The sequence below is a fragment of the Quercus robur genome, chromosome 12 (genome assembly GCF_932294415.1).
Source record: "Quercus robur chromosome 12, dhQueRobu3.1, whole genome shotgun sequence".
In the NCBI taxonomy this organism is placed as follows: domain Eukaryota; kingdom Viridiplantae; phylum Streptophyta; class Magnoliopsida; order Fagales; family Fagaceae; genus Quercus; species Quercus robur.
In genome coordinates, this window is record NC_065545.1 from 10,569,590 (window position 1) to 10,641,678 (window position 72,089).

General features: G+C 34.3%; 5 protein-coding genes and 1 long non-coding RNA gene across 8 annotated transcripts; 3 read left to right on the forward strand and 3 right to left on the reverse strand.

Moving 5' to 3' along the window:
• The first annotated feature begins 3,037 nt into the window (after positions 1–3,037).
• On the forward strand, positions 3,038–12,244 carry LOC126710513 (short-chain dehydrogenase TIC 32, chloroplastic-like). Of its 2 annotated transcripts, none has more exons than XM_050410996.1 (8): positions 3,038–3,205; positions 5,831–6,062; positions 7,438–7,517; positions 7,962–8,115; positions 8,240–8,318; positions 11,218–11,302; positions 11,678–11,724; positions 11,872–12,244. In XM_050410996.1, the coding sequence occupies exons 1-8, from the start codon at positions 3,100–3,102 to the stop codon at positions 12,034–12,036; spliced, it is 948 nt and encodes a 315-aa protein (XP_050266953.1). In that variant the 5' UTR covers positions 3,038–3,099; the 3' UTR covers positions 12,037–12,244. The 2 variants fall into 2 exon arrangements, with proteins under 2 accessions (XP_050266953.1, XP_050266954.1); XM_050410997.1 differs by lacking the exon at positions 3,038–3,205 and adding an exon at positions 3,477–3,524.
• LOC126710515 (uncharacterized) lies at positions 3,509–4,104 on the forward strand. Its single transcript, XR_007649677.1, has 2 exons — positions 3,509–3,635; positions 3,953–4,104. It is a non-coding gene; the product is annotated as an uncharacterized LOC126710515 (long non-coding RNA).
• A 20,106-nt stretch (positions 12,245–32,350) lies between the features above and the next one.
• Positions 32,351–37,792, forward strand: LOC126710511 (short-chain dehydrogenase TIC 32, chloroplastic-like). Its single transcript, XM_050410995.1, has 8 exons — positions 32,351–32,671; positions 33,757–33,988; positions 34,306–34,385; positions 34,825–34,978; positions 35,103–35,181; positions 36,773–36,857; positions 37,273–37,319; positions 37,468–37,792. Exons 1-8 carry the CDS (start codon positions 32,566–32,568, stop codon positions 37,630–37,632), a joined length of 948 nt encoding a protein of 315 aa, XP_050266952.1. The 5' UTR covers positions 32,351–32,565; the 3' UTR covers positions 37,633–37,792.
• A 2,044-nt stretch (positions 37,793–39,836) lies between these two features.
• LOC126708123 (B3 domain-containing protein At2g33720-like) lies at positions 39,837–40,223 on the reverse strand. The gene has a single exon (XM_050407940.1). The coding sequence runs from the start codon at positions 40,221–40,223 to the stop codon at positions 39,837–39,839; it is 387 nt and encodes a 128-aa protein (XP_050263897.1).
• Positions 40,224–45,565: 5,342 nt separating this feature from the next.
• Positions 45,566–54,835, reverse strand: LOC126710442 (mitogen-activated protein kinase kinase kinase YODA). Of its 2 annotated transcripts, XR_007649666.1 has the most exons (13): positions 54,607–54,835; positions 52,363–53,158; positions 51,505–52,227; positions 51,072–51,159; positions 50,899–50,961; positions 50,438–50,598; positions 50,229–50,304; positions 49,515–49,574; positions 49,314–49,427; positions 48,940–49,179; positions 46,980–47,071; positions 46,069–46,814; positions 45,566–45,885 (listed from the first exon to the last, which is right to left on the reverse strand). XR_007649666.1 is itself a non-coding variant. In XM_050410899.1 (12 exons), the coding sequence occupies exons 2-12, from the start codon at positions 52,890–52,892 to the stop codon at positions 46,283–46,285; spliced, it is 2,679 nt and encodes an 892-aa protein (XP_050266856.1). In that variant the 5' UTR covers positions 52,893–53,158; positions 54,607–54,835; the 3' UTR covers positions 46,062–46,282. The 2 variants fall into 2 exon arrangements, 1 of the variants encoding a protein (XP_050266856.1); XM_050410899.1 differs by lacking the exon at positions 45,566–45,885 and having other exon boundaries at positions 46,062–46,814.
• An 11,046-nt stretch (positions 54,836–65,881) lies between these two features.
• Positions 65,882–68,479, reverse strand: LOC126708016 (cytochrome P450 86A22-like). The gene has a single exon (XM_050407812.1). It carries the CDS (start codon positions 67,920–67,922, stop codon positions 66,300–66,302), a length of 1,623 nt encoding a protein of 540 aa, XP_050263769.1. The 5' UTR covers positions 67,923–68,479; the 3' UTR covers positions 65,882–66,299.
• Positions 68,480–72,089: the final 3,610 nt, after the last annotated feature.

A 72,089-nucleotide genomic window follows, 5' to 3' on the forward strand; every position in this document is an offset into this window, starting at 1 on the left:
AAATCACCCCTGAAATTACAAGAAAATAACCACACACAAAAAAAAAAAAAAAGAATCAACAAGAAACATTTAGTGACCATAAAATAAAACCAAAACAAAGTAGGGGTTAGGTTTACCAAAGACAAAACTACATAGTGGCAGAGCCACAGTGGAGAACAGAGATAAGAAGGAGACTGATTGACTTAGGTATTAGGAATTTCGTGAGACCTTGGGAGGAAAGTCTTTCTTTGTGAGAGAGTGAGACTGAGAATTAGAGATGAGTCTTGAGAGTAAGACTAAGAGCTTGTGTTCTTAAATAGTGGAAGGTTAGGTGGGAGCCTACAATTGAGAATTTAAGAAGGAAAAACTACTGTTTGTTCGGCAGGATTAGGGTATGGGAAAAAAAATTATGTGGCTAAGTGCAAAAGAGAAGAGAAAAATGGTTGGTGGGAGCCTAAAAATCTGAGATTGAGAGGGAAACACTACTAATTGTTCGGTGGGATTAGGGTTTGAAAGAAACATTATGTGGTTGAGAGCAAAAATGAAGAGAAAAATAGTTAGGTGAGAGCTTGAGATTCTGATATTGAGAGGAAAACTCTAAGAGCTTGTTTGGATAGTCCAAAAACTGAGTGATATCACTCATTTTTCATGATCCATCATCCAAAACTCGTAGGTCCCACAAATGATGCAATGTTTGACTTGGTTTTGGATGTTTGTTTCCATCACTCAAAATTTTGAGTTTGGATGATGGAAACCAAAAACACAATTTTGGTGATTTCAAATTATAGATTATGAGTGATAGTGGCAAAATGGTAAAAAAAATCAAATTTGTGGGACCCATTCTCTTGACTTGTCACTGTCAAGTAACAATGTCATACTACTTTTTTTTTTTTTCTTTCTTTCTTCTTTTGCAGAGTTCCAGCAGCTCTTTTTTTTTTTTTTTTTTTTGCTTTTTCTCTACTTCTTTCTTTCTTCTTCATACCCACTCCACCACCAACAGCCTTTTTTTTTTCTTCTTCTTCATTCTTTCTTTCTTTCTTCATTAGACTCACTCCATCACCAACGAGTTTTTTTTTTTTTTTTCCTCCTCTTCTTCCTGGTTTTATCTTTCTTTTTGTTCTTCTTTTTCTTTCTTTCTTTCTTTCTTTTTCAGACCCACTCACCATGTTCATCCACGCATAAATATATACCCAGAAATGGAAACCCACTCCTCATTTTCGTGATTTTGGTTTTTGATCTAAGGATTCATGGCTTTGGGTTTGGGTTTGGGTTGGCAATTTTGGATTAGAAACCCACTCCTCTTTTCGTGATTTTGGTCTTTGATCTAAGGATTCCTGAGTATGGGTTTGGGTTTTCTGTGTTAATAGGTTTAGGTTGGCAATTTTGGATCACCGATCAAAAAATTGTGTTGGTATGTTTGGGTTTTCTGTGTTTGTAGTTGTGGTTTGAAGCTTGGGCTGTGATGAAGGTGGGTTTAAGTGGTTGGTGGTGGTATTGATGATTGGAAATTTTTTCTTTTTGTGGGTGTAGCTAATGGTTGGATTTTCTTTTGGTTGAGAATTTATTTATTTATTTTTTTTTTTTTTCATTTTGTGGCAATTGGTGGTGTTGACAGTGGTGGGTTCTGAGTTTGCCATTGATGGTGGTAATGGACTTGGAAGAATATGAAAGAGGGGAAGAGAAAATGGATGCGGGTAGCAACCATAACCCTTGTGTAGTGTCAGTGGGGTGGGTTCCACCATTTTGGCAAAAAGTAGACTTAAAAGTTGAGATATGTGACTGAGTTTTGTAACCAAACAACAATTTTGGAGTTTTTGAGTGATAGTGGGGTTTGGGTTATAAGTTATGAAATTTGAGTTAGAGTTATAAGTTATGAGTATTAAGTTATGAAAACTGAGTCATGTCTAAACCAAACAGGCCCTAATGTTTGTTCAGCGGGATTAGGGTTTGGAAGAAAAATGAAGGTGGCTGATGACTGATGAATGACTGAGTTCTGAGTCTGAGATGTGAGAGGAGCAGAAGTCTAAAGAGAAGAAATGAGAGTAGCTAAGTAGGAGACAACTCATGAGAAAAGACGTGTGTGGCTGAGATCAAAAGAGAGAGAAAAAAAAAATCTTGCACAGTGTCTGACTCCATCAGAGACTTAAACAGTGACAATACAACATCGTTTTTTATTTTTTATTTTTTAATATTTGTTTTTCAAAAAAGGCAAGTGGCAAGACAGTGACTAACCCATGTGGCATTTTTTATATTTTTTAATTTTTTTTTTCAAAAGACACAAGTGGCAAAGACTTTAACCCATACGACCACACAACATTTTTTAAATATTTTTTTTCAAAAAAATGCAAGTGGGAAGACACTAGAGTTACTAGACAAGACCACTCAATGATGAGACTATTCCTCATGACACATGTTTTTTGACTGAGAAATGTAGTCTCACACACGTTAACTTCATTTTTAATTTAAATTTTTTTTTGACAAGAATGTTACCTATTCATGGATAAGAACGTTAGGCCTCTTCTTAGAACGTTATGATATTTATATACATATATATAAAACATGCTCGGGTCGGTTCGGTCTCTGTCGGTGTGTACATCTTGGCACCGATGGCCACACCTATCCGATGTCGATACTAAAGATCTATCGCTGACCACCGTGCTGGAAACCTTCAGCGGAGCCCTGAGCGGGGCGGGGTGGGGCGATGCCGTTAGACCGATTCTGTTGGTGCTGGTATATCCCAAAACAGGCAGACTGAGGAATATAATGCAGGTGGGTCATCCTAGTGCTACATCTAGTCAATCCACTTATGATTATGGACCTTGTTATGCCCTAATTCAATATGATTATATACCACGATCCAAAATTAGCAAAACCATTTAATAATTTCCCTATTGTAGTATAATACTTTTTTGATGAGCATTATAGTATAATAATAATACTTACAACCTTTCAGCAAAAAACAATAATAATACTTACAACCTGAATGACGCCAGCCATGATCGTACCAGTAGCTTTCTCAAAAAAAAAAAAAAAAAAGACTATATCAGTACTGTAGACTAGGCAGAGAGAGAGCGAGTTTGTGATTGTGAGTTTGTCTGTTTGTTTTTGGCAAAGCAAAAGATGTGGATTTTTAGCTGGAAAAGGCTATCTGGGTTCTCAGCCTCTTCCACAGCTGAGGAAGTTACCCAAGGAATTGATGGAACTGGTCTTACTGCTGTCGTTACAGGTCTTTTTCTTTTTTATTTTTTTTATTTCCTGGGTGTTCTTTGATTTGCCTTTATTCTAATTCAGGAATTTGCAGTTTCAGATTATTGTAAATCTCATTCTGGAATCAGGAGTGTGTGTGTGTGTTGGGGTTGGGAATAAATGGATGAAAGACTTTTTTTTATTTTGTAGATGCTGATGTTGTTCTTTCATTGGTATCAGCTAATTATGTAATGGTTTTTCAGTTATTTATAAAAAAGCACGGTTAAGCGCTTATTTGAAATTCGCTTATTTTGTTACCCAAGGAATTGATGGAACTGGTCTTACTGCTGTCGTTACAGGTCTTTTTCTTTTTTATTTTTTTTATTTCCTGGGTGTTCTTTGATTTGCCTTTATTCTAATTCAGGAATTTGCAGTTTCAGATTATTGTAAATCTCATTCTGGAATCAGGAGTGTGTGTGTGTGTTGGGGTTGGGAATAAATGGATGAAAGACTTTTTTTTATTTTGTAGATGCTGATGTTGTTCTTTCATTGGTATCAGCTAATTATGTAATGGTTTTTCAGTTATTTATAAAAAAGCACGGTTAAGCGCTTATTTGAAATTCGCTTATTTTGTTACCCAAGGAATTGATGGAACTAGTCTTACTGCTGTCGTTACAGGTCTTTTTCTTTTTTATTTTTTTTATTTCCTGGGTGTTCTTTGATTTGCCTTTATTCTAATTCAGGAATTTGCAGTTTCAGATTATTGTAAATCTCATTCTGGAATCAGGAGTGTGTGTGTGTGTTGGGGTTGGGAATAAATGGATGAAAGACTTTTTTTTATTTTGTAGATGCTGATGTTGTTCTTTCATTGGTATCAGCTAATTATGTAATGGTTTTTCAGTTATTTATAAAAAAGCACGGTTAAGCGCTTATTTGAAATTCGCTTATTTTGTTAAAAATAAAAAAAAATTGTTGAAAATATTGTAAATAAAGGTAAAAGTTAGCTGAAATAGAGATTCGCTTATTTTGCTGAAATTACTGTAAATTAAAGTAAAAGTTAGCTGAAATAGTACAGTGAGACCCATGAATAGTATCAAAAAGTGCAGTAGGGCCCATGAATAGTAGTAAAATAAACTGAATAGTAAAATAAGCTGGCAAAAAATAAGCTATCCAAACAGACACTAAGTGTCCGTTTGGATAGCTTATTTTGCTGAAAACTTATTGTTGAAAACATTGTAACAAAATATTTTTTATTGTTCAAATTTACTGTTCACCCACAATTTGCACTTGGCTAGTCCATGAACAGTGCCATGGACTAGCCAAAAAACGCAATAAGCCTTACACAAACGCACCCTGAGTATGTGTTTGGATACTAATGAAGAGTTAAAATTATTTTACTATTCAGCTTATTTTTGCTACTATTCATGGGTCCCATTGCACTTTTTGGTACTATTTATGGGCCTTACTATACTATTTCAACTATCTTTTACCTTTATCTACAGTACTTTCAGCAATAAATTTCAACAAAATAAGCGGTATCCAAAAAGTACTGTAGATAAAGGTAAAAGATAGTTGAAATAGTATAACAGGACCCATAAATAATACCAAAAAGTGTAGTGGACCCATAAATAGTAGCAAAAATAAGCTGAATAGTAAAATAATTTTAAGTTTACAGCCCTATCCAAATGCATGCTAAAAGGGTTTTAATTGGTAAACCGAGGAGAAATGACAAAGGGCTAAAACAATTTTAATTTTTTGGTGAAATATGATAAAAATATTTTCATATGAGAGTGAAGAAAAAGTCCTGGAATATTACAAAGTTTTATGGTGGATTCAGGTTCAATATGGTGATTATCATTAATTGGTATTCTACTTTATTAATTGGTACTGAATCTCGATTGATTATGGTCTTGCTCTAATTGAAAAAATATTAGTTCTGTGGAAATTGTTAGACTGTTGGATTAAATTTCAAAATTAGCATGTTAGCATATATAAATATTATCTATGTGAATTGATGATCCTTCAATAGTGTGGTAGTTTTGTGTGTTCCCAAAAGTATGCTTATTTAGAACTTGATTGCTTTGGAAGAGTGAACTCAGCGAAGACTTGGTTTTTTTTTTTATTATTTTTTTATTATTTTTTATAAGATAGAATTTCTACTCTAGTCTAATCTAAATGTATATGTGTGTGAAATTCCCTCTTGGAGACTTGAATCTCGGCTTTTGTCCTCCACACCCTACGAGTATTTATACTTATGGAGTGATCATCGCACCAAGAGTGCGCGGTGATAGCGAAGATTTGTTTGAAGTATTTGGAAAGTGGAAAATTTGAAAAAGGGGTAAAAATGAAAAAGAATAAAGCTTTCACTTTTTCCTCTGTTCTTGTGTCATCGTGACTTCTTCACTTGTAATGTTGAGTTTTAGAAAATAAAAAATAAAAAATTTGGTGTCATTTCGGTGTTGGTAGTTCAATCTATTAAGACTAGTTTTTTTGTCTTTCTTTTTCCACTTTGTACTTTGCTGAATGTGTCTGATATTATTTCAGTTTCAAGAATACAAAGAGTGGCATATTGACCTCACCCAGTTTGTATCCCTTTTATTGGATGGAACAATGGGTGAATTCTGCACATTTTAACTTTTCAGTTCTCACATTTATTTGAATTCAGGAGCATCTAGTGGTCTTGGTGTAGAGACAACACGTGTTCTTACTTTGCGTGGTGTCCATGTTATTATGGCTGTAAGGAACACTGATGCTGGTAAGAATGTCAAAGAACAAATACTGAAGGAAATCCCCAATGCTAAAATTGATGTCATGGAGATAGATCTTAACTCAATGGGTTCCGTAAGGAAATTTGCATCGGATTATAATGCTTCAGGTCTTCCACTGAATCTCCTCATGTAAGCACACTAAGCTGGAGCTATTGAAATTGTTTAAATTCCATTTCTATATAGTTACGGAAAAATTACACTTTACTATTCTAAACTATACACCCGATTATACTTTGTATTCTAAATTATTCGAATGCACACTTTACACCTTAAACTATCACACTTTGCACTCCATAGTTACTTTTACTGTTAAGTTAAACAGAAATTAATAGCACATTACTTATATGTGATTTTTGCTTAAATGGCACATGCCAAAAACACCCTTTTTACAAAAAAAAAAAAAAAAAAAATTTAAAAATGTTTTTTTATATATATTTTATATATTTATTTCCCAGGTCTTTCTCTCTCTCGCTCAACAGGTCTTTAAAGTCCACTTTTAGATGTGTGTCCATGAACTCCTTTCATACATTAAATCAACGCCTTGTTAAGTGTGCTGGGCACTAGAACAGTAGTAGGACTAAGAAGAAGTGGTTGAACTGAACCCCAAATACCCAACCCATAAGTAAAACTAAAATTAAATCAAACTCAACGAATCAAAAAGAGTCTCCGAGATTTGAACCCAAAAAACAAAAACACTATCTTGTTCACAGTTCCTACACGCATCAAAAACTAATAAACCAACGTACACGAAGGGTCAGAGAGACTAAGAGAGAAATCATAGTTTCCTAAAAATAGTAAAAATACCAAACCATCATATGAGCTAGAGAGAGAGAGAGGCAATGAAGGGAGTGAAGACGCCGATCTACACAGTGGCGACATGGGTATCGAGGCAACTGCTGAAGTTCAAGACGTTTCCGGCGGTGGTTTCAAAATTTGCAGCGCTTGTGTTCCTGCACGCACGCGAGAGAGAGAAAGACCTGAAAATAAATAAATAAATAAATAAGCATTTGTTTTTAATTTTTTGTAAAAAGGGTGTTTTTGGTCTTTAAACAATGTGCTATTTAAGCAAAAATCACATGCAAGTCATGTGCTATCAATTTCTGTTTAACTTAACATTAAAAGTAATGGTGGGATTCAAAGTGTGATAGTTTAGGGTGCAAAATGTACATTCGAATAATTTAAGATGTAAAATGTAATATGATGTATGGTTTAGGGTGATAAAGTGTAATTTTTCCTATAGTTATCTTTGTGTCTGCGTCAGTGGAGCATCAGCTTGGGTGCAAGCATGCAATCGTGTGTCTCTGCGTGCTGCGTGCTTGCATAAATTTTTTTTATCATAGTTGTTTTGTCGATTCCATCTTTGTTGTAGTTTTTCATTGAACTCACTAAATTGGAAATCCCTGCTCCCTATACGATTTAAAAAAAAAAAATCATGTTTGAGTCCTGTGTTTAGATTGGATAGCTCATTGATAAGGAGTGATATTGTCTATTGTTTGTTTGAAAGTAACAATGCAGGGGTGATGGCAACTCCATTCAAGCTTTCCCAAGACAACATAGAACTGCAGTTTGCAACTAACCATTTAGGTATGTTACTCATAAGTTCCTTTGATCTATCTTTAAGGCGGCAATAATCTATTTCATGGCAAGTAGGGTTGAAAATTTCAGAAAAAGGGGGAAATTTTAGTCATTGAATTTTCCCTTCTTCTTTTATTATTTTGGAAAATCATAAATAGTTTAATTTTCAATTCAGAAATAAAGCTTGTCCCAAGATCCAAAGTTATTTCTTTTAGTTGGGTTATTCCTTTAAATTATCAATAGGATTCTACACTTTTCTTTGGTAAATAAAGAAAAAAATGTTATTAAACTTAAAATATGCATTCCCAGCTGCATCTTTGTAACTTCTCAAAAAAAAAAAATAAATAAATAAACCTACAACTTTGTAGAAATATTTTCTGAAAGGTATACTTTCTATTTACCCTTCAAATGAGTGGAATATGGAGTGCTTGAGGTTTTAATACCATTTCTCAGGTCATTTTCTTTTGACAAACCTTCTATTGGAGACCATGAAAAAAACGGCTCGCGAAAGCAACAAGGAGGGAAGGATTGTTAATTTATCATCGGAGGGTCACCGATTTACGTATCGTGAAGGGATACGTTTTGATAAGATCAATGATGAATCAGGGTAAAAGTTTTACTGGACAATTTGATGACTCTTGCCTCCTAGTAATTTATGTTTTAGGGCTTGAGGTGCTCATAAATAGCTTATATTTTTACCTCAATTCTTACTTTTACTTGACAATTAACAGATACAACAGTATCTATGCTTATGGACAATCAAAGCTTTCCAACATTTTGCATGCTAATGAGCTTGCGAGGCGCTTGAAGGTACTCAATGCTTAGAAACCATCAACTATATATCGTAGAATAGTCTAGGCTTTGCAAAAAAATTGTTCAATTCCTAGATTAGCTGACAACGAAATGCTTATGCAAGCTGCACATTGTTCATGTTTATTGTCAAATATATATATATACACACACATATAAAAGCTTCCAATGACCAAAGATATGTCACTATAGATGGTTGGGAGTCAACTGAATTATTTTCTTTTAAGACATTTCTGCTTGAGTATATGTGTTTGCCTATTCGATGCTGTCATTCCAATGTCTTAGGAATACCAGCTGCTTCCAGGTGAGGTGATGCATAAGTGGTGCACATGAAATTATCTGAAGACTTACTAATACTGCAGTGTAAAATTTTTTTTATTTGTTTGCATCATGATCAATTTGATTACACTTTCAAAGTATAGTAGTAGAGGTAAACAAGATAAAGTGTTGAAAATATTCATACCTAGAGATAGTACAGGAATGTAACTTAAGTGCTCTTAATCATAACATTCCAAAGATATTGGACTTTACCTTTAAGTTCTCCCTTGTTGTTCTCTTCCCTTTCTTCATCTTTAGCAGCTAAGCACAAAACTTCTCTCTTATGCAATCTCTTATATTTTCTTTTTGACTTAATTGATTGGTCACTTCGTTTAAGATTATTAGTAAGTCAATTGAAAACATCCTATGTATAGCATAATGTTATATATTTGAATTCTCCCTATTTTTGAATAAAAATATTTTACTTAATAAAAAGTCATAGTATAATTTTATGTCTTAATTTTATTTTTTTTTGGAGGAAGTTTTCAATTTATGACGTTCGCTCTTGATGAACTCTTTATTATCAGACCAAAACACTAATCGATTTTTAGTGTATGCGGAGTTTGTACCCCAGATTTCTTATTCAACCATAAAATATTTTACCAATTGAGCTAATTGGAACCCACGTGCCTTAATTTTTAGAAACAGTGAATTGTTAGTTTAGTCTATAAGTGATAAGATTGTTTTTTTTTTTTTTTTTTTTTTTTTGATATAAGATAATTGATAAGATTGTTGTACTTTGTGCTCTGGCCTAGCATATAATCCTTGTGTGCTTGATATCCTATTCTATTCTATTCTATTTTACCATTCAAAAAGCCACTTTATTATTATACCATACCATTTTACAATATTTCCAGCATCCCAAAACTCTATTTTTATTAAAATATTATTTTTTAATCTTTCTTTATTATTTCTTTCCAACCGTCACTTTTTTTCAGACTTGGCATGATTCCTATGGTCACATTTTCCTGGGCTTTCCAACAGTCATTTTTTGAGAATTTGAGAATGTATTTAAAGAAAAATTTAAAATAATAGTAATGAATAATATTATATTTTGAAGACCAAAACAAAACATTTAGACCGTTTATTGTAGTCTCTGGAACTATCCGGACCCTTGATTAGTTTCTACACTCTTTAAACCCTTTTCTCTGAATTCTCTAAAACCCATCTTTCTCTTTGTATCTGTCTCTCTCCACGCCATTAAAACCCCACACCCTCTTTGAGATTCACACTCTAAACACACACACACACACACACACACACACAGTCTTTCTCTTTCTGTCTCTATACAAAACCCAAACACAAACACAAGCTAAATCCCTATTTTTCTTGCAGAGAGATAAAAGAAACACAAACACAAAAACTCTAATACATTGACCAAAACCCACCTTACAGTCAACACCAGCACCAACGGAGCTGAATCCCCCAACACCGACAGAGCTTCGTTTTTGCAAAATCTTAACCCAAACCCAAAAACCCTTGAGAATCTTAGTTTGAAGAGAGAGTGATAGAGTGAAAAGTTAAATGGGTAGAGCTATCTAGAGTTGTGGGTTTATGAGATGAGTAAATCGGCAAAGGGATTTGGAGATGGGTGAGGGTGAATCGGTTAAGCTACAGTGAGAGATGAGAGAGAGCCATGTGAAGCTTCAGCGGTGGAGATGGGTGAGAAATTTCAACGATGAAGCTTCAGAGATGAGAGAGTAGATGGAGAAACAGAGAAGAAAGAGAGAGAAGAGAACAAAAATAATGAGAGAGATAAGAGAGAAATTTCGGGGGGAAAAAGGCATCATAAATTTTTTTTTTTTTTTTACAATACTGCTACAGTACAATTCTATTCACCTTACATTTGGCATTAACATTCCCCAATGCTAATGCTATAAGAAACTTCTCTACTGCCATTACCTGCCATAAACGTGATAAAGGCATAGGGAGTCAAGCTAGGAAAACTGTCACCTAAGCATAACTTGGTAAGTGTCACCTAGGCATAGCTTCTTTTTTTTCTTTTTTTTTTGGGATAAATGTCACCTAGGCATAACTAAAAATTACTAGAATAATCCATTTTTAATAGGTCCACATAGATGATACTCATAGAAATAAAGTAATAACTTGATATGGGGTGTGACTGGGACTTGATATGGTGGAAAACTATAAAATATTCTTATTTTGGGTAGCATCAAAAATAAATTCCGGAGTCACTTGAGTTCCCCATTGCTGATAGCTGCTGGTTGAATTAAATGACTTGGGGTCGTTTACCAAGTTTGAATAATTGCATGTACTATCAGGACAAAGTGATTATATATATATATACAGTAATTGTAGAGGTATAGACAATTATTTGCGAAATATTCTCATGTAAAAATGAGACATAATTGCTACATCCTCCGTTCTAAAGATTGTCCTTTGTATGCAATGTAGAGATAATGATGTAAGGTCAATTTATTTTCCTTCAGGGCAGGAATGGTAATAACAGTCATTTTACGTTCTTTAACCAGTCTTTCTGTTCATAATTCCATGCTAGTCATATTGTCATGTGAGGCGGAATATAATCTGCAATTGTTGGTTTTTTCCCTCTTTTAAACAGGAAGAAGGGGTAGAGATAACTGCTAATTCCGTTCATCCAGGAGCAACTGCTACAAATCTTCTGCGTCACCACAGTTTCTTGAATGGTAAACTTCTGAACAATTTTACTTATATTTAATTATGTCTTAGTATGTAATTTCATATGGACACTAAGTGAATTCCTGGTATTCCTATACTCTTTTAGGATCAGGTTCTTTATTATTTTTTTATTTTGGTTGAATAGAATCAGGTTTCAGGTATTCTACTTTGTATTTGATCAAAATCTGTATTAATATGCTTGTGCCACACATCTAGTTAAGTTATTCCACCGTATCATCACCAGGAGTCAACCCTCTTCATGATGCATTTGATGAATTTCCCAATAAAAAATCATTATTAGATCATGAGTTTCTAACTTCACTCACTGAATGTGAAATTGTCTGGTTTTTTGCTAATAATTTTATTGTATTGGCTCAATGCAGTTCTTGGTAGTACCCTCTGTAAATTTTGGCTGAAAAATGTTCCTCAGGTATGTATCATGGCATATAATTCATATGTGCTACTACTGTGTGAGTGTACCTGCAAATCCTATCAAAATCCACCTAAACAGCTTCACTTGAATTCAGTTGCCCCCTTGCAGCATGGTTGCTTATTGAATTTATTTACATGGTTGCAGGGAGCCGCAACTCAATGCTATGTGGCATTGCATCCACAAGTTAAAGGAATAAGTGGTGAATATTTCATGGACAGTAATAAAGCAAAAGCAAGCTCTCACGCTCAAGATGAAGAATTGGCAAAGAAATTATGGGACTTCAGCTTGAGCATGACCAATCAAAACTAGTTGGGATTTAAGGCGTTGTTAAGTTTTTTTTTTTTTTTTTTTTTTGGTTAAGTTGTTGGCTTACTCTGTCCTTATATAAAATTAAAGCACAAGACCTTGTAAAAAGCTGTGTTCATTGACATTTGATGGGTATTTGGATGAACTATTCAGAATTCCAATCCTAATGTAGCAGTACTATTTTGATTTTCATCTATTTTGGATTTCATAATAGCTTCTTGAAAGTGATCATTTCATTTTCTCATGAAAAATAGTATCGCAAAATTAAACCAAAATACTTTTTCACTTATTCTGGAAAATATTTGTTTGGATTTATATCTTGCCTGCATATCTCGTGTCTAAATCTATATATTTCTAAAAGTTGAAGATAGTATTTATTGTTGCCACGCTCCAGTTGAGCTACATCAGCGTCCACGTCATTATATATATATATATATATATATATATTTTTTTTTTTTTTTTTTTTTTTTCAATTTTCCTATAATTGTTTTTAACATTTATTTTTTTAATATTTACACTTCTCTAACCTTTCTCCCTCTTCTTTCCTTTTCATCTCTCCACTACTTCTCCAACCTTTCTCCTTTCCTTACCTTTTCATCTCCCTACTACCCTCTAAATTAATATCATTCTTCCTCTTTCCTTTTATCTTCCTTTATTTTTGTATTTTCTTATTCACACCCTCTTACTATAAATTTGTCACTATCTCTTCTATTCTATGCATAGTTTTCCCTCACATCAAAAAGGTTTTCTCTCTCTATCTCTCTCTCTCTCTCTCTCTCTCAAATTTTTGGTGGATTTTTTATTTTTCTTGCTATTGAGGCTCATTTTTGACAAAAGCCCAATAAGAGAAAAGGCCCAGCAACAAGGGCAGATCAAAGTTAGCAAGCAAGAAAAAGCTATTTAGCCCAAGTGGCAGAAATGAATGGCTCACAGGCTCATAAAGTGGGTCATGAAGAAGCAAACGGGCTTGAATGGGCCCGAAAAAAGAGAGGAAGCAAACTCATGGGCAGTATGTAGAAAAGCGAGAATGGGCCATAGCAAGCTCAAAGTAATGTAAGCAAAGAAAGTAAGGGACTAATGGAAGACCCATTAGCCCCAAGGATGAAGTATAAAGTAATTGGGTTAGGGAAACCCAAGAGAGTTAGTAAAGGCCCATGGGAAAATAGGATTGGAAAAGGGCCAAAGAAGCCCAAGGAAAGCAAATGGACTAAGGATACCTAAGAGGAAAATGGGACATAGGAGCCAACAAATAGTGTAAGAAAAGGCCCAGTGAATACACTGAGTCACTAGGAGGGAAAATAAATAGCATGGCCAAAGAGGTCCAGTAGGATTGAGTCAAACAACATTACAGCAAGAGTAGCAGAGTGATATGGCAGGAAAATGCTAACAAGACCACGGAGTGAACACAGAATAAGTCGGGGGAAGGAAGGCCCATGATCCAACAAGGCCCAATCTCCAAAAGAAGCAAGTCATAAATAACGGCAGATCAGAAAACAACCTACGCCATAAAAAGCCAAAAGTGCACAGCAGAACATACAGAACAATCTCCAGAACACGGCAAGTGCATGAGCAGCGGGTGAAGAAGGTGAAGCACGCGTAAGACCCAAACACCACCAGCTTGTACCCAGCGAATATAGGAAGTGGTGGGTCATGGGTCAGAGGGCATGGACTGGTGGTGGAGAGAGGGAAAAAACCTATTTTAGGATTCTTGCTCAGGGTCTTTTGGGGGAAATGTCTTACTGGATGACATGCCACCCAAAAGAAGCAAGGATAAGTTGGAACCACCAAGTGCATGCCATAAGGGATAGAGAGAAAGAGCGCACACATTGTAACGGGTAGAAAAAGCCACAGCAAGCAAATAAACAAAATAGTCTTCTTTGTCTGACAAAGGGGAGCGGCACGGCCAGTACAAGTAAGTGGTGGTGGCTGAACCACTGACGACCAGTAAGTGGTCGGCAAGGACACCCATACCAGACAAAGGCAGTTAAAGGCTAAAACAGTAAATACCAATCACGCGTAAGACCCAAACACCACCAGCTTGTACCCAGCGAATATAGGAAGTGGTGGGTCATGGGTCAGAGGGCATGGACTGGTGGTGGAGAGAGGGAAAAAACCTATTTTAGGATTCTTGCTCAGGGTCTTTTGGGGGAAATGTCTTACTGGATGACATGCCACCCAAAAGAAGCAAGGATAAGTTGGAACCACCAAGTGCATGCCATAAGGGATAGAGAGAAAGAGCGCACACACTGTAACGGGTAGAAAAAGCCACAGCAAGCAAATAAACAAAATAGTCTTCTTTGTCTGACAAAGGGGAGCGGCACGGCCAGTACAAGTAAGTGGTGGTGGCTGAACCACTGACGACCAGTAAGTGGTCGGCAAGGACACCCATACCAAACAAAGGCAGTTAAAGGCTAAAACAGTAAATACCAATCACGGCAGACTTTATAAAGAACCCCTTGCTGTGCACTGAGAAGTGGGAGGAAAAATCACAGTAATAGGAATTTCTAAAACATAACCCAAAAGTAAACATTGAGAAGGAAGGGGAAGTAAAACAAAAGAAAAAGAAAACTAGGAAGTAGGAAGGAGAGGAAAAGAAAAACAGAGAGTTTAGAATGGCAGGCATGCACCAATAGGTTGATTTCCTCTCTCCCTCAATAGCCTTGCTCTCTATAAAAGGCAAAAGATCTGTATTTGGGCGTGGACCATTTAGGCCCGTTCTCTCAAAGCAATTAATTTCTTCTCTGAGATTACTCGCGTTGAGGGAACGGTTTTTCCCTTCTTGGTTTCAACCCCGTGTATCACTTAGCATGGCAGACTAACGCTTTGATTTTGCTAACTCTTTTTATTCTTCACTTAGCTTATTCTATGTACAAAGAGCCTTTTGTTGCTCACTTTTACTTATTTTGGCTAAAAGTAGTGATTGTGTTTCTTATATCATCTTTATTATATCTGTCTGTCATGACTTACTCACAGTGGTTCTACCTGCCATGGGTTTGTGATTAAACTCTGGCAAACGGGGCATAGTTTGTGCACAAGCCGGACAAAAGTGAGTTACAATTGAACCGGTCCCAACTCCCTTACTCAAAACTTTTGGGCCAAATACCGCAGAAGGCAACCCAGCCCAACATTGCAAAAAAGGCCCACTACACTTGCATATCTGCTTTAGGTTGATATTTTTTATATTCTTTAAAACTCTATTTGGGTTAATGCGATTTAGTTTTGTTTTTTAAATTGATTTTTCTTTTTCTTTTTTTGTACTCTTTGATTGTTAAATGGTATCCTATTGCATTATAAAGAATTAAATATAATATTATTCTATTAAATATAATATTATTCTATTACATAGTATGATTTGGATAATTTGTTATTTATTGTAAATTGATGTTTCTTCTATTACATAGCATGATTTTTTATAGTGCTCAATTTAGATGTTAAACTATAAGACTTTACTAATTTTTGTTTATTCTTTAATCCTTTGTGGTAGACAAAGTACTCTTAATAGTTGTATTAGAAGTACACTATAATGCCATTTATTTAGAGAAAAGCAAAGGTTGACCAAACGAAAATAATCGGATGGGTGACAAATTTTAGCTTTTGCAATTTTATTTTAATTATTATTATTGTGGGGACTATGACCCAAAATAATGTATTGGGCCTTATCCGAGGACACTAACAAGTCCGAGGAGAGAAACACGACTTAGATGATCTATGTTACAAGCCTCATCAGTGGGAGACAAAGAGAAGAAAGTCCGAGGAGGAACTTCTCCTCGGACACGGCAGACCCAGACCAAGTGTATACTCAAGTAGTTGAAGTACGCCCCCTGAACACGTGAAAGGGAAGAAAACTCAAAATACCTAAGGAAAAGCTGTCACCACCACATTAAATGCACTGCAGCTGCTTTTATGGCCCCATTAATGTGGAAAAGACCCCTAAACAATGTTGTCTTGGTTGCCGCAACTCATAGAGGACTGAAAGGAGTGTCTGATGAGATGGGTGCTCAAGTGGGGGTCCAGATGATCAATAAGTGTAAGGTCCAGATGATCAGGAAGAGTCTATATAATGTGGAAAAGCCCACATGAAGAGGGGGCAGCAAAAAAGAAAAAGAGAATATTGTAGCATATAAAAGAACCCTAATGTGGTGATCTGTATTTATAAGTAAAATTCTAGTGTCCTCGGACGGAAGGTCCTTTGATCATAATAGCTTTTATTCGTGTCTGATTGCTTCTTAACCCCATGCAAGTTGTTGCTCAACTCATCTAAACCTAGTTCTTTGACCCATACTCTACAAAATTTATTGTATTGAGCTTTTTGGACCAGGATTCCATACAATTCGGGCTTGGGCTCCAAACTTTGTCCCTACAATTATTATTTTATAACAATGCATATATAGAAATTTAATTCTTAGATTTTGCTAATAATTTTTTATTTGATAATATGTTTTTGGTGGATGAAATTACAACAAATTGTTTTCCTAATTGGTCCAATTAATCATTGTTAAGTTTTAATTAATTTTTTTAGTTACATTTTTCGGTGTTTTGGATTGTAGGCAGAAAAAATAAGGTTTGAGAAAGTTTGTTTAAAACTAAAAGAATAATTTCCAAATTTTATATTCTTTTTAATGATTCACAAAATGTTATAAATAACTTTTATTAAAAAATGAATATTTTCGTTAACTTGCCTTTTGAATTTCTAAGGAAAATTGTTTTGTTTTCATTTTGGTATGACAAAATTTATATTTATGATTTATGATTGTTCCTATAATAAATAAAAATATGATTAAGAAATACATTACTCTTTATTAAATTAGTTTAAATTGTAAAATATAAAATTAATAAAACCACCATAAAATAATTATCACGTGCAACGTGCGGATTCACGACTAGTTTCAAATAATTCATAAAGTGGTGGGCCCACCCAAAGAAGAGAGTGAGAAGCTGCCTGAAAAGAAAAAATAATAATAAATAAAGAGTAAAGAGCTAGCTCTCAACGAGTATACACTAGTTTAATTTGACAATACACTGATGTGGGCCCCATTATAACTAAGTTATTTATAATAGTGTCATTGAAACATTTAACTCAAAACTAGTAAGTTTTCCATGCGATGCACGGATAATTTTGTGATATTTTATGTAAAACGGTTTTGAATAATATTGTATATATATTATAAATAAAAAGTAAACTAAATTAGAGTAAAGAAACATATATATTTTGAGATATTATAAATAAGTTTTGTTAGGACATATGTGTTTCTCATGTTAAGAACATATGTCATGATTTTATGTAATTGGCTTATCCTTTGACAAAACGTACTTTACTTGTACTTGGATAGATTTAGGATGTGTTTAAATGCTTCAAAAAACCATGTTTCAAGATCAAGTGTTGAAACCTTCAAGTCTGTCCAAGAAAACAAGTTCATAATGCAAATTCATTAAAACTCGACAGCTGTATCTATCGAGCTTAAGAAAGCTGTTCTACATTCGGTGTGCTTGACAGCTGCTCGACATCTACTATCACTCGAGGTTTAAGATTTTCAGAATTCAAATCTGATTTTCTTGGGATCCGTGATTATGTCTTTGGGCTTTCTTTTCTCTTAACCCTAGACATATAAAAGGATTGTTTTAAGGGCCGTCAAACAGTTCACAAGTTGCATAAGTTTTAAGCAAACTCTGTTCAAGCAAATTGTAACCGGAGACAAAGTTTTTGCCCTAGTTCATCTCTTTCTCTTGAAGAAGTTGCTGTGTATGTGCACCGTAGGGTTTTGTGACCAAGCATCTTCTTGATCTTCATCGTGTGGATGAACTGAAGAACTTTGCAACCAACAACCTTCTTAGTTGGTGATTGAAGTCACGTACTGGGATCCGCGCAATTGGTTAGTCAAGTACTTGAGAGTCGTGCATCAGAAAGAGGAACTGTCACTACAGAACAAGTCCAATTAGGTATTAGGGTAAGGGTTCAACTGTAGGTTGGTATGGTACTTGGGATTCCTTTACTTATAACCGCTTGTTGTGATAATAGTGGAGTTTCGGGAGTGGTGACTTGAAAATCACCCGGTGAGGTTTTTACCGTTAGGTTTTTCCCATTCGTAAACAAATCATCTTGTGGATGAACTGAAGAACTTTGCAATCAACAACCTTCTTAGTTGGTGATTGAAGTCGCGTATTGGGATCCGCGCAATTGGTTAGTCACGTACTTGGGAGTCGTGCATCAGAAAGGGAAACTGTCACTACAAAACAAGTCCAATTGGGTATTAGGGTAAGGGTTCAACTGTAGGTTGCTATGGTACTTGGGATTCCTTTACTTGTAACCGCTTGTTGTGATAATAGTGGAGTTTCGGGAGTGGTAACTTGAAAATCACCCGATGGGGTTTTTACCGTTAGGTTTTCCTCATTCGTAAACAAATCACCGTGTTATTTATTTTCCACTGCATTATTAATTTATTGGTGATTTGTTTGTGCTACCACGCGTTTGCATGATAAATTGATTAATTAATAATTTAACTAATTAATTAATTAATTTCTAACACAAGGGGTCATTCAGTTTGTGGCCTATCAAGTTTAGTAACTTCACTACATATTTGTAGCCTTCTTAAGGTAAGATAATTATTTTTTTAAATCATGAAACCAAAAATAAATGCAAGAGTAATGGGACCATGAAAATCAACTAATTTGTGTTGTGTTCACATATTTCATACTATGAAATAAAAGTATGCCCAACTCTCTGACTGTCTTTCACTCATCGATAATGCGACGTTAAGATATGGTGTGGGCAAGTGTGTATGCTTATGTCTTATAGATGATTTAAAATTAAACCATTGTAGAATATGACTTTACATTGCACACCAAATATTCTCTTTACTTATATACCTAAAACAAAAACTAACTAACCAAATTACCTAAACCTAAATCATATTTAAGCCCCCAATTTTTTTTTTTTTTTTTTTAAGAAAAACCCGTAGGGGTTTCAATGTCTTGATGGTGGTAGGAGGCAAGTATAACAGAGGTGGTGATCCTCTTTCTCTCTTTTTTAAATGTTTTGTTAATCTTAGGTCTTTTATTTTGGTAATATATAGTGACATAGTGCATTTTATTTAACAATTCACAACATTTTTGTATCTCTCTATCTTTCTCTAGAGCCTTATCTCATTAGTTATTTGTATTAATCTTTACTTATTTTATTGTTTTAAAAAAAAAATACTAAAACAATGGATATGCTAAAAGACATAAAGAATAGTGAAAGGTGTGGTGTAAGCTTAGGCAATTAATGAGATATTAATGAGATAACAGTAAAAAAAGCTAATGTGAACTTTTAGGTAACAGTAAAAAAAAGCTTAATGAAAGAGGTAAAAAAAAATGCTAAATGCAAAATTAGAGTGCCACTCGGTAGGACTTCATGCACTCTCGCATGAGGTCTTTGCTTTTATATATATATATTGATTGATGATTTGAAAGCTTCCAAATTTTTGAGTTTTGAGTTATAGAAACTCAACTAAAAAATCAATCCAAACAACTTGGTTTTTGATAGGGTCCATGTTCTTTGAGTTTACACCCTCTAGGACTTTTTGGGATGGGGAGGTTGTTAGTATTTGGCACTTAACTACAAATTCCTAAGTAATTCTAGAATCAATTATTTGAGGAGCATTGAATAGGAAAAATTATAAGCATGTTTTGCTTTGAATTTATTAATTGGGAGTGTGTATAAAGCAACGTATTTGCATGTCAAGACTTGTTACTTTGATTTGTGTTTATTCACTTGTCAAGACATGTTTTTCTTCGTTTCTTAGAAGAACGTCATCAATTTCATTGAATTAAAGATGCCAAATCGACGTGAACAATATGAAAAATGTCTTGTGGCACATCTTTCATCCAAAGAACTTCCATCCAAACAAGTAAATTGGGTGGAGTAGTTGTCCTTTTTAGCAGGAGAATGCGCTACAGCCAAGGGCGGCTTGATGCATTTGGGCGCCTTAGGCGAAAAGTGATTTGAGGAATTTCATATATTTAAATGACTTGTATTTTTAAAAAATTAAATATTACTTAACTCTATTTTCTTGTTTTAGATGCAAAATTGCTAATTAACCACATAGATTGTTTTAGGTATGATAATCTTTCATACCTGTTAATGTGGTAGATTGATAGTGGTAAATAATAATGTGATATTAGTGTTAGGCCTATACGAGAACTAGTAAATGTTTGTCATAGTAAATGTTTGCCAACTTAACTATTGTGAAAAATGTTATGAAATTTTGTGTGTGAAGACGGTTAGAAATACGGTATACCTGACGGGCCCATCTGATGTTCCAGACGGACCCACCTGAACGGGCCTGACGGCCCTGCTTGACGGGCCCATCTGAACGGGCATGACGGGTTGGGACTGTTGGGCCTGTGCAAGGGCTATCCCACGTGCTTTGAAGGCCCATCGCTGACAGGCTCAGTAAGGGCCCATGATCCGAAAACGGAAATCTTGACTCACTACGCTCAAGGGAATTTGTATGAGAATCCCACATTGAAAAGGTTTGGAAACCAAGGAGAAAAGTCAACCCTATATCACTATAAAAGGCCTGCCACCCTCAGGGATCGAGGTACGCTTTAATTGACCCTCTCTAACGCTCTAAGTAAAAGGAACAATTCTAATTTGACCGTCGGAGAACTTTTGGCCGGCACCACACCGGTGCTCTCTGAAGGACTTCCGTCGATTGTTCTTGTCGTGCAGGTGCGATTCGAGTCGCGAGTACGGTGTGACCCATTAGTGATAAATTTCGACGTCATCAGTGTGTATTGCTTTTTTTTTTTTTTTAAGAAGTGCTACATTCACAACATTTTTATAATAAATCTTAGATGTTAAGTTATTACTAGTTCTAATTTGAACCTACCATTACTTTTTTGTCTACCAATAACAGCCAAGAATAACTTGACACTTAAGATTTGTTATAAAAAATGTTGTAAACTTAACATTTTTCTCTTTCTTTTCCTTGATTTTCATTTGAAAAAGAATATCATTTTATTTATTGGATAATATTTGAGTTTAATTAATACCATTACAATGAAAGAAATAATCTCATCGGTAAACATTTGGGTTCCTTTTCAACTTAACTCATTTGCCTATACCATAGTGCGTGCCACCCTGGCTACAGCATTCCTTTGACAGTGAACATAGGAAAAACTAATACAACAAAACTATGAAGCAACAATACCATGAAATTCCCTACCAAAATTACTATTATCACCAAAGAGATCAGTTAACTCGGGGCCAAGTAGTTATTGATATAGCATGCCTCAGCCCAAAACACTAATTGGAATAAGGAAAGCAACGAGAGAATGTAGTAATCTGCCCCACGTTATAACAAAAGCGAATAAACCAACAAAAAAAAAAAAAAAAAAAAATTCTTCAATTAATGAAACATTACATTAGGGATAACAAAGATTGTCCAAAAATTTAAGGAAATAAAAGAAAAAGATTAATTCACATAAAAGATCATGCAGGCCTAAAAACTTTCACATCTGATGATGAGGAGCCCTTAGCAGAACACAAAAATTGAACTTTGAATGGCATGGATCCCAGTAAAGCCCAATGATATCTCCCACCTTCAATTCCCTCCTAGCCACAAAATTCTCGTGCCATTTTCCATTGAAAACATAGCTCTTAGATGAAGGCCACTTCTTGAAAACCAACTCATAATCGGACTGTGAATCTTGATCGAAAACTGTTACACTCAATCCGTTACTCTCGATCTTTGCAACCGAGTCTGTACCAAAGAATGGCAGAATATGTTGGCGGACAAGACTTTGTTGCACCAAGAGCCGGCTCAAACTACCAATATCACTCGCCGTGAGCTTCTTAATGATTGTCCAGGGAGAAAAACTAGTGCTCAGCGTCATGGACGTACTCTCTTCTTGTGTGTTGGAGGCCACTGTGGAATAATTGTGAGAGATGGAAGTAGTGGGTGGAGTATTATATTGATCTTTTTGCATGGTTTTTCTCTTATTGGAAGAAAACCATGATTCATCAAACAGCGTCAGTGCTGTTGAAACCTCTTTTTCTTGGCTAGCTTTGCACTTGTTGGCGTTGAGTTTGGTGTGAAACACACAAGAAAGCGTGAAGTCGGTGGAAACTAGGGTGTTTTGGCTTTCGAGGGCTTGTAGCAGATTCTGAGTGATGGCTACCATGGCTTGATCTTTGTTGCACTTGTTGGTGTGAAATCCAGAATAAAGCGCTAAGTTGGTGGAAACTGGGCTGTTTTGGTTTTGAAGGGTTTGTAGCAGATTTTGAGTGATGGGTATCATCGCTGCTTCTTCTTCTACAGGTCGTGGGTTTAGAGAAAAAACCAATGAATGAAAGATGATCCAAACAACTGGAGGAGATCGAAGAAAATCAAAACAGAAAACAAAGTTCTCTTAATTGGTGTGTTGGATACAGAAGAAAAAAAAAGGAAAGATTATATATATAGAGAAATAGAATTCTAATCCCAACTCAGAGTCGGACTCGGAATACAATATTAGAGCTAAGACCTGGTGATAATTGTAGCAAATAAAGTACTTTCTTTTTCTTTTTCGTTTTCTTTTTCCCAATCACTCCTAGAGTCGGTTTATTTTTACGTAAATCTTGTTTTTAGAAAGTAATCCGAATTGCAAAAGAAAACACAACCAACCTCAACCTTCTTTCTCAAAAATTAATTCCAAAACCAAAACCAACTAGGAATTGGGGTTTTCGACCGTTATTAGACCCCAAATCATTTTTTTTTTAGTGTCAATATGAGACAATATCCACCGCTTTAAAGCTTAGAGAGACGACAGCATAACGCACCTGCGCTGTGGAGCGTAGTACGGTGCCATTCTAGGCAAGGAGAGACTGGGTTGGGAATTTTGTGGGCCTGGGCCCGCGGCCTAAGTTCAATGGCGGACCGTTGGTTTTGGGCTGACAATATAGTTGTTTTAATCTATCGTTAGACAATTTAAATTTCGACTAAATCACGTATTGATAAATTGTAATTTGTCTTATATTTAATTACATGTCTAAACATATGTACCCACTAAAAAAATTGTGGGTAACATAGAATGATCCATTGAGAGATACAACAATTTTTACAATTGTTAAGGTGCTCAGTTTTAATTGGTACATAATAAAAGTAGTATTAATAATGAGTTAAGTTGAAAGTAATATTATTCCAATCACGATACCCAGGTACAGAGCCAAAACTTTGAGTTAGGGGGGCTGCTTTAGTGTTGACTATGTGCGGCAGTTTCAACCTCTGATTTTGCTACTGCTTAGCTGTTGAGAATTTTTTTTTTTTTTTTTTTTTTTTGTAGGTATGAACAAAATTATTTTTATTTAGAATTTTTAAAGGGCGGGGTTGTTTATTTTAGATAAAATTGGTTAATTGAGTTTAATTTTTTTTAGTTTCATTATTAGTAATTTTTGTTGTTAAGTTTTTTTTTTTTTTTGGCTTGTATATTTTGTTTTAGATTTTAGATTTATAAATTTTTTTTATGGTCACTAAAATGAGAAAAATACTAAAGTTACAAACTTTTTTATAAATTACTGATATGATGAGTGTTACTGGTATGTAAAAAAATAATGTGAGTGATGGGCCCATTATGCAAACTAATAAAAATTTGCTACCAAAATAGTTTGTAAAAATGTTATAAAAAAAAGTTTGTGAGTATAGCATTACACTTAAAAAAATCAATGATATTGTTTAATGGAAACAAAATGTAATTTTATAGAACAAAATTGATAAAATTAGTACACATATATAATAATATTTTTTTTTATAAATATTTTGGGGGGGTCATTGCCCCCCCTAGTTCAATGATAGCTCCGTCCATGGATATACCATTTCAACAATTATAAAAGAATATTGTTCCCCATCATTACTTTTCTTTTTTAATATTCTTGTATTGCCAATGAATCATAGTTGTGCGCGCCTAAGATGAGGCTATTGGGCCTGACCTCACTTGGGCTCACAACTTATTTGTAAAGTGGGTTTAGGATTTCCTACTTTGGGCTATTCTCGGCACAGAAACTCAATGAAGCTGCCTCTCTCTCTCTCTCTGAATCACTCTTTTCTCTTTATTCTCTATTTCCTTGAGAACCTTTCAACAAACCTTTTCTTCCTCCAACTTCTCATATTTATAGCTCTAAATTAGTGGAGAGACTATGATTACTTCCATGGTTAGTGTAATGAGAGGTCCAATATCATTAGTTGTAAGTGGGTGGTTAGGTGGGAGTGGAACGTGGTGAGAGTGGCCTTGGAACTTGGTTCCCACTCCAACAGATATGCTCGACAGCGCTGTTCCCTAAGGTACTGCTGGGTATGCAGGGGATGGTGTGTTTTGAACGTCATTCTTTCTTTATTACTCAGGAATGGTTTGCTGAGCAAGGACCAGGTGGCAAAACTTGGGCCTGCAATTTGTGTGGGTTCGGGCTGGGGTTTTGGGTAAAAAGAGACTGAGGCCATGGGCCAAGCTGTTGGGTCAGAATTCAAGGCCCAAATGGATCTGGGTACCACGGTGTCGTATAATAGTAAAGGTCTTTTGGTTAGAGAGATGAAAAAGTGAGAAGATAGAAAATAGAGAGAGAATGGAAAATAGGGACGATAGAAGAGATTTTAGTTTCCCTCATTTGTATTTGGTTGGGAGATGGAAAAGTGGAGGAATGGAGAATGTAGTTTATATAAATTTACTCACATGCCCCTATTAGATAAAGAAAGTAATAAACTATATTTTTATTAAAAAATTGTGTATGGAATTATGGATGGACATTCCATTGCTCACCTTCAAAATTTATCGTTTAGCATCAAATATAAAAATGATAAAGTTTAGCTACAAAATTGGTTGTAGCCTAAAGTTACAACCTTTTTTAATTATTTTTTATTGGAAGTGAATTTTAACAAGTCCACCGTTGGATTACATTTTCTTCTTATATCTTCCATGCTAGCAAAATTTCTATAAAATTAAATATCAATAACTATATCATCAATAAATTGTTTAAATTACAAGTTTTTGTAATTTAAAATTATACATTAAATGTAAACTTATAGATCATATAGTAAATAATATCCATTTGGCACAAAATTTGATATGTGTATTAAGAACATAAAAACATGCAATTCAACAATTAGATTTTCAAAATATGTAATAATGTGAATGATATCGAGTAAGGTTGTAGCCTTAGACTATAGACAATTTTGTAGCTAAACTTTGTCCATCTAAAAATAATATATATATATATATATATACACGGATAAAAAGTCCAATTTTTAGTTGGTTTGAAGAGCTCATATCCATTTACTGATAAAAAAAAATGGTTTTTTTTTAATAGCCACGGAAAATAGAGGTTTGCATCACAAAAACTAAATTACCACAAGAACAAAAAAAGAAAAGAAAAAAAGAAGACAGGCTAAATTATATAGAGGTGGTTTAAGATTATTAGTAAGTCAATTAATAAAATGTTTTTAATAGGTCCACATAGATGATACTCATAGAAATAATGTAATAACTTGATATGGCGTGTGACTGGGATTTGATATGGTGGAAAACTATAAATTATTCTAGTTAAATATATTATTAGCAACGCGATGGGTTATACCATATTGTATATGCTAGAGTGGATGCGGAAGAGGAAGCATAAAATAGGAACACTAAGAACACGAGAGTTACGTGGCTCAGCCTTGACGGCCTACATCCACGGAAGAATCCCTTAAGGGCTACATCTTTATTGTTTAAGAGTGTAATATAGTAACCTATGTTACAATAAATCCTAACATGAGTATATATAGGCGACTAAACCCTAGACTACTAGTACAAGAAGGAGTGGGCTCTGATACCAAGTTTGGGCTAATATGTCTAATATATCTCTAACACTCTCCCTCAAACTCAAAGCGGAAGCTCGATGAAGGCTTGAGGTTGGATAAGAATGAGAAGATCACTTGGAGATGCCTTGAAGAATGGCTTTGAAGAAACCATAATGAAGAATATGCCAATTGATCAATTTCAGAGTTTCAAATGTAGAAACATAGTCCAAAATTGGAATCTACACAAAAAAACTAAGCAAGATAGACCCTTTCGGAAATTTTGACTTTTGGTCAAAGGTCAATGCAAAGTCAAACCCAAAAGGTCAAAGTCAACGATCAACGAAAGTCAATGGCTCACGGTCCAGGTCAGTTCTAGGTTTCCGGGTTGGTCCACAGATTGGGTTGTAGAGTAGCTAACGTCATCCTATGACGTGGCGCTGACGTGGCTGTGGCTGACATGGACATGCTTGCGTGTCTGCTAACGTGGAGTGATGACGTCATCCAATGATGTCAACAGGGGGTCTTCGATGCGTGGATGGCACGTGCTTCTGTTACAAGCGCGTGGGGCCGACGGCGATTATCCAAGAGGCATGTGAGATTTTCTAGAGACAACTACAGCGCGTGCAGGCATGTGGCAAGGTTTTGGGTGATTGGATTTCTGGGTTTTGGTCGTGGGAGGTTGTGGAGCACGTATGTGGTGTTGGTTTCATCAGACGAAGCTTGGATTTGCGCAAATCTAATAAGTTAAGTCACAACTTGCTTGGTTGTTGGATTTTGACACAGCACAGAGTTATAGTGGCTGCGAGATGTCGTGGAATCTAGATCCAGCAGACAAACATGTGTGACTTCTAATGGTGATGTGCACGTGAGAATCTTCTTTTGCTTGCTAGAGGTGTTTGTTTGATTCCAAGAACAAAGTTTGGCTCTGATACCAAGTTAAATATATTATTAGCAACGCGATGTGTTATACCATGTTGTATATGCTAGAGTAGATGCGGAAAAGGAAGCATAAAATAGGAATACCAAGAACTCGAAAGTTATGTGGTTCAGCCTTGATGGCCTACATCTACGGAGGAATCCCTTAAAGGCTACATCTTTATTTTATAAGAGTGTAGTACAATAACCTGTGTTACAATGAACCCTAACATAAGTATATAGTCGATTAAACCCTAGACTACTAGTACAGGCAGGAGTGGGCTCTAATACCAAGTTTGGGCTAATATGTCTAATATATCTCTAACAATTCTTATTTTGGGTAGCATCAAAAATAAGAGAGATGCTATGTCCACAATATTTTTACAACATTTTTACAACAAATCACATGTGGTTAGTTGTTATTGGTTGAAACTTGAAACTACACTAAGATTACTTTTTTGCCCCAATAATAACAACCAATAACAATTTGCCACTTAGGATTTGTTGTAAAAATATTATAGACATATCATTTCTCCAAAAACAAATTCTAGAGTCACTTGAGTTCCCCTACGCTGATAGCTGCTGGTTAAATTAAATGACTTTGGGTCATTTACCAAGTTAATAATTGTAGTTTCTCCACACAAAAAAAAAAAAAATGAATAATTGCACATACTATCAGGACAAAGTGATTATATATATACTAGTCATATTGTCATGTGAGGCGGAATATAATCTGCAATTGTTGGTTTTTTCCCTCTTTTAAACCGGAAGAAGGGGTAGAGATAACTGCTAATTCCCTTCATCCAGGAGTAATGGCTACAAATCTGTATTAATATGCTTGTGCCACACATCTAGTTGTGGAACTTTGTGGGCTCTTTTTGGTTATAAGAAAGACATCAGATTATTCCACCGTATCACCAAGAGACAACCCTCTTTATGATGCATTTGATGGATTTCTCGATAAAAATCATTATAAGATCATGAGTTTCTGGCTTCACTCACTAAATGTGAAATTGTTTGGTTTTTTGCTAATAATTTTATTTTATTGACTCAATGCAGTTCTTGCTAATACGTTTGGTAAGTATGTGCTAAAAAATGTTCATCAGGTATGTATCACGGTATATAATTCATACATGCTACTACTATGAGGGTACCTGCAAATCCTATCAAATCCACTTAAACTCTAGAAAGCACGAGTGGAGCTCCAGGGCCGCCGCACCTACACGTGCACCGAAGCGGCATGCAGTGCGCGACATAGTTTTTTTTTTTTTTTTAATTTTCCGTTTTCGGATTCACACCGATTTCGGCGGAAACGAATGCCAAAACGACCTGATTCTGGTCTAATCGGACGCCGAAACAGGTCACCACCATGTCGCCAGCCTCCATTCTTCTGCTTCATATGGACCTGTGTGAGGAAAAAAAAGAGAGAGAAGGAAGAAGAGATAAGGATGAACTGAGCTCCTGAAACTGTGATAGAGACAGCAAAGGAGAAAGTTGTGGACTATAGATAGATTTTTGAATAGGTGTATTGGTATAAGAGATAAGGACTTGAAAAGTCAAAAAGATAAAAAAAAAATAAATAAATAAAAATGTTGGAACTTAGGAGAATAGTAAAAAGACAGGTTTTGATTCTTTGATTTTATCACATTTACCCATCAGTTTTTATTATTCTTTAATACTTTGATTTTATCACCTCATTACTTCTTCTTTTTTAAGGAAAATAATTTAATATTATAAATATGCTATCGGGCTAAAAATGGGGTTGTGTAAACATTATAATAATATATATAAATATGCTTTTAAATTTATTAATATATGTTTACCATTACTCTTAAATTGGTATATGTTTTCCATTATATAAAAAAAATGCTTAGCAATATATAGAAAATATAAATAATAATTTTTTAATCACCGCACCCCGCCGCACTCGCACCCTACTTTTTCAAAAATTACCAAGTCCTGCATCCGCAACCCAAATCCAAATCCGCACCCATGCTTCATAGCTTAAACTGCCTCACTTGAATTCAGTTGCTCCCTTGCAACATGGTTGCTTATTGAATTTATTTACATGGTTGCAGGGAGCAGCAACTCAATGCTATGTGGCATTGCATCCTCAAGTTAAAGGAATAAGTGGTGAATATTTCATGGATGGTAATAAAGCAAAAGCAAGCTGTAACGCTCAAGATGCAGAATTGGCAAAGAAATTATGGGACTTCAACTTGAGCATGACCAATCTTCCTTGATGCTGCTTGTGGCTTTGATGCCTTGGTATGTTCCAAGATGTCTTGGTGTGTGTTAGGAAGGCTTCTTTTTATACAAGTTTGGGGGTAGGTGAGTGACACATGATGAAGTCTGATTTGTGACACATGTTACAGTCTGATTGAAGGATTTTTAAGACTTTTTCTCTAAGACACATGGCATCGTTTGATTGGCTTAAATGTCTTGATTTTCAAGGTGACACATGTCAGCAATTGATTGGATCTCTTATGTCATTGCGTACACACATTAGGTGTCATTGCTTACACGTGTTGATGTGTGGCATGTGTCATTGCTTACACACGAAGGACTGCTTACGTCAATACTTATATGCGCCGATGTGTGATTAACATTTTGCATGCTTTTTATGTTTTTATTTAATGACACTTGGTAAATTTCTATTGGTTCCTGAATGGTGATGGTAGAACCTAATTGTAGTACATGGCACTTTGTAATTGGCCGTACTTTGTGGACTTGATAGTATGATGTGTCAACTTGTGATGGGTTGAGAATTTTCCCTCTGTATAGTAACATAGTAAGTAATTCACCTCCTTATTTATCATTTAGCATCAAATCTAAAATTAAAAATTAGTATATGTATTCTAATAAAAAAGTCCAATTTTTAGTTGGTTTGAAGAACTCATATCCATTTACTGATTAAAAAAATGTTTTTTTTTTTTAATAGCCACGGAAAATAGAGGTTTGCATCACAAAAACTAAATTACCACAAGAACAAAAAAATAATTATAATAAAACAAACTAAATTATATAGAGGTGGATTTTTTTTTAATCAATATGAGATGGAATTAATTGAGTGACGTTCATAATCACACATTCGCACGCAATTGCTAAGCACCAAAGAGAAGAAAATGATGTGTTGGGAATTAATATTATTTTTAAAGAACTACTATTATTTTAGTGAGATGTGCGGTTTGATGAAGATTCATATGTAAGTTAAATTTTTTTTTAAATTATTAAATAAATAGTAATAATAAATTATAACATCAGTAAATAGTTTTAATAAAAAAAATTTGCTTTGAGCTCTGATTGTTTAGAGTTTGGAATTTAACTTAAATAATTATCCATTGTTTTGTTTCTTTATAGTAAACTTCATTTTTTTTTTTTTGATACAAGATAGAATTCTACTCTAGCCTAATCTAAGTGTATATGTGTATGAAACTCCCTCCTGGAGATTTGAACCCCGGCCCTTGCCCCCCACACCCCACAAGCACTTATACCTGTGGAGTGACCATCGTACCAAGGGTGTGCGGTGGTTAGTAAACTTCATTTGGCATAATATCTTACCCGCAAATTCAGAAGCAAAGAACAATAGGTAAGGTTAATTTATTAGATTAAAACATAAGCATAAGTTGCATCTTGGGGGAAAGAAAAGTGAAAAAAAAAAAAAAAAAAAAAAAAAAAAAACAATGTGAGGTGTATTGTGTGGGATTTAATTATAGGGATGTCTTTAATGGTTAAGAGAAATTATATCGAAAAGCCATGACTTAATATATATAAATATATATATATATATATATAAATTTTGATGATAAATTTTTATCTAAATTAAATTATTGTTAAATCTTATCCCTTGGTCAAGAGTCTTGTTGCTTAATATTTTAATAAAATATTAATTTAATAACATGCAATGCAAGGAAAAAAAATGTGAGTTGTGTGAGATTTAAGTTTAGAAAATTTGATGATGGACTTTTAGTTTTATTTAAATTAAACAATTATTAAATGTTATTCCTTAATTTGATGAGATATATCATAAAAAATAATATAAAATTAATTTATTAATTAGTATATCTTAAAATGTTGATAATAGACTTTTAGTTGGTGTAGAAGTCAAAATGTTTTTTCTTTTTCTTTTTTTGAGAAAGAAATGTGGGTTGTTGTTTCATGTTTGGGATTTAAGTTTAGAATTTTTTATAATATACTTTTAATTTAAATAGAATTTAAATTTGTTGAAATATTTAATTTTTGAAATTTTTGATAATAAACTTTTAGTTTGAGTACAATTTAAATTTGTTGAAATATTTAAGTTTAGAAATTTTTGATAATAAACTTTTAGTTTGAGTAAAATTTAAATGATAAAATTCTATCTAAATTAAACAACTGTTAAATATTATCCCTTAATTTGAGGAAATATATCATAATAAATAATATAAAATTAATTTACAAATTAGTTTTTTTTTTTTAAATATTGATAATAGACTTTTAGTCAAAGTACAAGAGTAGAAATCAAAACGTGGATTTTTTTTTTTTTTTTTTTGAGAAAAAAAAACGTGGATTGTTGTTTGGGATTTAATTTTAGAATTTTTTTTTATAATAAACTTTTAGTTTGAATAAAACTTAATTTTTTTTGAAATTTAAATGATAAATTTTCACCTAAATTAAAAAAAAAAATTGTTAAATAATATCTCTTAATTTGAGGAAATATATCCTTCAAATAATATAAAATTAATTTATTAATTAGTGAAAGTAGCCACTTGGCGCAACCACGGTTTTTAAGTACAACTTTTATTATATAGTATAGTATATGATATGATTTAAATCGCTTTCCAAAGAATAAATAACACCAATGATTTCAATTTCATAATTGATTTTAGCACCCAAGAAAAGAAAAAAGGAAAAAAAAAAAAGGTTTTTTTTATTGGACCTGAAATATGTCCAATTCAAATCCTACTACTGAAATTTGGACAACAGACCCAAAATATGAAAATTTGCTCTATAAAAATATATCAATTAATTTATCAACATATCAACAATAAAAATAAGGTTAAGGTTAACTCAATTGATAAATTATCTTATTATCAAATAAAAACTTTGAGATCTATACTTCGCTTACACTAAAAACTAATTAGTGTCTTGATTTAAGAAATAAAGAATAATCATAAAAAATAAATAAATAAAAATACAAACAACTCAATTTTGCAACTTCAACTCGTATTCTTCTAAAAATATAATAAAAAAGAAACAAACAATTAGCTGAGGAATTTTTTTTTTTTTTTTTCTTTTGAGGAAAATAGTAGCTGAGGAATCAAAAACTGAATATAATGGAAAGAATATGAAATTGTATATAGTATGGGTGTGGACTTGGGCTTTGGGGGTTGACCAAGGTTATTAATGATCTTGTAGCAATTTGAGGGGGCTGGGGCTTGATCTTGATCTTGATCATGACGTTTTAGTTTAGAAAGTACCACAGGGCCCATCCTAGCCGTTGAATTGATATCACATCCAACAACCATTTCCAATAATGTGAAGACAGAGGAATATAATGCAGTTGGGTCATCCTAGTACTACATCCTAGTCAGTCTTATGATTATGAACCTTGTGAGGCCCAAATTCAATATGATTATATACCACGATCCAAAATTAGCAAAACCATTTAATAATTTCCATAATAATAATACACTTACAACCTGAAATCTGAATGACGCCAGCCATGACTATATCCTTTTTTTTTTTTTAGAATCACAGCCATGACTATATCAGTAGTGTAGAGTAGACAGAAAGAGAGGGAGTTTGTGATTGTGAGTTTGTCTGTTTGTTTTTGGCAAAGCAAAAGATGTGGATTTTTAGCTGGAAAGGGCCATCTGGGTTCTCAGCCTCTTCCACAGCTGAGGAAGTTACCCAAGGAATTGATGGAACTGGTCTTACTGCTATTGTCACAGGTCTTTTTCCTTTTAATTTTTCATTACCTGGGTGTTCTTTGATTTGCCTTTATTCTAATTCAGGAATTTGTGGTTTCAGATTATTGTAAATCTCATTCAGGAATCAGGAGTGTGTGTGTGTGGTGGGGTTGGGCATAAATGGATGAAAGACTGTTTTTTTATTCTGTAGATGCTGATGTTGTTCTTTCATTGGTATCAGCTTATTATGTCATGGTTTTTCAGTTATTTATAAAAAAGCAGATTAAAAGGGTTTGAATTGGTAAACCAAGAAGAAATGACAAAGGGCTAAAACAATTTGATTTTTTGGTGAAATATGATAAAAATATTTTCATATGAAAGTGAAGAAAAGTCCTGGAATATTACAAAGTTCTCTGCTTTTTCAATGATATTTTTTGTGATAAAATCATGAACGTGTAAGCTGTAGAGTTTTCGGATTTGATGAAACCGAGCAAATACATGACTCACGAAAAGTTGGTGGATTCAGGTTCGCTGTGGTGATTATCATTAATTGGTATTCTACTTTATTAATCGGTACTGATTCTCGATTGATTATAGTCCTGCTCTAACTGAAAAAATATTAGTTTTGTGGGAATTGTTAGACTGTTGGATTAAATTTCAAAATTAGCATGTTAGCATATATAAATATTATCCATGTGAATTGATGATCCTTCAATATTGTGGTAGTTTTGTGAGTTCCCAAAAGTATACTTATTTAGAACTTGATTGCTTTGGAAGAGTGAACTCAGCGAACAGCGAAGATTTGTTTGAAGTATTTGGAAAGTGGGAAATTTAAAAAAGGGGGAAAAATGAAAAAGAATAAAGCTTTCACTTTTTCCTGTGTTCTTGTGGCATTGTGACTTCTTCACTTCTAATGTTGGTAGTTCAATCTATTAAGACTAGGTTTTTTTTTCTTTCTTTTTCCACTTTGTACCTTGCTGAATGTGTCTGATATGATTTCAGTTTCAAGAATGCAAAAAGAGTGACATATTGACCTCACCCAGGTTGTACCCCTTTTATTGGATGGAACAATGGGTGAATTCTGCACATTTTAACATATTTCATTTCTCACATTTATTTGAATTCAGGAGCATCAAGTGGTCTTGGTGTAGAGACAACACGTGTTCTTACGTTGCGTGGTGTCCATGTTATTATGGCTGTAAGGAACACTGATGCTGGTAAGAATGTCAAAGAACAAATACTGAAGGAAATCCCCAATGCTAAAATTGATGTCATGGATTTAGATCTTAGCTCAATGGGATCCGTAAGGAAATTTGCATCAGACTATAATGCTTCAGGTCTTCCACTGAATCTCCTCATGTAAGCACACTAAGCTGGAGCTATTGTAACTGTTTAAATTCCATTTCCATATAGTTTTGTGTCTGCCTCAGTGGGGACATCAGCTTGGGTGCAAGCATGCAATCGTGTGTCTCTGCATCCTGCATGCTTGCATAAATTTTTTTCATCATAGTTGTTTTGTTGATTCCTTCTTTGTTGTAGTTTTTCATTGAACTCACTAAAATGGAAATCCCTGCTCCCTACAAGATTTTTTTTTTAAAAAAATCATGCTTGAGTCCTGTGTTTAGATTGGATAGCTCGTTGATAAGGAGTGATATTGTCTATTGTTTGTGTGAAAGTAACAATGCAGGGGTGATGGCAACTCCGTTCATGCTTTCCCAAGACAACATAGAACTGCAGTTTGCAACTAACCATTTAGGTATGTTACTCATAAGTTCCTTTGATCTATCTTTATGGTGGCAATAATCTATTTCATGGCGAGTAGGGTTGAAAATATCAGAAAAAGGGGGAAATTTTAGTCACTGAATTTTCCCTTCTTCATTTATTATTTTGGAAAATCATAAATAGTTTAATTTTCAAATCAGAAATAAAGCTTGTCCCAAGATCCAAAGTTACTTCTTTCAGTTGGGTTATTCCTTTGAATTATCAATAGGATTCAACACTTTTCTTTGGTAAATAAAGAAAAAATTTGTTATTAAACTTAAAATATGCACTCCCAACTGCTTCTTTGTAGCTTCTCAAAAAAAAAAAAAAAAAAACTGCATCTTTGCAGAAATATTTTCTGAATGGTATACTTTCTATTTACCCTTCAAATGAGTGGAATGTGGAGTGCTTGAGGTTTTTATACCATTTCTCAGGTCATTTTCTTTTGACAAACCTTCTATTGGAGACCATGAAAAAAACGGCTCATGAAAGCAACAAGGAGGGAAGGATTGTTAATTTATCATCAGATGGTCACCGATATGCGTATCATGAAGGGATTCGTTTTGATAAGATCAATGATGAATCAGGGTAAAAGTTTTACTGGACAATTTGATGACTCTTGCCTCCTAGTTATTTATGTTTTAGTGCTTGAGGTGCTCATAAATAGCTTATATTTTTACCTCAATTTTTACTTTTACTTGATAATTGACAGATACAACAGTATCTATGCTTATGGACAATCAAAGCTTTCCAACATTTTGCATGCTAATGAGCTTGCGAGGCGCTTGAAGGTACTCAATGCTTATAAACCATCAACTATATATCATAGAATAGTCTTGGCTTTGCAAAAAAAAATTTTCAATTCCTGGATTAGCTGACAACGAAATGCTTATGCAAGCTGCACATTGTTCATGTTTATTGTCAAATATATATATATATATATATAAAGCTTCCAATGACCAAAGATATGTCACTATAGATGGTGGGGAGCCAACTGAATTATTTTCTTTTAAGACATTTCTGCTTGAGTATGTGTGTTTGCCTATTTGATGCTGTTATTACAATGTCTTAGGAATACCAGCTGCTTCCAGGTGAGGTGATGCATAAGTGGTGCACATGAAATTATCTGAAGATTTACTAATACTGCAGTTTAAAATTTTTTTATTTGTTTGCATCATGATCAATTTGATTACACTTTCAAAAGTATAGTAGTAGAGGTAAACAAGATAAAGTGTTGAAAATATTTATACCCAGAGAAAGTACAGGAATGTAACTTAAGTGTTCGTAATCATAACATGCCAAAGATACTGGACTTTATCTTTTAAGTCCTCACTTGCTGTTCTATTCCCTTTTTTCATCTTTAGCAGCTAAGCACTAAACTTCTCTCTTATGCAATCTCTTATACTTTCTTGTTGACTTAATTGATAGGTCACTTCATTTAAGATTATTAGTAAGTCAATTGAGAACATCCTGTGTATAGCATAATGTTATATATTTGAATTCTCTCTATTTTTGAATAAAAATATTTTACTTAATAAAAAGTCTGTAGTATAATGTTATGTCTTAATTTTTAGAAACAGCAAATTGTTAGCTTAGTCTATAAATGATAAGATTGTTATACTTTGTGACTCAGGCCTGGCATATAATCCTTGGTGTGCTTGATATCCTTGGGCACACTAAGAAACTTCCCCACTGCCATTGCCTGCCATAAATGTGATAAAGGCATCGGGGGAGTCAGGCTAGGGAAACTGTCACCTAGGCATAACTTGATAAGTGTCACCTAGGCATAGCTTCTTTCTTTTTTTAATAAATGTCACCTAGGCATAACTAAAATTACTAGAATAATCCATTTTTAATAGGTCCACATAGATGATATTCATAGAAATAAAGTAATAACTTGATTTGGTGTGAGACTGGGGCTTGATATGGTGGAAAACTTTAGATTATTCTTATTTTGGGTAGCATCAAAAATAAATTCTGGAGTCACTTGAGTTCCCCTTTTCTGATTGCTGCTGGTTGAATTAAATGACTTGGGGTCGTTTACAAAGTTTGAATAATTGCATGTACTATCAGGACATAGTGATATTATATATATATATATATACACTCAGTAATTGTAGAGGTATAGACAATTATTTGCGAAATATTCTCATGTAAAAGTGAGACATAATTGCTACATCCTCCGTACTAAAGATTGTCCATTGGATGCAACGTAGAGATCATGATGTAAGGTCAATTTATTTTCCTTCGGGGCAGGAATGATAATGACAGTCATTTTACGTTCTTTTAACCAGTCTTTCAGTTCATAATTCCATACTAGTCATATTGTCATGTGAGGCGGAATATAATCTGCAATTGTTGGTTTTTCCCTTTTTTAAACAGGAAGAAGGGGTAGAGATAACTGCTAATTCCCTTCATCCAGGAGCAATTGTTACAAATCTTCTGCGTCACCACAGTTTCTTGAATGGTAAACTTCTGAGCAATTTTACTTATATTTAATTATATGTCTAAGTATGTAATTTCATATCGACACTAAGTGAATTCCTAGTATTCCAATACTCTTTTAGGATCAGGTTCTTTATTATTTATTTATTTTGGTTGAATAGAATCAGGTTTCAGGTATTATACTTTGTATTTGCACAAAATCTGTATTAATATGCTTGTGCCACACATCTAGTTGTGGAACTTTGTGGGCTCTTTTTGGTTATAAGAAAGACAACGAAGTTATTCCACCGTATCACCAGGGGACAACCCTCTGCATGATGCATTTGATGGATTTCCCGATAAAAATCATTATTAGATCATGAGTTTCTAACTTCACTCACTGAATGTGAAATTGTCGGTTTTTTTGCTAATAATTTTATTGTATTGGCTCAATGCAGTTCTTGCTAATACACTTGGTAAATATGTGCTGAAAAATGTTCCTCAGGTATGTATCATGGCATATAATTCATATGTGCTACTACTGTGAGTGTACCTGCAAATCCTATCAAAATCCACTTAAACAGCTTCACTTGATGAATTCAGTTGCCCCCTTGCAGCATGGTTGCTTATTGAATTTATGTACATGGTTGCAGGGAGCAGCAACTCAATGCTATGTGGCATTGCATCCACAAGTTAAAGGAATAAGTGGTGAATATTTCATGGATAGTAATAAAGCAAAAGCAAGCTCTCACGCTCAAGATGCAGAATTGGCAAAGAAATTATGGGACTTCAGCTTGAGCATGACCAATCAAAACTAGTTGGGATTTAAGGCGTTGTTAAGTTGTTGGCTTACTCTGTCCTTATATAAAATTAAAGCACAAGACATTGTAAAAAGCTGTGTTCATTGACATTTGATGAGTATTTGGATGAACTATTCAGAATTCTAATCCTAATGTAGCAGTACTATTTTGATTTTCATTTTTTTGGATCTCATAATATCTTCTTTAAAGTGATCATTTCATTTTCTCATCAAAAATAATATCACAAAATTAAACCAAAATACTTTTTCACTCACTCCAAAAAATATTTGTTTGGATTTATATTCTGGATGCACATCTCTTGTCTAAAATTCAAATAATGCATAAAGTGGGGGGGGGTGGGGGCACTTAAAGAAGAGAAGGAGAAGCTGCCTGTGAAAAATAAAAAATATAAAAAATAAAAAATAAAAAATAAAAAAATTAAAATTAAAAATTAAAATTAAAATTAAAAAAGAGGAGGAGAAACGTTAGCTCTCTACGGTCATACACCGGCTTAATTTGACAATACATTGATGTAGGTCCCACTATAACTTGTTTATTTATAATAGTGCTATTGACAAATTTTCACTCAAAATTTGGAAACTTCAAAATTTTTAGTTTTGAGTTACGGAAACTCAACTAAAAAATCAATCCAAACAATTTGGTTTTTGGTGGGACTCATGTTTTTTGAGTTTTGGATGATGAAAACTGAGTTATATAACTTCGTTTTCTTCGATCCAATCTCCCTCTAAAACTTTTTGGGATGGGAAGGTTGTTAGTAATTGACACTTGACTACAAATTCCTAGGTAATTCTAGAATCAATTATTTGAGGAGCATTTTGAATGGGAAAAATTATAAGCATGCTTTGCTTTTAATTTATTAATTAGGAGTATGTATAAAGCAACATATTTGCATCATTGCATGTCAAGACTTGTTACTTTGATTTGTGTTTATTCACATGATTAAGAAAGAAAAAATGCATCAGTTCCATGAGGAGCTCTTTTTCTTTTTGAGAAGAACGTCATCAGTTTCATTCAATTAAAGAGGCCAAATTGACTTGAACAATATGAAGAATGTCTTGTGGCACATTTTCTATCCAAAGAACGTCCATCCAAACAAGTAAATTGGATGTGCAGTTGTCCTTTTTAGCAAGAGAATGTGCTATAACTAAGGCGGCTTAACGCATTTGGGGGTCTTAGGTAAAAACTAAATTGAGGCATTTTATATATTTAAATATTTTAAAAAAAAAAATTAAATATTATTTAACTCTATTTTCTTGTTTTGGATGTAAAATTACTAATTAACCACGTAGAATTTATTTTTATTTTTTTGTGCATGGAAAACTAATAATGTGATATGAAAACTAGTAAATGTTTGCCAACTCAATTATTGTGAAATATTGTGTATTGTTTTTTTTTTTTTTTTTTTTAAGAAGTGCTACATTCACAACATTTTTATAATAAATTTTAGGTATTAAGTTGTTACTAGTTTTAATTTGAACCCATCATTACTTTTTTGTCCACCAATAACAGTCAATAATAATCTGACACTTAAGATTTGTTATGAAAAATGTTGTAGACATAATATTTCTCTCTCTTTTTCTTGATTTTCTTTTGATAAAGAATATTATTTTATTTATTAGCTAATATTTGCAAATTGCTGATGTGATAAGTAATTATTAGTAAATGAAAAATTAATATTAATGGTGAGCCTAAATAAAAACCAATAAAATGTTGGCCACATCAATATTTTGTAAAAATGTTGTAAAATAGTTTATAACGGTAGCATTATTCATGATCTTATTGGTAAACATTTGGGGGTCTAGAGCCAGAGCCACCCTGGCTAGAGCATTCCTTTGACGGTGAACACATTCCTTTGACGGTAAACATAGGAAAAACTAATACAAAAGAAAACTATGAAGCAACAATACCATGAAATTCCCTACCAAAGTTACTATTATTACCAAAGAGATCAGTTAACTTGGGGCCAAGTAATTATTGATATAGCATGCCTCAGCCCAAAACACTACCTGGAATAAGGAAAGCAATGAGAGAATGTAGTAACCTGCACACGTTATAACAAAAACGAAAAAAAAAAAAAAGATTTCTTCAATTAATGAAAAATTGCATTAGGGATGACAAAGATTGTCCAAAAATTCAAGGAAAGAAAAAAAGATTAATTCACATAAAAGATCATGTAGGCCTAAAAACTATCAAAGAGCTAATTAATACATCTGATGATGAGGAGCCCTTTGCAGAACACAAAAATTGAACTTTGAATGGCATGGATCCCAGTAAAGCCCAATGATATCTCCCACCTTCAATTCCCTCCTAGCCACAAAATTCTTGTGCCATTTTCCATTGAAAACATAGCTCTTAAATGAAGGCCACTTCTTGAAAACCAACTCATACTCGGACTGTGAATCTTGATCGAAAACTGTTACACTCAATCCGTTACTCTCGATCTTTGCAACCGAGTCTGTACCAAAGAATGGCAGAATATGTTGGCGGACAAGACTTTGTTGCACCAAGAGCCGGCTCAAACTACCAATATCACTCGCCGTGAGCTTCTTAATGATTGTCCAGGGAGAAAAACTAGTGCTGAGCGTCATGGACGTACTGTTCTCTTCTAGGGTGTTGGAAGCCACTGTGGAATTGTGAGAGATGGAAGTAGTAGGAGTAGTACATTGATCTTTTTGCATGGTTTTTCTCTTATTGCTAGAAAACCATGATTCATCAAACAGCGTCAGTGCTGTTGAAACCTCTTCTTCTTGTCCAGCGTTTCACTTGTTGGCGTTGAGTTTGGTGTGAAACACACAAGAAAGCGTTAAGTCTGTGGAAACTAGGGTGTTTTGGCTTTCGAGGGCTTGTAGCAGATTCTGAGTGATGGCTACCATGGCTTGTTCTTTGCTGCACTTGTTGGTGTGAAACCCAGAATAAAGCGCTAAGTTGGTGGAAATTTGGCTGTTTTGGTTTTGAAGGGTTTGTAGCAGATTTTGAGTGATGGGTATCATGGCTGCTTCTTCTTCTATAGGCTGTGGGTTTAGAGAAAAAACCCAATGAATGAATGAAAGATGATACAAGTAACTGGAGGAGATGGAAGAAATTCGAAACAGAAAACAAAATGCTCTTAATTGGTGTGTTGGGTACAGAGAAAAACAGAGAGAAAAGGGAAAGATTTATATAGAGAAATAGAATTCTAATTCCAACTCAGAGTCGGACTCGGACTCGGAATACAATAGTAGAGTACTTTCTTTTTCCCAATTACTCCTAGAGTCGGTTTATTTTCACGTAAATCTTGTTTTGAGAAAGTAATCCGAATTGCTAAAGAAAACACAACCAACCTCAACCTATCTTTCTCAACAATTAATCCCAATTCCAAAACCAACTAGGAATTGGAGTTTTCGACCGTTATTAGACCCCAAATCTTTTTTTTTTTTTTTTCCAGTATCAATATCCACCGCCTTAAAGCTTAAAGAAACGACAGCATAACGCACCTAAGCTGTGGAGCGCGTAGTACGGTGCCGTTCTGATCAAGTAGAGACTGGGTTAGGAGTATTGTGGTGGCCTAATTTCAATGGTGTAAATCTGGGTTATGTTATGACTTATGAGCATTAAATGATAATTGGGTTCTATTTGTTGCACCGTATCAAATGTGCTATTATAGTAGGGAAAACTAAAGTACTAGTAAAAGACAGCTGCACTTGCTGTTACACCAAATGTGTTACTAGAAAATGACAATTGTAACTGGGTTTCAGTGTTGCGAGGCAAGCTTTTATTATGCCCCCAGAAATTTTTGATACAGAAAAGCTTGTAGTAATCCAACCTTGGTGATTTTCTTCAAAATGATGTCTATATATAGTCATACTCCAAAATGTTTGATCGTTTCTTTTTCTTAATCCCAGGGATGCAAAGGCGATGGCAGAAGAAGCAGAGAAGGAGATTTTGAAGGCAGCATCAAATATCATTCATGTCAGCATTCAGCTACGTTTGGGGCATCCGATTCCACAGCAGAACCTTTGAATAGCAAGAGTGTGACAAAGTTGAAAAAGACAGAATATATAGCCTAAATATCTATGGTGTTCATAGTTAGGGACAAGGAATAAATAAGATTGCTGAAGCACTAACATACTATATATTATAGACATCTATTCCTCAGGCCAAGAGGGTTATAGTATGGGGAAAAAAATTATGCCAAAATGAGGTGTGACAATCCAGAAAATTTTAATTTATTGGAGTTGTTTATTTTGATAAATATTTTACTCTGCTGGGTGCTGAGGCAGTTTTACATGTAATCTGTTCGTTTCTTTCACATACTGTAGAGATCTAATTCCTGTACTGAGGGGACGTTAGGCCTATGTTAATTGTGAGTTTTGTTCAAATTGTGCACTCTCTGCTTGATGGGTGCTCGTGTTCTTTCATTCATATACATAATTCACTCATTGGATTAACTTGAACTGTGTACCCAATTGGTTTGGCTGCTGTGCCAATTAATTAAGGTCACTACCTTCACAGCAGCAATACTGCATCTACTTGCAGCCAGGTCATCTTGTACAGTAAGTAAAATTACTTGCTCATAATAAAAACAAAGAAAATCATTGGGAAAAGTTTTACAGAAGCTTTATCTATCAAGTTTAAGCTTTATCTGTCAAGTTTTAACTTTTGAGCCTGGTGCCATTCAGTATTTTTATACGCATGCTGGTCTTTGTAGAAATTAAAGATGTATAAAGTCAGGCTTTGAAATCTAGTTTGAGATATGATAGTAATTTTTTTTTTTTTTTTTTTTTGTGATAAACGAGATATGATAGTAACTAGTTCTTGATCTTTTCTCTTTTTAATCTACTACATTTTTTTTGTTATACCACTTTAATCCCACTAATTTTGACACAAAGAGAAACCTCAGTCTGTTACCATTTACTTCCATCATGGATGGCTCAACCATGAGCCATAGGCCCATAGGCCCCTAAAATAGAATATAATAATAAGGAAAAAAAAAATCTTCTATTAGCTAATAGAATGCATTCTCCATAAGTCTTATAATGTAAAATTTTTAATGAAGGTCCAAAATGTAATGAATAAAAGTTAATATTTTTTTTTATGTTGTGCATTTTATTAATATGTTTTAATATATTTACGGTAGTTTAAGAGAAAAAAAATTTCAATCTCACAAAAATTTTACTCTTCCTTTCTCTCTACCAAAATTAAAATTAGAATTAATAATTTTCAAGAACAATTCTTACTGAAATTCATTATTCAATACCTAAAGTCCAATAGTGTTAAGAGAGACAATGACTATCTCAGACATAATATTTATAATGATATTGATTATTAATTTAGATTTATTTTTAGAATTAAAAATTTTAAAATAAGTTTTATAAATAGATGAAAATGGTCCAATATTAAGTTATGTAAAAATGATAGATTTTTTTTTAATGCATGTATCGCTTATAAAATATTAACTAACAATATATCTTATAGTTATGTTTGTAGAAAGAAGTTATCCAAAATTAAAATTGATAAAATCATATTAAAGATAGAATATTTCACAAGGAAGATTAAGTGAATTAGCCATATTACTAATTGAAAAGGAAATCTTAGCAAAAGTTGAGCATAACAACATAATTAGTAGTAATATTTGCATCTCACAAGGTAAGAAAAATAGATTTTTAAATGAAATATCAAAACATAAATGTTATTCAATTAATATTTAAAATAAGAGAAGTCCCACTAAAATTGTATCATTAGAATCCAAAATGTGTTGAGCTGGTCTTAGACTAAGCCCTATAATTGCGAATTACAAATTTGAGCAATGTTTGAAATAAATCTATTTGAAGTTTAATTGAAATATTTGGTATAAACGACACCATTTAGAATTTACAAGTTTTTTCTTAATTATTTTATATTTAAAATATTATGCGCATATGAAAAATCCTCATAATAATGTGGCCAGATTTCACATGAAAATCATTTGACATGTTTCATGATTTTGGCATGCTCATTATGGTATTAGTACAAAGAAATCAATACAATTGATGCTAAAATTATTAAGAACACATAAATATTAAATTGATAGCTTTGCAAAGAAATGTTCAGCAAGAAACACCGATGGGATATTGAAAGAAACTAATAATTCTTATATTCAAATAAATATGGCGAGTAAGGGATTCAGTATAACAGGCTCACATTCATTTGTGTTGCACGTTCCTGCCATTTGCCGATAAAACCCTTAAGGCAATGAAGAAGTTAGTTTCAAAGTTGATGAACTCTATTGGAGATCTAAGTGGAGTTAGGGATTGGTGATGGTCTGACGATAGGTTGGAGGCAAATAATTCAGCAATAACGCTTTTATTCCTATGTGCTAGTCAAAGTCAAGTGGAGATCTAGGTGGAGTTCAGGATCCGCACTCATCCACTCCGTTATTTGCCTATAAAACACTAGGTTGGTATCAAATGATCTAGCAGCGATGCTTTTGGTTTAGCAGTGAAGAAGCTAGTTTTTGGAGATTTAGGTGGAGTATGTTCGCCAATGTAGCTCTTAAGGCTGGGTGATAGGTTTGCAAACTGTCCTCCTTTATGCCAATCTCCACTGTCGTAGATGAACATTTTGACCTCTGCATGTGGAGCCTTGAAAACTAGCCTGATATTTGGTGTTCAAAAAAGACGCTTTCTGTGGACATGTAAGTAGGGTCAGAGTTTAGGATTGGCGTGAATGAATGTTGGTGTCGAAATCCAGGATTGGCGATCGTACATGAACTTTTCGCCCTACGCCTCCGGTCAAAAGCTACCATCCAGTACAGGAGGAGTCAGGGATTGGCACTTCCGCTGTGGAGTTTGTGAAGATGTATGTGGAATAGTTATACAAGTTGCCAAAGAAAAAACCAAACAAGGCACCTATGAGGGAAGCTGGAAAAAATTATAAGCTTTTAGATCCAAAATTTTGGCAGGAAAGTATGCAAATGAGCATCATAACGAATTCGAATTCACTCTCACCTATAACCAACCCAAAATTTTATTGTCAGAAATAAACTAGATATTTCAATAGCTTCAATCTTTACTTTAATTCAATGCTTAAAAAAAAATTGACCCCTCAACCATCCACGCGATAAACTCCCTATTTAACCTAAGACTTTTGAAAATGTGCATGTTTGGTAAAAATAAAACCAGTGAAATGTGCTAAAAGCCTAATACTGTGAAAATCGGAAAGACATTCATGCTTCAAGATAAAAACGTGCCCAAATGCATGAAAACATTAACAAATTTTTTCACCATAGTTAGGGGATCGATGGTGACTGATGAGTGTATAATAAAAATAATTGTACTCATTACACGGCCAATGCCTCAAGTAGATTTCAATTCACCAAATCAGTAGTTGGTCAATGCCTCACGTAAGTCCTAAGTAGATTTCAATCCACCAAATAATCCACCAAATCAGTAGTTTGTGCCATATAAGTAAAATTCCTGTTATCAGTCTAAAATCGTTGAGTCAACAAAATATATTAATTATAATTTTAAAAAATAGTTTTAAATTTGATAATAACTTTTAAAATTTCAGGAGAAATTAAACTTTTATCGGGCTAGATTAAGTTACTCCTTTTGTGACACTGAAAAATTTGGGCATAAAACTTGATTAGTCTTTAAGAGGAAACAGATCCCTCTTTTAGAATAATTCACATTTCTTAAGGTCATTAAGCCAAAGTTATACAAAAATTGGTCAGAAACAAAATTGAACCTTTGTTTTGTGTATAATTCCATAAAACCATGTAAAATATGGATTGGCGACCATCATTCTCATTGTCTCAACATACCTTAAAATTGGTCTGAAATTTAATTTTATCCTCTTATCCAGAGAGACCAATGTTCTATGCCAAGTCTTCTCTAGTACTGATCAAATTATCAATCATCATTAGTGTACAACTTATATCACCATCTAGAAGACCTCACATGGAAGCAGGGCATACAAGATGAATCAGATTTCTTCAATTTGATGGAGGTATAATGTAGATACAAAGTAAAAGACCAAGCCTAGCAAATTCTAAACTGCCATCTTGACTAATGAATCCCCATCATTCTGTACAAAAGATCCTGCCCTGTTGCCATCATTCCCCCCCTTCCAAAATGAATAAAAAAATGAAAAAAGCTTTGACAGTCCATATGGTAACAGCTTTTATACCTTTTCTGTTTCCTGGGTGTGGTAAAAATGTACATTTCTTTACACAAGCAGAAATGTTCTTCATAGTAGGAGCTGCCTTACTGCTGGATCTTCTGAGGCCATCTTCTGTAAGATTTAACAATTTGGTGTTCTGATCAGGTTGTGGGTCCAATGAAGTGATTAAAGTTGAATAGGAAGAATATGTAAAGCTAAGTGAAACAAAGAAAATGCAAGGTGAAACGCCACAATCAATGGCAAAAATGCAAATATAACCTTAAATGCCTATTGTTAGCTATGAATATAGCTTACCATGTGAACTGATCAACTGAATTGTGATGTCATTTCAAAAGCATGTATCTCTGCTGTCATCTAGGCTTCTAAGATCCACAGTTATTCAATTGCTTCCCCAAGTTCAATTCCTAAGTATAAATTGATATTGGCCATGAATATGATGCCCTTGAAGCATCAGAAAGCAATCTAGCATGCCTGAAAATCCTGCTCTTGTCAGGGATTCATGTGTAAATCAGATTTGATTGCTGCGACCAAGCACCAGTGAGCTGTTATTATGTTCCATGGATAAATTTTTCTTTATGTGATCCCTCAAGAGTTGCTCAGATACATGATCAGCCAAAGCCAGCTGTCTAGCATGCATTTCCTTGGTGTCAGCATGGAGAGGCCATCCCATCTGGTTTCCAGGAGCACCATTATCAGATGAAATCATATCATGGAAGGCATGAGAAGCTTGTGGCATCCCTCGAAATAACTCAGGCTTTGGCTCATGATAGAGAGTGCAGCCATTAGCATAGAAACTGCTTTGACCCCTTTGGATCATTCCTACACCTTCATGTAGGTAGATGGTTGGCTGCTTCAGGTGATTAAATGGGATGGCACCACTACCACCAGTAAGGGGTGTGGATGAACCAGATGTGGTACGAGGGCTAGATATGGGAGAGGGAGACATCCTTCCGCTCAGATGTTGTGGTGACCTTGAACGTAGAAGAGGGCTCCCAATGGGAGAAACCGGGCATGATATATTTCTTGGCGTATGAGCATCACTGCAAACAGAAGGGAAAGAAGAAAATTTAGTGTAGCAAACGACATTTAAACCTTCATTATAGCCCATGATTCAATGACATCCCTGCATGGTGTTTAACTGTCTATGGAGACCATTACTTGGTCTATATGCAAGTGTACATTTGTGAATCAGAGGGAGGGAAGACCTGGATACTGAAGCAGTTTTTGACCCTCTAGACTGATGGATTCCCACTCCTTCTGAGTCTAAGCATGAAGGATTTCGTGCATTTCCAATGCCCTGAAAGAAGATTTTAGTGTAAACCAACTGTTGTTAACTGAAGGCAGACCAACAAAATGCACTACAGACAGAGCAGAGGAACTTGTTAATGATCCATACTAAGTTAAATAGTGAATTCTTTATTTAGGAAACAACAAGGATTAACTACAGTTGAAAGGCATCAGAGCATTTAGAATCTCAATAGCATACCTGGTTCCACATAAATACATACATATGAAAATTGAACCACTAACATTATATCTAGAATTCACATGACAACAAACACACTTTTTCTGGTCTAGTTTTGGGAAATGACATGCTAACCATGTCAGCATTAGTAGTTTAATACAACAGGTTGTTTCCACATAATATCGTCACCAACTAATGTACAGAGTCGATTGGAGGTAGCGAAAGCAAAGTTATCAATACCGCATGGGGAGCCATTTTAGTTTGGTTAGGGAAATGAAATATTTTGATACTAGTGTACCATTTTAGGATTTCCAATATGTGTGTGTGTGTGTGTTATTAAGATTATTATAAAATTTGTATTAGTTAGGGTCAATTAAGGTCTCAAGCTTATGAAACCATTTCAAATTGGTGTCTCTGTCCATCTCCGTAATTAACTAATATTATACTTGGTAAAAAGGGAGCAGAGAAAAACAAGAAACCATCAATTAAACTTTGTGTTTCACCTGAGGCTATTTCACCTCTTTTTCTTTGTGCGTTGTAACTGTCCGAAAATAACAAAAATAAATAACAAGTGACTAAGGCTTCAAATCAAAATGATTTCATAAATTTTGGGACTTTAATTTACAAAATTAAAAACTTGAAACCTAATATGAAATATGGTGAAAACTCTAGGAATTTTTCTATAATTTCCCCAATTAATTATTACCATCATTATTTTTTCCTCTTTTATTCAAAGTTCATTACTTATATTATGATACTAGTAATCATATTTTTCAAACTACCAATATTAATTCCTATGGTTTATCTTCCAATAGCCTTTAATTAATATTTATGTAAAGCTTAACTTATTGTTATAATTTGAGTTTTTAACTCGGTATATTTGTAAGTAATGAACTAATTAGGGGCAGTTCCAAACTCCTAGAAGCTTCTTGCTCAATCTCCCTCTCCCTCTTTCAACTCCACCAACAACACTATTACTCAACACACGGATAAACCACAATGCAAAGACAGGCAGGTTGGGCGAAGGCACATTGGACCAAGTTTGGCACCAGGTATGGCGGTGCAATCTCTCTCTCCCTCTAGATGGACTACAATTTCAGGACAAGGTTCGGTGATCCACCATCTAGATGTATCGGACAACCACATCACCAGCATCAGTGCCACCCAGTTCCACCATGGTTCCTCTCACAGGCCACCTCTCCCCACCACCACACCTCACTCAACTAGTGATCCATCTGCACTTGTTCTGACAAGGCATTCCGAGCTGAAATGTATACTTCACTTGGAATGATCTGATATTTGAGGCAAGATGAAACATGGGCTATTCTTGTACCAAAAGTATGGCAAATACAGGCTGTATTGGTTGGTACAAAACTGTAGTCACAACATTGATTGGAAGTGTTTACTTAAAAAATTACTTTGTGATTTTTATAGACAACATCTATGCAATCCTGATATTATTTATCAGACAATAATCTTGCAACTATTAACCTACCCCTCCGCAATTTTATTTTTCTTTTCTAAAATTACATTCAGCAAAAGTTTCTTAATAATGCTTTGTGATGATCGATCATTAGATCATGTAAATTTGGAAACCCTATCAAAAACAGACTAAAAATAAACAAAAATGTTTCACATGGCATCAATGACAAAAACGTTGAAGAATATCATGGATTCCTGAAGGAAGAAAATGCTCATACCAGAGATCTCACTGCATTTGAATTGACCAGTGGTGCATCTGAAGGATCTGCACTCAAAATGGATCTATCCAGTGGTGCAGCGTTCCTAACGAAAGGGTGCTCCAAAAGCTGAGCAGCTGTAGGACGATATAATGGATTACGCTGCAAGCACAGCTTCACAAAAGCCTTTCCATCCTCTGACAGATGATCAGGAATTTCAGGAAGTTCCTTGCTATTTCCAATCTTAAACATGGCAGCAACCTTTGAAGAAACACACAATAGGAGAGAAAAGGGGGCAAACAATCAACATCTGGCATGCAACTCTCACCAAAAAATTGGTTTATTTACATACTCCAAATCCTACATGCAATAGAGTTCATAATATTTTTACTAACCCCTTCATACTGGCTCCAAGGTGGTTTTGCTGTAGCCATCTCTAAAACAGTGCATCCAAGGCTCCATATATCAACAGCAAGATTACAACCATTTTTAATTGTATTCTTGATAACCTGAGTAATTGATGCAACTAAAAGCTATTACTAGGGAGCATCATAAAGAAAGGTGATAGAAGAGTGTGCCAATGAAAGCAAACTGACCTCAGGTGCCATCCAGTAAGGGCTTCCCTTGAATGATAATGGACAAGACTGACCAGAGATCTGCAAATTATTTTCAGAAAAGCTAGATTAGAACTCTAAAGTCATGGTTTCAGTATTTATACCTGATGTAAACCAGGTGATTTAGTGCCCACTTGGCAATTCTTGTTTTAACCAGAATCCCTTTGTTCTTCTTTCATGAGTCTAAACAAAATAAGTAAGCTTTGACCTAGGAACAAGCACAGATACTTCAGTTTTGCTCACATACCCGTATCCATACAGGATACACGTCTGGGATACTCATGCATGCATTTTTTTTTTTAAAGTGCCAATGTCTGGGATACACCCATGATAAGGTTATAACACACCCCCCAATAGTGAGAGATAGTCCAAACTTGTGAAGATTTTTATTTATATTTTTTATATATTGGTTTTAATGTTAAACACTTATCTAGTTATCTTTTATTTACTCTTTTGGATCTTGGTTTGTATTCTATACATCATTTAAATGTCATGGATTCACTTATTAGTCATTATTGCTCTTAAATTGATATATAATTAACAATATATAAATAAAAATAATATTTAATAATTAATTAATACACGTATTCTTGCCGTATCCTGTATTGCACTGTACCCATACCTATATTGCTGGTAGGATATGATCTACAAAAAAAAAAAAAAAAACCTAGAATTAATGCAGGTGAATGGTCTTACATGCTTTGCCATTCCAAAATCTGCTAGTTTCACTCGGCCATTGGGGTCTACCAGAATATTTGCTCCTTTGACGTCCCTAATCAAAATTACACATTAGCAATTAGAATAGATAATGTTCCAAAATGATTAAAAGAAAAGGGCCAACGAGATTAACCAATACATCATTTACCGAGAACAATCAAACTAGGAACCATATTAACCAAACTCACCTATGGACTGTGTTTTTATTATGAAGATATGCAAGGCCTTGCAAAATTTGATGAGTATAACTGCGAATGGCAATTTCACCAAGTTGACCATAGTCTTGAAGCAGTTTATAGATGGAACCGCCAGATACATACTCTAGATATATATATAATTTGTCATCTACCTGCAGAATAAATCAAGAGAAAACAAACACATTAAAACATTACATGATGTGGACAAATCTAGAAAAAGAAATTGATGAATTTAATGATTATTCAAAGATTACTTCCAAAACGTGTAAATAATCTAGGTTCACTGAAATGAGACAAAATACTGCAACTTCCAAAAAGCCTTAGTGGTTTAGAAACTGGAACAATGAGCACAACCAATCAATTTTCATAACGACAAGTCCTTGAAATGGATCACAGCAAGCTTGTAAGATAAATCATATTTGAAATGAAGCCAAAAGCCACAAACAACTTACCGACTGAGATCCATAATACTGTACTATATTTGGATGCTGTAAGCGGCTTAGCAGTGCAATTTCCTGTTAAATGCCACTGATCAGTATGAAAATCTAACTGAAACTTCTCAAAGAAAAGTATTTCTTGTCTTTGTGCTACACAAATTCTGCCAAATTTACCAAAGAAAACTTACTTGGCCAAGTTGCTGTGCACTTTCTTTTGATTTTGCATCATCTGAAAACAGAGTAACCTCTTTCATTGCACACATCTCGCCACTTTCACTAAGATCCAAAACTAAACTCAATTAGACATGCACATAGATAGAAAGATAGAAATTGTGCACACAAAATAATGGATAACTTTAATATTATGGCATGACTTTGAGCCTAAACACATTGTCAGTCTAAGATTTAATAACAACGTAGAAGAGGGATTATTGTAATTCTCACATGCTTGATGCTTAAGAATAACCACCGATTTCAATCTCATGTAATGGCTACATTGCTAAAGTTGTGGCAGACAACAGATTAACATCACACATGCGATGGAGAGAGCAGCACAACAATTATCATATGAATATAGCTTAAACATAAGTGTTAAGTCATACACCAAATCTGGCTACAGACCTGTTAAAACCGAGATATACATGTCCAAATGTACCCCTCCCTAGCAGACGTCCCTTCTTCCATCGTGAACCAGGGCTTGTTGGATTTTCTGCCCTACCAGGACTCCGTGGAACTGAGGGAGTTGTAGCTGCTGAATACGTGGGAGAAAAAGGACAAGGTTTTGAAATTGTTAACGGAGGAAGGGGTAACCGGTGGCTTTGTTGTTTGCCATCATCAGGCCGGGTTGCAGGCGAATCTATGGCAGCTCCTCCAGTTCGCGGATGCAAAGGGGTGACAGCACCACTGTGTATTCTGGAGCCAGGACCAGGGCTTGTCATTCTGGGACTAGGAATTGGGGAACACTCGGGACTACACCTGCTGTGCGGCCAAAGCAGCTGTCCTGACATATCCCCCCCTACTGAATTATGCCCAGAATTATGACCTGAACCTGGACTAGAGCAGTGCCCAGAAGCTACATCTGGATAAGATTTTCCCGCCCAGAAGTTAGAATTAATAACTTGCTCAGGCATAAACACTCTCATCGGACTTCTAGAAGGACTTGACATTGAACTGTCTGGAGCACTACAGAAAGCACCATGGGGAGGGATCTGTATATTTTGCATATGCAAAGGTCTCCGTTTAGGTGATGAAGAGAGAAGCGGATTATTGAAAGGATTAACTGGTTTCAATATCTCCTTTGAGTTCTTTAGATTGACAACAGGGGATTGATCCTTGTGCATTCCACTTCAGCAAAGGAACAGAAAAAATTGTCAGAGATGGAACAGGAGATAGAATTGACATATATATAACCATAGCAAATTTACCCATCACCACAGCCACAAAGAAAATCATGATATTAAATAACAGGAGCAGACTCACCTGGAAGGACTGTTCATGGTGGTTCTGTTACCATTTTCATAGTCAGAAGCTAGAGGGCTAAGGAAACGTGAGTCAGATGGATCATCACTATCAATGGAGCTATCACTAGAAAATGAAGCAGTAGCTATATCAGCTTCAGCATCCGCAGGATCTGCCCTGTTCAGGACACATCCAGGTCTTGGAAGGGGGAAAAAATGCGACTTAGAGCCTCTGTCAAATCCTGGCTTTGCTGATGCACTGATTCCCGAGTTAGTACGCCCAATTCTAGGAAGGTGTACCCCAGGAAGTGGGAGCGGCTGGGCATGAGGCCTTTCTGCAAAACTTTGACAGCGTGACACTTGTGTGGAGGGTGATGGTGATCTTGAAGGCACCCTGGATCGAGTCCCCCTTTCTGAAACAGTGTCACTACAACGTCTGCGAGACCCTCCTGATCTACTGTTAAACTTTCGGTGTATTGAATCAATGAAACTTTCCCTGTTTGTTTTCTTCTTTACTTCTTTGGATGAAGACTTTCCCCACCACGGAGGCATGCTTATGCAACAAACTTACAGAAATGCCCAGGAAAAAGAAAACTTAAGCTCTCGGAGCTAAAATCCTCTCTTTGGTTATATATAAGCTATCACATGTAAACCAAGTTAACCAGATTTGGACCTAATATGTCAGTAATTACAAGATCTAACACAATGGCCTTATCCACAAAATCTCTTCAAAAACAGAGAAAAAACAACTGGCCAGGTCTTTTCTGGAGTGTCAACCAGAGTAGAGTGGTTCAAGAGGCATTGTACTCTATAAGGACCTGTAGGGAAGGATTAAGTGTCAAATTTTGTGGAAAACAATAACAAGGGCAAAGAAATACTACATGTACAAATATTAAACTTATAAGATTAAGTATATATGAAATATAATGGGGAAACGAAACAAATGAGCAGCACCAGAGCAACATCTCAAGGCTAATTCTCATTATGCCCCACTACAGACCCATGTGCTCTAATCCCTTGTCTGGAAGTGAAATCCACCAAATCTGCACCATAATGTGTTTGTTTTCTAGCATCTTTCTAGCAAATTGATGATTCAATTCTATAGGGAGATAGAGGTTCAAGTTTTGGAAAGCAGCTGGAGCCATCATGCACTTTGAAAAGTTTCTACCCACTTTGTCTAGGCCCAACCTTGTTAAAGTCAAACTGCCAAGGATGTCTCCTTGATTACATTGCTTCAAACAGCTTAATCTACCTAGTAGGTTTCTTCACTTGCTAGCTGGTCTTGAATAAGATCCATATAGCATGGCAAACCATCTACAGCCACCAACCACACGGCTAGGAATCATATATCACTTTCAAACAGGTCAGTGTCAAGCTAACAGAACAATCAGAATATTGTCAAACCAAGACGGATCATACTACTAAGGAAAACTCCATATTCTTGAGATGAGATAAAGGTTGCTTTTCTGATTATAGTTCGTGTCCATAGGCATTGCTGCTGTAACTCTATTATTTAGAAACAAGAAAAAAACCAGCAACCCTGATGTTAAGATTATCAGCTTGGCACATTTTGCAAATAACGTTCAGTAGCCAAGTCTTTAAATTTTCAGTTATATTACTTATGCTTAAGCGTCAAAATTTTGTTTATGAGGCTAAACCTATCCAGAAAGCATGTCCCTTCATTGAAAACCAAACCAGTCATCAACATCTATAGTTCATTTCATGTCAGATTTTAAATAATAAAAACCATACTAGACAATGTATTCTGCTCTAGCATCTTATACCTTGATAATATGTCATTCTCGATACAGATCCATCCTTTACTTACCATTTCAACTATATTGCTATGACATACTCTAGCTCAAAAACCCAAAACACACTCTTTCAACACAGATCTACCTACTCAACCATTCATTTAAACTAAAATTACTCCCACAAATAACCAAAATAAGTACCCAAAAAAACAAAAACTCATTCACACAAAAGTAAATCACAAAAATGACTTATAATCAAAACCCATCTCCAACTTCACCTGAAATTGAAAATACCCAAGTGGGCAACACCAAAAACACTCACAATTCAAGTAACAACAGAAGACACAAAATGATTCCTTTTCTTCAAACACAGTAACCAACACTCCCAAGTTAAATAATTTTTTTTTTTAACCAACAACTATAACCATGTATTACAAAATAAACTCGAGTAAAATAAAATAAAATTTTGTAGCTCAAAGCACCAAATCCAAAACTCTTAACAAAATACTTACAGTCACACTACAGTGTTTGCATATTCCTCAAGAAACAATGACCCTCTTGAACAACCACCAGTTCAGAGTGTCACAGAAGCCTAAGAAGAAAGAAGAAGCAAGCACAGAAGCTGAAAAGGCACAGAGAGAGATAGAGATAGAGAGTCATAGACAGAAAGAGAGAGTGTGTTTTTTGTTTTGTTTTGTTTTGTTTTGTTTCTGTTTTTGTTTTAAGGATTAGAGTTTGTCTGAAGCGTTTAAGGGGGCTAAAGCGTATGAGAGAAAAATTTAAGTGATTGTAATTATTGAAAACAGGAAGACGCGCTTTAAGACGCGTGAGCATAGTAATAACATGGGGAATTTTTAATCGTGACCGTATAATGTGGAGTGATGATGTAAGTGGTCTTGTTTTTTGTCAATGTGTGATGCAAGATGAACATGGGGTTATGGTGGTAAGAGGAGCATTGATTCTTTACTTTTGCGTATGTGTTTTTTAACGGCAACTTGCAAAATTATACTCCATTATCATTGTGCTTTTTACGCAATTGTGGTTTTGGGGTAAAGATCCTTACTTTTTTGTTTATTTGTTCTTTGGCCCTCACTTTTTGTGTCTTTTCCTTTTTGGGCACATCACGTTGACTTCTAAGTTGTGAGAGATAGGACACTATGCTTAAAACAAAAATTATAGAGCCACATAAAATAAAATAAAAACCACAACATTTGCCACAATTGTCCACATGAGCTAAGTAATAGAAAAAAAGTAGTGGGTCCACGTGAAAATAACAGGCAATCAATCATAGTTTGACACATAGGATAATTGTGACAAAAATTGTGTCTTTTTATATGATACTAGAAGAGTAATGCTACAAGTACAAACTATTTTACAACATTTTTATAAACTGTTAATGTGACAAATTCTTATTGGATTTGATATGAGCCCGCCACTCGAGTTACTTTTTTACGGACCAATAATTACCCACCATGTAAACTATTTATAAAATAATTTATGTTTTTAACATTTTTTGATACTAGTATTACTCGGCTTAAAACCCAGTTTAGTTTCCTTCAATTAGATTAAATATTTGGATGCATTATTTGACAAAGTACAAACAATATCACCATTTTCAAGGATAATTAAAGTCAATACAACTATGAATTTGAATTTGATTGGTGAACTTTAAAAAAAATATTCAATTTGATTGATGAAATGTCAAGGTACTATATAAAAATTCTATCTCATTGCTTTCCTTTTTTTTATATAAAAATATTGGTATTTTTTTTCACTCCGAAAATAAATTAGATAGTGTGTAAAAATCATTTTTAACATTTAGTACGTAGTTTGATAAGCTTAAAGTGCAACTCATATTGCCATTGGTTTATGTACGACATTTTAAAGTTCTAACTAGGTTGTAGCATGTGTTTATGCACAAAAAGAAAATATAATAGTGCTGATGATGGGGTGGTTTTATCTAGGTGAATGAGGTAGTCTTCTTGATTTTCATGTTGAGAATTATGAACGATCACTTAACACTAAAATTAAGAAATTCAAAATGAATACTTTGCCCAAAATTAGACTACAATCTACATATAGAAGCTAATTTGGACTTGATTTGGATTTGTGCTTTAAATTTAATATATTACATTACTACTAGGTTCTAACGTATACTTATGTATGGAAACATTTAACAATAATGATGATGAGGTGATACTATCTAGATGAGTGAGATGGTGATTTAAGTTGTTGCGCTAAATATTATTATGAATGAATCGCGTGACACCAATATTAAGAAGATTAAATTAGACATGTGACTTAAAATTATACAACAATTAGAAACTAATTTGAATTTAATATAAATTCTAATTTTACTTTGATTAATATAGTATGTGTGTTATATAACTTTTTTTAATACAACTCTAATTTTCAAATGAGGAAAAAAAAAAAGCTTAAAAAAAATTCCAAATGAACCACAACTATGAACTATGTTTGAACTGGAATATATTTCCAAAGCTACAGGAAGTAAGTACGTTTTCTCCTACTGTAATGGAATATTCAAAGTTCTATCAAACACTTAAAAAAAAAAAAAAAGTGATTTTTCTATTAAATTTGATAACAACAGGAGTAAAATGCTTATATCCAATAGTTAAGGAATGTATTGCTCAAATTCGAAGTTTAAAAAGGACATTTCATCAGCACCATAGCCTTTAAATATGTTTTTAAACGGTAACTTAAAAGATAAGATGATATTTATTCCCATTATGATTATGGTGTTAGGATTTGTGGTTTGGGCCCAAGATTCTTACTCTATTGCTTATTTACTTTTTTGCTTATTTGCTGTTTGGTCCTGTGCTTTTGTGTTTTTGGGCATTAGCCCGTTGACTTGAAAAAGTTGTTAGTCTAATGGGGGAAGACACAAGACCATTAGATTAGTTTGTGATCCGACCCGGAAATCAACCCATGGACTGTCTTGAACTACCATAAAAAGAAAGAAACCATTGAATGAAGAGCAACTGAGTTGGCTTTTTGTTGCTAAATTAAGTTTTTAATTAATGGTGTGTTTAGAATGATCATATAGGGATCATTTTTAGGCATAAACAATGTTGCCATCCACATCATCAATATATTGTTTCTAAAAAAAAAAAAAAAAAAACATCATCAATATATTCAATTCTACAAAAGCAACAATTAACGCTTTCATACTTTTTTTTTTAATTTTTTTTGAGAATCAACGCTTTCATACTATAATATATAAAAAGACTATGCTATATAAACTAATCTATTTATTGACAGCTATCTACTTAAACATGTGACAAGAGAGTTATGATGAGTAACATTAATAGTAATTAATTCAAATTCGACGTATACTTTTTTAGATGCAATACATTAGATTTTTCAATCAAATTCAAACACATTATATTTAAAATTTTAATTAAAAAATACAAATAAAAGAGTAATACTATAATCACAAACTATTTTACAATATTTTTACAAATTATTAATGTGACAAATTCTTATTAGTTTTAATATGCGTCCACTACTAATATCACATTTATATTTATTAATGATTATTTGAAAAGTACTAAAACCACATCAATAATTTGTAAAAATATTGTAAAATAGTTTGTGTCTATAACATTACTCTAAATAAAAACATCCAATTGCATTGATCAATAATATGTTTGGATTTAATTGGAATAACTAGTGAATTATAATGTAATGAACCATACCCAAATTTTATCTTTATAAAATTATGTTAACCATGGTGATTATCACCATTGAAGAGAATATCAAAATATAATATACATAAATAGTCAAGAGTTTTGTAACTAGGTTAATAATATTACTTAGTCTCTTTTATGAGAAAAATCAAAGTTCGGATCCTTGCCCTCAGTTATTAAACAATTTAACTATAAAGAAAAATACATAAACCAAATTTATTAAGACAACAAGCGGTAATAAAAGAAAAATCACTTCTATTTAGTATAGGCTAAAGCAATTTTTACAACGCATAAATCAATCGATCACGTTAATTGCTATATACTTTTTATAGAAAAAAAAAATTAATTTTTTTACTATTTATATTTATCATAAAAATAATATTAAAAATTTCTTAAAGCAATTTACAAACAAAACCAATTTTTTTTAAACCAAAGACGATCGTTGGGAATCGGGAGAGTGGCTATGAGAAGACAATATGTAGCATATAACACTGGCTTTAATGCTCCCAATTGCCAAGAAACTGAAATAAAATATTCAATTTGATTGCCGATTTTTCTTTTCCTAGAAACCATACAACAACAGAGGAAAAGAAGGGAACAAGAAACCTTTTTCTTTTTCCTTTTATATTCTCTGCATTTTTCTCACAAACCAAGTAGAACATAGAACTTGAGTTAGGCATTCTCATAATTACCAACCATCAAACTTGAATGCAGTGGGACATATGGGCCACTTGCTACTGATAGCTGGTGATGCCCACTTTCAGTCCCAAAGGGCACTTTGCAACTTCGGTAAAGGGAAAAAAAGTTAATGGATGCTCAGTCATTTTTTTAGTGGAATATAGTTTATCAAAACTTTCGTTACATAATTTATTAACAATTATGAATATCATTTTAAAAAAAAAAACAATTATGAATATCCTTTATCAGGATATTTTTTTAAATAAACTAAATATTTTTAAAGTTCAAATTCCTCGAAGTGTTTAATAAAGTAGGAGAAAACTAGTTTACAACTGTAAAAAAAAAATTTAGGATTTGAACTTAGGTAAAATCAAGTGCTAGATAACAAGAATCAACATCACACCTTCATCCTTATGATTCCAATCAGAACCTACCTCATACCAAAGTCCTAACAGTGGCCATGACCTTGAGTGGCTACAACTTACAATTGTGAAACAATCAAAAGCAATAAATACAATTGCTTCTATCAAAATGTGTCATGTGGCAGTGATTAGTTTTACAATTTACATCATTGTCACTGTAAAAACTAAAGTGAGTGAGAAAGCTCCTGGGCAATATGTAACCATTCACATTCCACGTCACATATTTGAGTAAAGTGAAAGATAAGGCAATAGACAATAATTGAAGGCAAATAGTTCCATTCAAATTGCTGTCCTGAACACACATATAAAAGTTAAAAAAAAAAAAGGTTTAAGATTCTTTTTTTTTTTTTTGATGGGAAAAGGTTTAAGATTCTTAAATATTTATTAATGGTGCCAAAAACCTTGTAATAAAAAAAAAAATCACCAATAGCATTTTTGTCTAATGGCAACGTCACTCCTGTGGCCAGTGGGTGACTCAATATCTTGTATTTCATCCCAGCAATTTTATCTAGAAAATAAAAAATCGTTTATGAATCTCTCCTCTCATAAAATAATTGTCTTACCACGTTTTCAACATTTAAATAAATGTTAATTCTCCTTATTTTAGTATTGATTTTAAATACTGATGATGATGTAAAATTCAATACACTCATTTAAAAAAATATATAAATGATTTTAGAAATTTTATGGTGTAGTTATCTTAAGAATTCTTAAACATCCTAATCCTCGTAACATAACAAAACAAAAAAACAAAAAATGATGACTTGAGATTAAATTCCATTGTCTTGGGTTTTTGGGCTCTGCTTAAGTCCAGTCCTTTCGGCCAACCTTGGTGGGCCTTTCAAGTTTCAAAGCTTTGCACTCCATGGCCGAAAACAACCTTTCTGCTATTAGGCTAGCTAACCCAAAAAAATTAAAAAAATATATAATATAATATAATATATAAAAATTAAAATTAAAAAAAAAAAAAAAAAAAAAAAAGAAGAAGAAGAAGAAGAAGAAGAAGAAAGAAACGTAGAGCATATCTTATATGATAAATGTAGAGTTGTAAATGAACAGAATTGTAGGAGAATAATTTGAGCTGGATTTAGAAATTATTTAATAAAAAAAAAAGTAAAATTTCAATATAGATTAAGAAGTCTACTCAAACATAATATTGTCATGAATAAGCTATAGAGTATAAAGCATAAAACTTTATTTAAATGTATGTAATATTATATGTTTATCTATAAATATATCAAATATAATTCTTTAGATTTCATATTTGATTGAGAAATGAGATACTAAATTAATATCTATAATTTATTAATAGTATAAATAGTTTATTTTGTTACAATATTGGTGAATCAATTTTTGAAGTCCATAAATATTAATCATTACATCTAATTCACTCAAATAATACAGGCTTATAATATTATATATTACTCTCGTGTTTGTGTGTTCTAATGTTTATCTCATATCGGTTGTGCGTATTAGAGTTTCAGTCCTTATAACCCCAAACTACTATTACAAAGTGTGGGGTCCAATAATTTGTGGCCCTGGCCCATTTTCATATTGGGGCCCAAGGCCCAAGCCGAGGAAGGATATAACCGAGGATAGGTAATAAAAGTCCAAATAGTCTTGAGACACAGCCGAGGATGATTCTGTCCTCGGCATATCCGAAGTCCCCCTAGAAGGAAGGGCAAAAACGGTATAGGAACAGTTTGGGAAAAAATCTAAAATATCTATGTTAATAGAGAAGAAGACGCTGGATAGTATAACGACCAAGGACAAAGGGAAAGGTGTCATCACTGCCATTCAATACTCTGCACCTGACAGAGCCATATTTTTCAGCTTCTACAACCACCCCCAACCACTCTAGGTATGGGCTGACAGGACAGGTCATAAGTCCTGGGAAATTGGGCTTGTACGTGGATGCTGGTGAGAGGATAAATGCCAGTATAAAAGGATAAGAGAGGCAATGTGAGAGGGGGGGGGGGGGGACGATCTGTCCTCCCAACCATGGTGTCCTAGAAAGAAGGAGAATAAGAAGAGCTTAGAGCTCCCCAGACTCCTCGGACGAGATTAACTGATCGGAGCCAACCCGAACTACCATCCGGTGACCAAGACCTAGCCTTTCAAACTCACGCTCTATAAATGATATTATTTTGGCATCTTTACGGGCGAACCCAACATTATTATGGGTCGTTACAAATTGTGTCCTTACACAAAGGTTAGACTATTTTGTAGTGGTATTATGGTTATATAATGTATTATAAGCATGTTTAAAAAATTCTATATATTACTTTCGTGTTTTTGTGTTCTAATAAGTATTAACTCAAATAATATGATTTCAACTATAATATAGTTCTTAACTAATGGCATAGATTTGTGAAGGACTAATAAATGTTACTCATAATGTTTACTATATCTGGTGAAAAAAATAAGCTAATCAAGTAGCTTATAAATAAACTTAAGGATGGTTGTGTAAACACAAAATTTCTCAAAGTTTGAAAATCAAACAATGTGTTCCACAAATATATTTTTGTATTAATCAAGTAGTGAGTACAATCTTTGTTTCGATTCTTTTACAAAAGAATACTCATTTGATTCTATCTTCTTTGAACTTAATTTAAACAAGAAATCCTCTTAGCTTTGGTTGGAAGATGGATTGAACGATCTTCACAACAAATCTCTAGCTTTGAGCTTGTTAGAGATTTGTTACTCTTCAAGTTCTTTGAAAATTCTTGGATTTTATGTTGAAATTCTTTAGTACTTTAGAGGCAGAATTTCTCTAGAGTTTTGCCTTCTTGAAAACTCGATGTTGAAAGTGAGAGGAGATGTCCTATATCTATAGTGGTTTCAGAGGATAAGCTCCACTTTAAATTGATATGTTTGAAGATATGTAGGGTCTGTTTGGATAGAACTTATTTTGCTGAAACTGAAAACTGAAAACTGAAAACACTGTAGCAAAATAATTTTTAAATGTGTGAATAGTATCGTGGGACCCATTTTTAATGAAAAAGTTGCTGAAAAGTGGAGTTTGTGGGTCCGTGAACAGTAAATAGGACCCACTGGTGTGCATTCCACGGCTTATTTGGTTGTGAACAGTACTCGAGTTTGATGAAAAGTGTATAGTGAATAGGTTGAAAAGTCAAAAACAACGGCAGAAGAAAAAAAAAAAAAAAAAAAGACACAAAAACGCAAACGCAAACGCAGAAAAGTTGAATCCAAACTCTGCCGTAGTAGACTCTGATTGATCCAAATTTTGCTTAGAGATAATTATCTCTATTTATCTATTTTGATAAAGATCATATTTTGATAAAGATAATAATCAACAAAGATAAATAATTATCTCTATTTTATTTATTTATTTTAATAAAGATAATTATCCATCAATTTTGAATAGAAAATTTATATTTATTTTATTTTAATTCTTTTAATAAAGATAATATAAGGACACGATTCGTAACGACCCGTAACAGTGTTGGGTTCGTACGTAAAAAGGCCCAAACAATATCATTTGTAGAGCGTGGGTTTGAAAGGCTAGGCCTTAGTCACCAGACGGTGAGTTTTTCGTGGTGTTCATACATGGTTAAGTCATTTTCGCCCTAGGAGTCTTTCTCCTGGAGGCGGGCTGGGAGGCTCTGGTTTTTGGCCATTTTTCCCAGCCCCTCCTCTGGATTCCTTTCTTTTCCTTTTATGCTCGCATGTGTTCCTTATCCTTCGTCCACGTGTAGGATCGACTTTTCCCAGACTGATACTTGTCCCATCAGCCCATACTCAGAGTGTTGAATGACAGTAAGGGCAACTTTCCCTGGGCGTTATACTTTCCAGCGTATCCTTCTCTATTGACCCAAATATTTTAGATTTTCTTCCAAGCTGATCCTATACCGTTTTTGACCTTCCTTCCGGTGAGACCTCGGACATGCCGAGGACTGAATCATTCTCGACTGTATCCCAAGACTATTTTGTACTTATATTACCAAGCCTGGGTCATAACCTTCCTCGGCTTGGGCCTTTCGACCCCAGCGAATAAATGGGCTTGGCCCACAAATTATTAGGCCCCACAGATAATTATCCATAAATTTATAATAGAAAATTTTTCTTTATCTTGTGGAACAAATGACATTGGCAAATTTCAATATGCCAATGTGATGTCAATTTGGATGACACATGTCATTATTTGATTTAACTAATTTAATGACATATTAATTTGGAATTTTTCACTAAATTTTTTATGTGGCATTTTGTAATTGGCTTGACAAATTTTTGCCTTCTACAGGTTGATACGAAAATGAACCAAACTTAACTCATAATCTTGCTTGATGATGATTTGAAATTGACTTGTATTTAAAATAAAATAAAATGAATAAATCCTAATTTAATACATTACTAGCTTTTAACTCTTACATATGCATGGGTGTTGTACACATATATTTTTACCTAATTCATAATAGATGGTACACATTCATAGTATTACATAGATATATAATAAATTTGAGTTGAGTTCGGTTATGTTTTTAAGTTTAATTGGAAGGACATTTGGCATGAAATTGAAATTTATTTAAAATATAGAGACATTTGACATCATATAATATAACAGGACATTTATAGTGCGTTTGGGAAGTGATGAAAACTGAAGCTTATTAGAGTTTTTAGCTTATTACATTTTTTGGTACTATTCATGAGTCTTACAATACTTTCAGCAAAAAAATTTCAATTTCAACCAAATAAGCTATTCTCATACAAAAACTTGACACAAAATTAAAATACAATTAGAATCTAATTTGTATTCTTAATTGATTTTTCTTTTATGTACCTTTCACTTTAATATAGCATGATATATGATATACGATTCGGCTCAACTCCTTTATAGCCCTAGGCCCTAGCTATATGAAAGAGGAGAGGTTGCAAGCTGGTGGAAATGTTAGGTAAGCATAACCATAAGGTTTATCCTGGCATATTCCACAATGAAGTTTTCAACAACTAAATTTAGGGTGAATGCATTTTTTGCCTTCTTGAACACTAAAGAAATTGAGAATTTTCATTTGCTGAGACTATGAAAACCTCATTTATTCCTTTTACACCAAAAAAACAGAAAAGAAAACCTCATTTGAGAGACACTGAAAATTACAGGACCAAAATAACACGTCAATTGCAATTATACAAGACATTGATATCCATCTTTTCTTGGTCCCATGTTGGCTGTTGCCCAAGTGCCATAAGAACTTACTATGGATACAACCCCATTAGTCAGATATCTTAACTTGCACGTAAATATGGGAAAGTGACTTTGAGTAAAGTATCAATTCATTTTCATTTAAGTTTCTTAAGCAGCCAGTTATTTGCATTTACACCGTGAAAAAAAGTACAAGAAACCATTAATTAAATTTGTCAATTATCGTAATCCATGTCAGAGTCCTATTATTATTGCCTCTAGTCCTCCATTAATAAAGCTGTTATAAGACTGTCTTTTTGTTTTTTGTTGAGAAAATGTTATAAGACTGTCTAAGTTGTTCTTAACCTGCCTGCCAATAGTTTGCATTTACGCCATGAAAAAAAGGTATAAGAATTAATTAATTAAATTTGTCAATTATCGTAATCCATGTCAGATTCCTATTATTGCCTCTATTCCTCTATTAATCAAGCTGTTATAAGACTATAAAGCGGAAATAAATAAAGTTTCCATTTTGTAGCCATTTACTTCTCATGGGTCTCACTTGTCATAAATTTCACAAACATAGATATACATCAACGCCAGCGAAACAGGCATATAAGCGGAGTTAGGGAGGTGCCAAACAGGTATTTTTTAAGATAAAAATTTTACTCTAATCTAATCTAAATATATATATGTGTGAAAACTTGAACTCATAAGCGGAGTTAGGGAGGTGCCAAAGGGGGCCTTTGCCCCCCTTAGCTTTTGAAATTTTCCATTAGGCTAGGTTTGGATAGTGGTAGGCCACGCGTCTATGGTTTTTTGGTTAGGTCTCGTGCACTATTCATAAGAATCGCAAGTACAGAAAAATACAAATCTAACTTTAAAAATGGGTCTTGCGACACTATTCACATATTTAAAAAATATTTCGTTACAGTGTTTTCAGTTTTCAGTAATAAGTAGTATCTAAATAGACCTTTAATTTTCTTTACATTTGGTAATAAATCTAAAAATTACACAAAAATATATTCACCGGTTCCCTTTGAGAAAATTTCCTGGTTCCGTTACTACTTAAACCCTAGCCTTTATCCCCCACACCTCACAAACCTTTATACTTGTGGAGTTACCATTACATTAAGAGGGTGCAGTGATAATGAGTTTTGTTGATACAACACCGTTTTATTCTAATTTTGCTGCACTTAAGTGTAACTCAGCCTGTTTTCTGTTATTAATAGAACACGTGTATAGTTTTAGATATTTTCTTCTTTCTTCTTCGGTTATAGTGTATATAAATAGATAGATTCTATATCTATACTCAGTCGCTTGTAATCTCTCTCTTTCAATCAATAAAATCACTGAATTTATACTCAGTTACTTGCACCTCTCTTTGAACGGCAATTATAATAAAAGATATGGAACACAAATAGGCTCATGAGGCAGATGGAAATTACTAATCAGGAATCTAGGTAAAGAAAAACGCATTACCACATCGAAAAAAAAAACATTACAACCACCATACTTAAAGGAACAAAACTATTTTCTCAAATAAATAAAAAGGGAACAAGTCTGGGTGCACGAAAAATTTCAATAATTCTAACCTAAATATTGTTTTATTTGGCAATATGCGATCAAAAATTCAATACCCATGTAAGGCAGAGGAAACATTGTCAGACCAAAATCCAAATAATCAAAGGCCACGCAAAAAAATGCATAATCATGAAACCCAAAACTTCCTTCTTGGTTGGGTATTAGCCATCCCATTTGCCATATTAGACAGTTGCATTATTATTGTTACTATCAATATGTCATATAGTATAATTTTAATGTTTCAAGTATTTGCTAGTTCAACATAATTTGGATTTCATAGTTTATTCTCTTTATTGCTTGAAGCATTACAATTATTCTAAATGCATCAATACTTAATGCATCATAAGAAAGAAGAATTAGTCAAATGTGTAACCTTTGGTAACAGCTCTCATTCCTCTGCCGACACCATACGCCCAACCTCCTCTTTTTCTTTATTCTTTTTTTTCTACATATCATATATGCAACCTTGACTCACTTACCTCTCTTCTTTCCTCTATAGTAAATTATATATGAATATAAAAACTAACGGACATTACCATGACAAAACCCTCATGACACTGCCATTTGCTTTAGCTTCACCATGGAATTGAAGCGAAGACCGAAGAAGGTCTTTGTCATGATGAATCACATTTATTATAGTATATAGCTGTAGCATGTATCATATTCACAGTTAATCAAGCCACCATTTCAGCCCCACCATTTGTGAGACCCGTTTTACCGCGTGTGTCACCAATATAAACCTTTTCCAAGATAGGCTTCAAGTCCCTTGGGAGCACATTAACCTTGAGACCATACTTCATGAACAATGTCAATGACATCTTTTGCTCCACACGGTGGCCAGGCACCACCATCAGGCGGTGGCGCAACAACACCGCCGCCGCAATTGACTTCATTTGCAAATAAGCTAAGTCTTTCCCTAAACAAATTCTTGGACCAGCATTAAATGCAACAAACCTATAAGAATCATGTACCTCAAATTTTGACCCATCTAAGGATAACCATCGCTCAGGCTTGAATTCTAAGCAATCATCCCCCCAAATGAATTTCATGCGACCAATTGAGTAAATTGAATATGTGATTGACGACCCTTTGGGAACAAAAGCCCCACTAGGCAAAATGTCATCAGCAACTACATGCTTTGAGTCCTCAGGCACAGATGGGTACAATCTCAGGGTCTCGGACAATGCTGCCTTAAGGTACATCAATCGGTCAACCTCTTCAAACACCAGGGGCTCTTGCACCCACTTGGAGGTGTCATTGCCACGTGTCTCCATCAGGACGGTGCAGATTTCAGTGATGATTTTCTCTTCCACCTTTGGGTTTTGAATGACCAACCAGAAGAACCAGCTCAGCGCGACCGATGACGTGTCGCGTCCAGCTAGGATGAAGTTGAGCGCCACGTGCTGTAGGAATTCTTCTGAGTAGGACTCCTTTTTCTTCATGAACCTTGAGAGTAAGTCATCATGTGGGATCCCACTGCCACCTTGTTGCTGACTCTGCAACTCCTTCTTACGCGTCTCGATGATATCGGTCAAGTATTTATCTATGTGTCCAAGGCTTCTGGTCATGCTGGTTTCCATTCCGAGCCCAAGCGTTTTCCTCAACTTCCATACAACTTCAGGCAAAATAACACGCTGCAAAGTGGCTTCAGTGGCTCTGTCAAAAGCCAAAGCAAAGCCATTTTCGGGCATGTCAGGAGATAGAGTTTGTGGGTCCTTACCAAAAGTCAAACCACAAATGTTATCAAAAGTGAGCCGAAGCAAAAGGTCTTGAAAGTCAACCGGCTTCCCTTCAAGCTGAGCGGTCTCCAGAATTGGACAGAACCTAAGCTTAATTGCTCGGCTCACCCACCTAGCCATGGCTTGTCGCAAGGTCCTGGTGGTGAATTCCAGTGCGGCTGTCTTACGCTGGAACAGCCACGTGTCGCCATCAGAGTTGAAGATCCCATCACCGAGCAAATCATGAAACGCGGCTTGCCACGTGGGACCCTTGGGGTAATTATCAAACCTGTTCTTCAAGATGTGCTCCAGGTTCTTGGGGTCGCACGTGACAGTCACGAGGCCTTGCTTCCGAGCTAGAAATGGGATTGCAGTGATGCAGGTCTGGTACGTGCCGCCGCACGTGCGAAGGTTGTCTGTGATCCAGTCATGCATGCGACTTGAGTGATGTATGAGACCAGGCAAGCTTCCCAATAGAGGCCAGACACGTGGACCACTCAGCGACCGAGTGATTATTCTGAACCAAATTAAATACGCCGCTATTGCTGTTAAGACCATTAACACCGTTGACATCTCCATGTGCAGATCGGCGGACCCCAGTAAATAAATAAATAAAAAACCAAAACCCAAAAGCAACGCCAAAGATTAAAGAAATGGCTGTGGTTGGAGTGTAAGTTTCAAGTTCTGCAAACGTCAAAGGCTAAAACTTTGAGCAATGAACGTAAAGGAAATGAAGTAAACCCAGATGAAAATGGACTTAAAGGAACAAAACCCAGATTAGGTTTATGAAACTTTTAACATATACAAAATATGTATGTGTGTGTTTGTGCGTAAGACTGTAAGAGAAAAGAGAAAAGAGAAAAAGGAAGCAAGAAATGATTTTTTGGGACTGTGATGAAGCAAAGCAAGTGAAAAAGGAAGAGAAAGGAGAAGCATGTGAATGAGGGAAATGAAGGTTGACACAAAGTGTTTTATAGGATACCAGTGTCGAAAGGAACAGAGAGGGCAATAATGAATACATACACATATAGTACAGTTTACCTTTTCTCTATTATCATTATCTCCCTCCTTCTACCATATACCATGGCCCCCCTTATCAGCTGGATGAATTATAAGGACAATGCCATTAATGCCCGCTTATGTCGTTGGAGAAAAATAAGGTTAAAACTCAGAAAACACACAAAAAGAAAAAAAAAAACCCTTTCGTTTTCTTTCTTCTATTTTTTTTTTTTTGGTTGAAAGCTCCTCTCTGCTTTCTCTAAAGCTCACCTAATTTTGCACCAAAGTACAGCTTCATCTTAAATTCTGGCATTGAATGAAGGAGTAGAAGTAAGTTGGATTAGTTGAGAGAAGTGGGAACCATGCATATGCGTGTGTGACATGTATTTTATTTTTATATAGAAAATTGTGAATTGAAAAATATATGGACTTTTCTTTTTTTAGGTTAAGTGAGAAAATTTGAGTATATATTTATTTATTGATTATGAGAATATTACAAAAGCATGAGGTCTGCTTTCGTACATTACGTACGTAGGTTGATATAGTATTTCTCTGATTCTCAAAAAAAAAATGATATAGTATTTCTCTATACTTTCTTTTTTTTTTTTTTTTTTTTGGTGAACTGTATACTTTCTTTTTTGCTAAAACTATATATGTTCTTTCATTATTAACCGATTTTTGGTTCTTTTGTTCTTCATGTGAATGGTTTGGAGTTCGGTGAGCGACCAACCAACTTTTAATTTCCTCTCTATACCAGATTTGACGGCGTCGTTTTTGTCAATCCCGATCGATCATAATTCATAACAACTTGATTAACAAGTGCTGTATTAACAGGACAGCACTTGAGATTATCACCATTTGTTTTGTTTTGTTTTGGTTTTTTTTTTTTTTTTTTTTTTTTTTTTTTTTTTTTTTTTCTTCATGCATGAAGTGATGAAACCACTTGACAGACCATAGATAATAAGTTTATGTGCCAACTTTTTTTTCTCACACACATATATATAAAACTTATTGGGATTAAACTTATTATATAAATGATGGACTTATGTGAAATTGAAGATTAACTAATTGTATTTACCAAGTGTATGAGTTTAGAAAATTATAAAAAAATTTGTGTGATCTGTGAATGGCATAGCCGCTCTTTACATATGCATTAGCTTTTATTTTCCTCTCTCTTGTTTCTTTTATACCATTTGTATCTATAGCGGCGTTTTATTCATTTTTTGCGAAGTGTTACAAATGCCGTCTAAATCAAGATTTCTTGTAGTGTGATCAGAAGTCCTTCTTGCCTAATGCCACATTGTCCCCCCGTTTGTGGGGCTTGTGTTCCCAGTTCCAATTCTCACAGTTTCAGCAAAATAAAATATGAAGTTAAAAAAAAAAGAAAAAAAAGAAAAGAGGGTATATAATATGCTAATGCTGGGAATTTCTTCCTACCATGAGTTTTTGTTGAAATAAAAAGGCACCAGTTTAATTTATGAAAAGCAATAGTTCCTTTCTAGAAGATGGAGTATTTTCCATGAATCAGTAATTTTACATGGATATTACTTATTAGCTAATTAATTATATACGACCTTGACTAATTCCTGTTAGGCTTTTGTAACAAGTTAATTTAAAGACATAAATTAAGGTGCATATAATACTATATTATTATGTATATTTTTACGAAAATAAAATTAATTGTGCACGTATATAAAAAGTAAAAATAAAATAAAAAACACAACCATAATGACTTAATGCGTTCAAAGTTCAAACCAATAAATTATGTGTATTCCTTATTGCGAACCAATTTATATGCGTCAGCACATAGTAAATAGTGACTCCCTGAAGTATTTTGATCATTAGAAAACCAAGTAGTTGTAGAATTTCTCAGTGTTGATTGGTGGGCTAGCTGGAATTACTTCCTTAAGTGATTAACCATTCAATTTCAATATCAACAAGTACCCGCTACATTGTCATTACATTAAAAGATTTTCTTTTTCTTTTTCTTTTTTTAATTAAAAAAAGCCCCCATATTACTTTTATATTGAGTGTGGGAATTTGGTACGCCATATTCAACCAAAGATCAGCATGCAATTTAGATAGTAACTGGCTATAACTGCCCAGATATTCTTCCAACAAGAAAAATCCATTCAATAGTACCAGTGCTTTTTGTATTTTCTAGTATTTCTACCCAAAAAAAAAAAAAAAGGCTTTTTTTTGTATAGCCCTGCGTATATATATAATTTTATTTTCTATCCCATCAAAATTTTCAACTTTAATTTTATTGGCAAAGTATTTTTTCATCAAATGCGGGTGTGACTCTCAGTTCATCTTGTACGTTCTCGCAGTATACGTGGGTTGAACAATATATAAAAATGAGAAATACAAGTAATAAATTAGTGGATCATGTTAATAGATACTCTTAGGGCAATTATTAATAAATCATAATAGAAAAATTTTAACACCACTTTTATGAAAAATATAATAAATTATCAACAACATTTATTGTTTTATCATTCTCCTAATAAAATGTTAAGAGCATCCACACTAGATGTGGTAAATGTGCCAAATGCCAAATATTTGGCACATTTGGCACACCAAACACCAAAAAACCCCATTTATGAGATGTTCCAAATCTGATAAATTATGCAACATGCTACAGTATCCTCACAAATTTGCCACGGTATAGACAAGTGTGGCATATGCTTTTATTATTTTTTTATTCCTCTTTCTCTCTCATCTCTCCGTCAGTCTCACCCTCAAACCCCAATCCTCTCCTCTCTCTCTCTCACCCCCAATCCTCTCCTCTCAAACCCCAACCCTCACTACTCTTCCACGCCGATGCCAACGATCGAATCTGGGATCAAACCTGACAATGAGTTGGATGCTAAAGACACGTTCTTCAATGGGAATCTTTCTTTTGAGCTTATTAGCTGGGTTCGGTTTCGACGGAGGTGGGTGGGTTCGGATGGATTAGGCTATGGGTTCCGATGGATGGGTTGGCGGTGGGTGGGTATGGGTCTATTGTGTTGGTTGTTGAAGCTTTTGTGGGTTGTGGGTCAAGGATTTAGGTTGGCGGCATTGTGGGTCGAGGTTGGTTGCGGCGGTGTTGTGGGTTTTGGTCCGGTGGTTACTTGAGTTTATTTGTTGATGGGTTGGTTGGGTTGGGGTTTTGGATTGGTGATTGGTTGAGGTAGTTGATGGGTCGCGGAGGATTTGGTTGGGATTTGTTTGGGTTGGGGTTTGGTTGGGATTTGTTTGAGTTGTGTTTTTGGTTGTGAGGATGTGGTGGTTGTGTGGCGGTGGCTGTTGGTTGTTGGCAGCATTATGGTAGCTGTTGATTTTGTTTGATGAGTTGTAAATATTATTTTAATGTGTAGTAAATATTATTTTAATGTATAGAATTGAATGATAAAACATATGATAAATGAAATATTGTAAAATAATGTGGTAAAATAATAAAGTAGGTATTTAGTGTGGCAAAATGGCATAAATTATGCCACAACTACTATGAATGCTCTAATAAAAATAACTTTAAACCAAGAAGAAGAAGAAAAAATTGTAATATGCTAGTGATGGGACTTGTAGGCTGTAGCCACGTACTTTGAATATTCAAAAAAAAAAAAAAAAAAAAAAAAAAAAAAAAAAAAAAAAAAAAAAAGAAGCTACGTACTCTGAATAACGTTGAAACGAAGGGGCGAATTTAATTATGAAAGCAATTAGTTCATTTCTAGATCATGGCAGTAATTGATATTAATTATTTCA

Bases quoted from the DNA above. Each gene is read 5' to 3' on its own strand.
- LOC126708123 (XM_050407940.1), bottom strand. From the start codon at position 40,223: ATGACGCTCAGCACTAGTTTTTCTCCCTGGACAATCATTAAGAAGCTC.
- LOC126710442 (XM_050410899.1), bottom strand. From the start codon at position 52,892: ATGCCTCCGTGGTGGGGAAAGTCTTCATCCAAAGAAGTAAAGAAGAAA. The intron at 50,305-50,437 runs GTGAGTTTGGTT...AATTTTGATTAG, and splicing joins AATAAAAACACAGTCCATAG to GGACGTCAAAGGAGCAAATA. The intron at 47,072-48,939 runs GTATGAGCATTT...ATCTTCTTTCAG, and splicing joins CAAATGCAGTGAGATCTCTG to GGCATTGGAAATGCACGAAA.
- LOC126708016 (XM_050407812.1), bottom strand. From the start codon at position 67,922: ATGGAGATGTCAACGGTGTTAATGGTCTTAACAGCAATAGCGGCGTAT.
- LOC126710511 (XM_050410995.1), top strand. From the start codon at position 32,566: ATGTGGATTTTTAGCTGGAAAGGGCCATCTGGGTTCTCAGCCTCTTCC. The intron at 33,989-34,305 runs GTAAGCACACTA...TTTGTGTGAAAG, and splicing joins CTTCCACTGAATCTCCTCAT to TAACAATGCAGGGGTGATGG. The intron at 36,858-37,272 runs GTAAACTTCTGA...GGCTCAATGCAG, and splicing joins TCACCACAGTTTCTTGAATG to TTCTTGCTAATACACTTGGT.
- LOC126710513 (XM_050410996.1), top strand. From the start codon at position 3,100: ATGTGGATTTTTAGCTGGAAAAGGCTATCTGGGTTCTCAGCCTCTTCC. The intron at 7,518-7,961 runs GTATGTTACTCA...ACCATTTCTCAG, and splicing joins GTTTGCAACTAACCATTTAG to GTCATTTTCTTTTGACAAAC. The intron at 8,319-11,217 runs GTACTCAATGCT...TCTTTTAAACAG, and splicing joins AGCTTGCGAGGCGCTTGAAG to GAAGAAGGGGTAGAGATAAC.